At 48.8% G+C, this 71,244-nt stretch overlaps 3 protein-coding genes and 1 pseudogene across 3 annotated transcripts in view; 3 read left to right on the top strand and 1 right to left on the bottom strand.

Moving 5' to 3' along the window:
* Positions 1-4,790, top strand: part of LOC144138780 (dermonecrotic toxin LspiSicTox-betaIE1ii-like) — a 22,850-nt gene extending 18,060 nt beyond the window's left edge. The window contains exons 5-6 of the mRNA XM_077671244.1: positions 2,304-2,547; positions 3,752-4,790. Of these exons, the coding sequence (XP_077527370.1) occupies positions 2,304-2,547; positions 3,752-3,887 (380 nt within the window). The 3' untranslated portion in view covers positions 3,888-4,790. The remainder of the gene's footprint in view (positions 1-2,303; positions 2,548-3,751) is intronic.
* A 12,198-nt stretch (positions 4,791-16,988) lies between these two features.
* On the top strand, positions 16,989-38,700 carry LOC144139970 (neprilysin-1-like). The gene is made up of 6 exons (XM_077672186.1): positions 16,989-17,300; positions 21,325-21,675; positions 30,313-30,531; positions 33,492-33,661; positions 36,776-37,235; positions 38,254-38,700. The coding sequence occupies exons 1-6, from the start codon at positions 16,989-16,991 to the stop codon at positions 38,698-38,700; spliced, it is 1,959 nt and encodes a 652-aa protein (XP_077528312.1).
* A 3,977-nt stretch (positions 38,701-42,677) lies between these two features.
* On the top strand, positions 42,678-44,533 carry LOC144139480 (uncharacterized). Its single transcript, XM_077671812.1, has 2 exons — positions 42,678-43,274; positions 44,161-44,533. The coding sequence occupies exons 1-2, from the start codon at positions 42,876-42,878 to the stop codon at positions 44,329-44,331; spliced, it is 570 nt and encodes a 189-aa protein (XP_077527938.1). The 5' UTR covers positions 42,678-42,875; the 3' UTR covers positions 44,332-44,533.
* Positions 44,534-57,853: 13,320 nt separating this feature from the next.
* Positions 57,854-59,967, bottom strand: LOC144139969 (uncharacterized; annotated as a pseudogene).
* Positions 59,968-71,244: the final 11,277 nt, after the last annotated feature.

Genomic DNA, 71,244 nt, shown 5'->3' with positions numbered 1-71,244 from the left:
TCGCGAAGTTTGCATCATCTTATCGTTTTTGCATTCCTGGGTATTGTGGCAAACGAAAACAGCTATGTGTTGAGCACTTTGACCCAATAGCGACGGCACGGGACCGTTTAAGGGGTGTCTACACCATGTACGACAACGCCGTTTTTTCCCATCGCCGCCTTGTACTATCGTTCGCTTCGCTTGGGCTTGGCAGTTTTACATTCGCCTTTTCCTGTTTTAATTTGCTCTAAAAGGTCGGTCTTATCTTGCGCGATCACTCCCTGTGTACGAGCGTACACAGGGAGTGCATATAGAAAATAGAATGAGTGAAATTCTACCGGTAACGCACGGAATACCGCAGGGATCCGTTTTGGGGCCAATTTTATTCGCATTATACGTCAACGATCTACCTAACTCCATAGATGAAGGGCAAACCATAATTTACGCTGACGACACTGCGGTCCTACTACCTGGGTCGGATATTCACAAATTAGAACAAACCGCCAATAGACCACTTCTAAACATTGAACAATGGTTTTCCAACAACAGATTAACGCTTAATGTAAGCAAAACTAACTACGTCGTGTTTTCGTTATCAGCTAAACGAATCAATAAAATGATAACACTTAACATAGGCGGAGAAGAAATTACGAAAGTACAAACTTGTAAATATCTTGGCGTCACCCTAGATGCGTCACTGCACTATAAGGAACACATAAAAATAGTTTGCAGCAACTTGAGCCGTGCTTGTTTCGCCCTCTATCAGGCACGCTATCATTTTCCTTTATCAACGTTAAAAGCCATTTATTTCGGTACTTTTCACTGCCACTTGACCTACTGCGTCGAAACATGGGGCAATACTTGTCACTCGTATCTTGAACCGGTTGTCATATTGCAAAAACGTGCGCTACGAATAATGACGTTTTCCACATGCACGGCTCATTCGGCACCACTCTTCAAACAGCTTGAAATAATGCCTTTTTTACTTGCACGCGATTTCAAAATAGCTTGTGTTACCCGGAACATTATATCAAACAATAACCCCCTACCGTCATCAATATTTCTAACACCAGTCAGAAATACTAGGACTCAATATCATCACAATTTCAACATTCCCCCGATACATAACTGTTATGGGAAACGTACTCTGCAATATGTCGGAACTAAAATATGGAATATCATACCACTTCATGTCAAACAAAGTCAGAATTTTTCCAGTACACTCAAAAAGTACGTGCAATATAAGGAGCTTACATCGCTTATTTAATCGCCGAAACTTTACTTTATAATCAGCTGTGTACGCAAGAAATCATTTATTTTTCATAACGTGTTTTCAATTATATGTTTTCTGGTATAATTCGTGTGTTTAGTATCTGATGAACTCTGTACGCGCGTATTGTTTAATTTTGTTTACGAGATATTTTCTTTGTGTCCTGCTATAAACCGTATATTTTGCATATGCTATAGTCTGCTTGTTTTTTTGTATTCTTTTGAATCTACATGTAGTGTAACTGAGTGCTTGCAATGTTATAAATGTATTAACTGCATGGGCCTGGCACTAGCATTACTGCTAAGGGCCCAAATGATCTCTTCAGTCCTCTGTAAACCCATGTTTGAAGAAATAAAAAATGAAATGAATGGAAAAAAAAAAAAGGCTCGGGGCTGGCGGGATATAAATAGCGCCGTACGGCCCTGGTGTCGCGTAGCGCGCGGCGCTTGGCTGGCGGGCTAGCCGGACGCCATGGAGGGAAGGGGGGCACAACATGGGCGTTGCTTTTTTAAAACTTGGAATTTCAGCTAAAGGTTTGCAAATTGCACACGAACGCGCTAAATATAGTAGTTTAGATAAGTTCTTAGCTCACCTGTCGCGTGAGACCGTCTACTAGGCCGGCATTTACCCGAACCCCAGTCGTATGACACCCGGTTCATACGACGCTTTCTCGCGCTCCTTTGAAAGTTGTATTATCGCGGTTCCACTGTATTTAGAAATCAAATGCGATGTATTGGAAGCGTTGAAATGCTTGGAAATACGTCGACGCTATGTGCTTGGTTATCTTAAGGTTTGTTTGCCAAAAAGCACAACTGTTTGGGATGATTTACTAGGTGAATTTACTAGCAAAGTTCAGTTTTGCCCCTTATGTGCTGCACCAATGCACTTTCCCCTCAGCTTCAACAAAGCATGGGTACTCTCCCTTATCCCGGGCTCTGAATAGAAATGTTTCGCGACTCTATTGCAGCGGAATACAGCTAAACGGATGATAAAATACGTATGTTCATGCTGCAGAGTTTAACTGCTAAGCACAGCGTTCAATTCCCTTCCACAGGCTTTGACTTTGGGGGAACGAATTCACTCGAAGAGGTGGGCCAAGCTTTCGCGGCTGTCAACATCACTGGCCACCGATGGGTGGGAAGCGGAAACTCCAACTGCTTCCCGTACAAGAAAGGCGTATACGCTCGACTGGAGAACACTGTGGCCTGCCGCGATGGACTGAAATCTGGGTGTGAGTTCATTGACAAGGGCTACGCATGGACGCTCGATTACGAGTCCAGCATCGCAAGAGAGATCAAGTAAGCAGTTTTCCGTCGAAAAGGGTGATTTCCGGATGGGGATTTCAATTTCTGATTTCATTTGATTTATTGTAGGGTTTAACGCGCCGACGCAACACAGACGATGAGGCGCACCGTAGTGGAGGGCTGGGTTGCCGAAGAGTTAGCTATCGCCTTAGCCCTCATACGTACGAAGTACCCAATCATTATCACGGATTCCCAAGCTGCCTGCAGATGCTTCTTAGCCGGGAGGGTGGCCCCTTCAACCTTGAAGATACTTTCGTCACATCAACACCGTTCACAACCAGGAACTCTACCTCATATTAGAATACAGTGTGGGCGCAATCCCAAACTTCGACCTCTCCGATCCCCTCTTCCCGCCCCTGAGCTGTGGGAGAACCTTGTGACCAGCAGCAACCTGGATGCACAGCAACTCCTGGCATTCAGAGCGAAGGCTCTCTGCTCACCTCATGGATTCCCGGACTAGGGAACCGCTCCCATTTCAGAAAGCTCAAATAAACGTCTCTCTCTCTCTCTCTCTCTCTCTCTCTCTCTCTCTCTCTCTCTCTCTCTCTCTCTCTCTCTCTCTCTCGCCGGAATAATTTTGACCGCCTGGGGATCTTTAACGTGCGCCGAAATCTCGTACACACGAGCGTTTTTGCTTTTCGCCTCCATCAGAAAACCAGCCGCCGCGGCCAGGAATCGAACCCGCGACCTCATGCTCAGCAGCGCAACGCCTTAGCCACTGAGCCACCGCGGCTGGTGGGATTTCGATTTCGCGTTCCTAGCAGGAATTGTCGACTGCTGCCATTTCCAATCTGCTGATTTAGTTTCGAATTAGTTTCGAAATTCGGCATCTTCGTTATCTGTTTAGCTTTTGTGCAGTAGTATTTGCAGAGGAGTTTTGCACGAATGATGTCTATGAACATTAGACACTTTTGGTGGGCGACCAGCAATGTGTCTTCCTTGATATTTGGTAATAATCCACAATGGCAGAACATGCAGTGCATACACGTGCATAAAATAGAGCCGAAAACGCAAGAAATTTAATATTTACGATAACAGACTGGTGCAAGTAAGTTTACAGTTCACACAAATTTAGATGTAGCGAATAACAGCGGAGACAGTGCCGCAAGCGTTCTCGTTGTTTGCTTCGCTCCGTGTGGCTTGAGCATAATGATGGCATTTTAAAATCCGTGCTTTTAAGTGATGTTTTATTTTGCAGGCTCGGACTCGACGGGGTTATCACCAACTATCCCAGGAACGCCCTTGCTGCCTTGAAACAAGAAGACGTGGCTCGAATAGCCCGATCCGCAGGACCCAAAGACAGTCCTTGGACTCGGATCAAGACTACTACTTGATTGTTTGGCAGGCGTCATCTTAATGAGCACACAGAAACCCAAAAACAAAGAATTAAAAATAAGAAACGAAAGATCAGTGCGGAGGACGACACTTTTAAAAGTCGCAGAAAAAAAACGGATATTAAGCACGAGAAAGCACGAAGCGGTTTGCATTCAAGTGATGCCAGCATTTACTTCAAGCGAGTGAAAGCGTTTAGATTGCCAGTGAAGGCTTATTCACACGAACAGTTAACCCCAAACTTCCCAGCCATTTGTTTTAAACTACAATTTTACAAATCTCTGCACCCACTCTAAATACAGAACTACACATGTTCATGCCAAAACAGCGAAAGACAACGAAGTGACGAGCGATGCAAATAACTTCCCACGAAGTTTTCGCGCGGTCTTAATAGCGTAGAAATTTATCAAAACCCACCGTCCGCACAGGAGTTGCTCCTTCTCTTATGGTTTCAGAATACAACAAGCAACTACGCTATCACACCACATGGTTAAAGTTCGTATCCGCGTCCCTCCTTGCTCACGCTTTCGAAAATCGGAAGGGTCACGTTCAGGTGGATAACCCATTGTAGAGTTGTACATAAATCGCACAATCACAATAAAAATGTATTCAGTGAACTCAATAACACGCTTACAATGCATATAAACAAAACAGCGCAATAAAAACATCAGAAATAAAGGGTTGCAAAAAAGCCTTTTGTAGACGGCCTTCACCTTCGTTTGGCCAGCAAAATGAAACTACTAAAGGAAATTACAAAGAAAAAGCGGTGGCGCGTAAATTGCACCGAACGCCGGGTGTCAGCCTGTTACGCCTGGTGACGCGTCAGGTGAAAACGGTGCAATTGTTGTACATGTTCATGCGTGTTCCGCGTCGGCAGTTAAAGGCTTTGGCGAAGGGCGCGAAGTTTTCCCCGGCTTAATTTGTTACAGTCACCGTAGAAAGGATTTGCGGTGCCCGGCCGTGTGCACATCAGCAAGCACAGGGTAAGGAAGAACACCTGCAGAGACGTTCCAGTGTGAAATTTCTATTAATGACCAAAATGGGGTTACTCTTACAAAGGCAGTTAGAATACCGTAAATTTACAGGAATTGTAATGCCCCACAGCGACGCCCAACCTAGCTACAAACTTTTGTATACAGGTTGGTGTAACTGTAAACACGTTCAACGTATATATTGAAATGAAACATCTAGGGAAACAATAGAAAACCAATAGAAAACCAGAGAGCTGGAAGTTGGGTATCACCCTAGGTGATGGAGGGGCACGAAACTGTGGTGTTACGTGCTAGCACAAGAAAGTGAACCTACGGCAAGGTGAGCTGACTACGCCTCCTCCTGTTCGACTCGAGAGTAAAATATCCGATTATGGCCGTCTTAAAAAGGTTTCTGCCAAGTTGGCTGAAACATTTCACAAATTAGTTTCCTTTCATGGTTTCGACCCAACTTTCTTCCCGCCCCCTCTGAAGCCACGTTTGGTGAAGCAAGCGTCAGATAAGGTGATAGGATTTTCTGTGCCTGGGAAGGCGTTAACAAATTATTGCTGCAGTGTGCAAGTACTGGTATTTGACGAACAGAAAAGCGCAAACGACGCCCTGAATAGTCGGCAATACTCTTTCATTGGGGTTTTCGGCAGAGCCCAGCACGTGTTCCTGCGTGGTATTTTGCTTCCACTGACGAAGCTTACAAACTCGAAGCGCTCGTTCTGCGTCCCGCTTCTCCCTGTTTCGGTCTTCGGATCCGCTTAAAAAATAATGCATCATCTCCACTCCGCAAACACATCCACAATATTTTCTGATGCAATCTATGCCCGTGTTCTACCAGTATTATTATACACGGTAATAATTCATTTATCACCGTGCATACCAACCTGTGCTCGCTGAAGCCCTCGAGAGCGGGGACGTGGCTGGCCCCCTTTCCGGTGGCTTTCAGAGTTGACATCAGGGCGACGTAAGCCATTTCTACCGCGGGCACTGTTGGGAACGGGATTGGACAGATGGCATCACCCCTCACGATGTCCGTTTGTAGGACGCAGCTCTGCCGCTGACATCGGCGTGGCGGCCACTTGACCCGTAAAGCAGCTGGACACACTTCTAGCCAGGGCAAAGCGAGAGGCTCCCGAGAACCACGAACGACTCAGTACGAGAGACTGGTCGCTCGAGCTGCCGTTTCAGGGGTCTGGGGGCACCAGGCGCCCCCCTTCGCACAAGGCGCGGACCAGTTGCCAGGCGAACGAAAAGCCGACTCCGCCGTAGAACATGGAGCTGCGAAGGGAAAACGTTGTGAGGACCGACAGCTGGCGATGTAGCGCTGTAATAAAGAGTCTTTCTGCGAGAAAGCTGAGCACAAGGGGGAAATGCTTCAATGATTACTGTTACCGAGGGTGATAAATAGTAGGTCAGGACATTTAAACACTGGGTCTAAGGCAGTAAAGTGGGCTCAGTAATAAAGTGATTATTTTCTCTACCAGTAATTCGTATTTTTGCACTGCCGAAGAATGCAATGAAATGTCTTCAAGGGTGCTTCTCTTGAGACCTCTACAGGACCAGTCCCTGGACCCCCTTTCGGGTTTCGGTGGCGCCGCCATAATCCACCGGTTCCAGCGTTCCCATACTTCACTGCTTCGGTGGAGATGAAGATAATGGTTGCCGTAATTTTTAGGGTGTGATATTCGAAAAAGCTATACACAGAGATGTTGTCTCTACAAAGAACAACCCCGTTGAGCTCTCTACTTAATTGGTTTGCACGCCATTTCGCCAAAGTACGATTCCGAAGGGATATAGTTTACCACAAGCAAAAATACGCCAAGCACATTTACAGCTCCCTAGTAGAAACTCTTATACCATTATCGTCCGCAAAAGATCACTATAGCTATACATTGTTCCAGCGCTGGCGTCAACCGTAACTTTTTACGAGCTTTTCCTTTTATAGCTGAAGACAATTTCGCCACGCAGTTGGCCAACTATACACTGCCGCGAACCATGACTTCACAACGATGGCTCGGGGGTACAGTACTAGCCTCGTATGCGGGAAATACCGGGTTAGAATACGCGTACTGTCGTGCACTCACCGGTTTCCTTAATGGGTACAGGCGTCCCTGGTCCAGTGCGGACCATTGAAAGGGCACTTCACGCCTGGAAAGCTGCCTTTAACCTTGCGAGGGGCCCCTGGCGTCCTGCCACAGGCGGTTACGAGTAGAGCGTCTACCGTGGATGTGGAAGTGACCATGTGCATTCTTGGTGGCGCCGGGTGGCGCCGGGCACCTACCGGTGAAATAGGTACAAGCGACTCCCCGGCCGTGTGCTCGGCCCTTGTTTGGAGACACAACGCTTGTGAAGTTGACGAGGATTAAACGGGAAGTCGCCTCTATGTGATGGGGCGGCTGGAAAATGCAACATTTCTTTGTATCTAACGAATTTTGGGTAACACTTGCTTTGGTCTTTGTTGTTTCTTTGTGTGTTGTTTCGGTATCTTTGTTTTCTTTCTTGATTTTCTGTTTCGCCGTGGAGCCAATTGTGGGCTATACCTCGCTGCTCTGTGGTCTTTTCGAGGGTCTTTTCAATCTTGTTAGTCTCGGACACGAACTAAGCAAGATTTTCTGGAGGTTTCGGATGAGTCGAGCGGTTAGCCGTTGTTTGATTCTACGCATAAAAAACGCTGCTTCTGCTCTTCACTCATTTCTGGATCCCTTTGTCAGAGGAGCATCTTTATTTATTCAACACATATAAAATCTTCGCTAGGGTGTTGGGTGCCCGTGTGCAGCAAATGGTCAGTTCGTTACTTACGAACGTACAGTAGCAAACATTTTCAAACAAACCATGACATTAGCAAACCCTCACGGTTTTCAAATTAGGCTCGAGCTAGGATGCCGAGGTTAAAGAACAACTTCCCGCAGGGTTTTGGCGTCGCCCCACCGGCTGAAGATTGATTAGATTGATTGTGGGGTTTAACGCGCCGACGCAACGCAGGCGATGAGGCGCGCCGTAGTGGAGGGCTCCGGATTAATTTTGACCACCTGGGGATCTTTAACGTGCGCCGAAATCTCGTACACACGGGCGTTTTTGCTTTTCGCCTCCATCAGAAAAGCGGCCGCCGCGGCCGGGAATCGAACCCGCGACCTTGTGCTCAGCAGCGCAACGCCTTAGCCACTGAGCCACCGTGGCGGGTGATTCGCTCTTGCTCGAGTTTTTCAAGCCAATCTTCTCTATCTTCCGAATGTGATCTGTAAAGCCAGGGGTCTCCTCTCGCTGCTGCAAGACGACATAGAACGTACCTGCAGCATTGGTCATGGTCGCAACCTTCACTTTTATTGGATGATCTCGAAGAAGACCAACCTGTGGGAGACCTTGCAGCGGGTGGCTGGCGCGGCTTGGATTTGCTTGCCGTCTTGCGGGGGCTTAGGGTGCATGTAACCGGATGTCACGAAGCCAAGATTGATGCAGGGTTCTTTCAGTAAACAGAGTTTATTTACTAAAACAACCCTGAGTCGTTCTTGGCTTTGTGACAATATGTTCCCCTGATTTGGCATCTCAATTTAGAGCTCGGCGTTGGTTGAAAATTAATCCCGATTAATCGTGAGACTTTTTTCGGTTAATAAGTAGATTAGTCAAAAAGTCGGATAAAAAGTCGATTAGTTTAAGAAAAATGATACAAATCATTTTCAGTAATAAACTTAATATGGAAATGCAAAAGTAATATCAATATGCTCCTCGGACCGTTCACCGATATTCCAAATGAGGTGAAGAGACCATCATCATCGTGACGCTGATGCGGGTGGGACGCTTATCAGAGTAGCAGTTTGGGCGAGCTGATGTGTGATTGATGATGATGATGATGATGTCCTCAAATATTTTGGCACGTACCCACAAGGGGGGATTGGCCAGGGCTAAACTGGTTAAAAACGTGAGGACTTCAAAATACTTATTTCCGGAATTGATTTCTATGTTAAAAGCGCTGCACGAGACGAGGGACGAAAACATAAAGAAGACACAGAGATAGTCGGAGGTTAGCCCTTTGTAAGTATTCTTTTTTGTTTTGGGCGCTTATCACCGCGTTCATTATTAGTGAATATACTTCTACAACTACGAACACTTGCACCACAGGGAGAGCCGATTAATAATGGTTTACTTACATCAGAGTTAGTTTATACAACGGCAAAGCAGTGTGAGTGCCCGCTCGCAGTTTTTTCCCTTCTGTTATTCAATATCAACTTGCAGTTTTAATCCCTACCATATTTGAGCTTTTCTGATTGACTGATTATGGGGTTTAGTGCACCGAAGCTGCACCTGGTAGAAGGTTGTAGTAGAAGGTTGTAGTAGAAGGTTCTAAATCCATTTTGACCGTTCGGGATGTTTACGTGCGCCTAAATCTCGACACACGGGCGTTTTCGGTTTTCGGCTCCGTCTGAAAAGTAGCCGTCATGACCGGTTTCGAGCCCGCGTCCTGGGGCTCAGCATCAGAATCCGAGTGTACTCGCATCGTTTTCTGTTGTGACGCAAGGCGAGTTATTTAAGCACAAATATTATCCTTCACACACCTGCATTGCGCCCAAGTTCAACATGCCGCTCTAGTGGTATTTTGCTCACATGATTTGACCCGATTAGCCAGTTAAAATAATTAATCGCGGCTGAAGCATTAATCGATTAGTCGGAAAGTTAATCGATCAAGAGCCCAACCCTACTCAATATGCAAACTGGCGTGTCGTTCTCATTCCGCGCATAAGAGGGATGTAAAAGTGACTCCCCCCCCCCCCCCCCCCCCCCTTCCCCGAACAGTCAACGTGCTTGGCAAAAGCTGGTGCGGCAAAGCCATCCGCTTAACTGCTGGTTGTACGTAGTTTATCATGAACGACAACCGGCGACATTTAGTTGGACTAGTTCCGAGGGAATGGTCTCTATTCGTTTCTAAGCCAAAGCTGCTAAAGAGCGAGCGGCACATGAAAGAACCAAACGAGCATGCCAGCCAGAGTGTGAAATACACTTGCACTATCAGTTCCAGTTTCAGTTCCAGTTTATTGTAGCTGTTCAAAAGTTTGTGAGCATAAATAGCTGTAGCTGTAGCTGTAGCATAGACTAGAGAAAAGCCGCCTACCAATAGGTATAAACAAAACGTAATCTAATCCGGTTCACAGCAGTAACAATCCTAAAATATCACTAAGAACATGTTTCCACAAACAATTCAAATATCGCTGATAACAATCAAAATTATTACACAAGCAACCAAAGGCCAACATACAGCCAAACCCGATAGGGGTACCACTGCAATTATTCAAACTACATAAAAAGCCGGGCCACCTCCACTAACGCGAAACCTGAGGAGGGGCTGAGCTTGCAGTATATAAGTGTATTCAAAGATTGTACACGCGACATCCCAATCACGAAGACGGAGGAGGAAGGAATTTCGAAATGGAGAACTGTACATTTTAAAGTTGAAGCGAGTTTTGAACGAACTAGATGCAAGCAAGCAAGCGCGAACGAAAAGCGAGTGTCCCGGTGTGTTCTTTGGTACGCGTTTCAGCCCATGGAGGTGAAACGTTCCAGCGCGAGGCGTTGAAAAACTAGTGTCCCGGTGCGTTCTTTTCGTACGCGTTAATTTCTAGCGTGAGGCGTTGGAAAACGAGTGCACCGCTGTTTTATAACCGTGACCACGTGAGAATACGACGAAGAACGACGACGATGACATGAGACGCCGACAGCCCGAGCCCCTAAGGTGCTTCGCCCTTAAAAAGGTAGCCATCGCTCGTAGCTGTCAGCGGAATATATATTTAGTAATGAAACAAACCGATGCATCTCTCAAACGAATCACTAAGTTGTGGCTAGTCAGTGATAAGCCACTGGTGACTCAGCAATATGTCTCTAGTGGGGACTGACAGCTCACTAGCTACTTGCGGGTCACAGGACACTTGTTGCTTAAAGGAGCACTGACACGAAAATTTTATGTTACACTTTTATTGCTTTTATCGATGCTTAATGGCCTGGCGAACCTGAAACACCACTTCAAATACTTCAGCGCGCGATAGTTAATTAAATTGAACGGCCTGAAAATCGTTCGTTTCCAATTCCCTCGCTTTCATCCCGAACGGCGCATATGACAGACCTCACAGTCTGACAGACAGACTGACCTCACCGCTTTGTGCGGACGTCACCGGCGCCCGCTTGAGAGGAAGTTGCGCCCGCTCGCCGCTCGTGGGGCCGCGCGCATGAAGTGACGTTACGAGCTTTTGACGAGCGCTGTCGCGTCATTTCTTTTGGCTCTCCCTGGATGATGTCACGCTGATGTCAATTTGCTGAGTGCCGCTCCGCGCGCTGCTCCATCGGCGCGATAAATGAGATCCAATTAAACTACGTTCTTCGCATCGCAGGCCGCTCATATTTCAGCCAGGGCATTCTGTTGAGTGAAGGAAGCGAACTGTGCAATAATATTAACGCCGAAAATTGGTGTCAGTGCTCCTTTAAGCGCAAGGGAGCCACCACGAATTGGTCACTACTGGTGGCAACTGGTTATCTGTGTCAGTGGCATGACCACAGACACAGGTAACCGTTCGGAAAGCGTGCTTCACCGTTTTCTCACAAGTGATGTCTGAGGGACGTGTTACCAGTAGCTTGAACACCCGTAGATGACGTCACTCAACACTGGCGCCGTCTTCATCAGCAGTCTTGCGGCCCGATTCTTATCACACAGTCGCAGTGAGAGAAGGGCAAAGTCGATGTGTCATACCGCCTGCAGGCTTCCGAGAGTGCGAGAATTCGTTTGCTCAGCCGTCACTCTGCTCGCGCTAGAAGAAGTAGCATACGTTTACTGATGTTGCGATGTCGAAGAGCGCGTTCATAATAGTTGTGACTGATCGACGGGGAAAGTGCGTGAGAAGTTGCGAAGTTGGCGGTGCGTGAAGGACAAAAGCCTGGAATGGCGTTGACCGCGCATTGTCATCTGCGGATGACTGAGCCGTTTCGTCAGGAATCAGTAACCGTTATTTATCGGGTCCCGCGCATCCCGGGGTTGCGATCAAAAGGTGTTTTCGGGCCCCTCTTGTCGGGAGTTCGGAAAGGTAGCGGGTTTGCTGCGGCCAGTGGGTCCGCAACCCTGGTCCTTTGCTGCCATCTGGGCGTAAGTGGGACTCTGCTTGCGCGGTTGGAAACGACGAGGACAGTCCGCTGAGCCCGTCAGGTGCGGGCCCTCACACACAGACTGCAGTGAGGGGAACACCGGTGGGGGTCTGGCGGGCTGACAGTTCCGCACGTGGAACACCGGGCGGTTCAGTTGGCCCTGGGACAGACATCCTGGGACCGGCTTGGCAGCACAGGGAGCACGCCTCTGTTTTACGACAGAAAGGCGTTCACCGATATATGGCCGAACGGTAGCGGACCCAAAAAGGAAACCTTTGGCCGTCAAACCCGATTTGCACAATGTTTGAAGTGTTGAGACGTTTTGCGTCGATGATCTTTCAAGTCGGTGTTGTAGTTGTGAACACTGTCGAGTATTTTCTAGGGCGTATCCTCTGCCGGAATGTTGAATATTATGCCCGTGACCGTGTTATCAGGCGCTGAAACGTGGGCTTCTTAGGGCTTCCCGCAGAGCGTAAGGAAATTATTTTTAGTATACACGCGTGCTCGTTCTTCCCAAGGGGTGCTTCCAAGAACGTAGTTAGGTACGTGATGAATGCAGATTTTGTCCATGTGGTTAGTCCTGCTCTGGCGGGCGACGGCAAGTTTTAGCTGTTGCGGTGTGTGCCGATGTGTGCGCGCTACTTGCCATCGAGGGAGGCATATGCTTGCGGCTATCGCGCGCGTAACATTTCCGCGTGCACGAGCGCTCCCTGCTTTTCGGCGTTTTTCATATCTTGTAAAGACGCGTTTTACCAAGAAAACTTAAAGCACAGGCAATGTGTTTCCTTGCCTATCATACTTGCACTATTTACGCATATATCCATTGAGAGTGATCCAAACACGTTGACAATGATGATGGTAGCCCAGAAAAAAACTGCTGGATAGAATAGATATGGCAATGCGAAAAAATAAAACCCCTCATTTTTCTGTTTTACTTTATTTTATTCGCCGCAGACATGTTCGAACACGGTGCGGAGGATAAACCATAACGTGCAGAAACGGGTGATACGAACAAAACAAAATGGCGCCCCACGAGACCGCTGTAGCTAGCTCACTGAGGACGAGGAAGAGGAATATCAGGAGCGCGACGAACCACAAGCGAACGGTGACACCCCGACACGGAAGAGCCGTTTAAAATGAAGCCCGAAAACCTCAGACCATCGTCGAAAGTGTCCCCGGACATATCGAGAAGCCCTTCGAAGCCTGGCGTTTCGAAGTTCGATTCTGAACCGGCCAACGAGCTAACGAAATCAGCAACCGAAAAGAAAACTCCTGACCGCGAGACTTCAAGCCCTGGCCTCGACGTTTCCGGGAACCTTTCGGGGGTAGAAGAGCAAGGCAGCCGAAAAACGTCAATATCAAGCCGTGGAGCTTCGAGGAAATCTTCCGAAAGCGAGCAATCCGCCACTTCTAATAAGTCTTCCAGGTCAAGCCTAGACGTAGGCACAAAATGTTCCGGGAGTGAACAAGATCCGAGTTTTATGAAGTTGAAGCCAGGCTCAGAGAAGCCAAGGAAATCCTCCAAAAGCGACCGTAGGACACGCTCCAGAAAGTCTACGAAGGCAGGCTCTGAAACGTCTAAGAAATTGCGTGGACCTTCGAAGAAAGCCCCCAAGGAGACTTCAAGTCCAGTTGCACCACCAGACGACGCATTTTGCGAGCCCAACGCTGCAAATCGCTTGCCTCTTGCAGCCAGTGGAACTACCAAGACAAGAAAGGGTACGGGAAGAAACGCCACTGCACGACGCTCCAAGACACATGGGAGAAATGTGCCAAATTCCGCTGGAAAAAAAATTTACGAAGAGGGCTCGAGAGTTTCTCGCAAATCTTCAGAGACGCAGGACTCTGCATGTCTTAGTGGCGCGCACAGTGATATCGGCCAGCAACTAGCGAGGGCTGACGATTTCACTAGCGCCAAGTCTGCAGAGCCGCCACTAAGAACGTATGCCGAGAAGTCTAAAGGCTTGCCTAAGCGCAACTCAATTTCCACCCTCACCTTCTCAGTGGTAACAAAAACGGGACATTCACCGAGCTCGGCATCCTCTGGAAAGCAGGTATGCTTGAACTTCCTAGCATGAGCATTACTTTGAACCATAGCCCACGTTCCCTGCAACGTTTTGTGCTTGTTTGTTATTGCTATTACCAGTTTTGAATGACACGTACTTGATAGATCATAGACATGCACCCGGTCGCTATCCGTCAGGTGTGAAACTCAGAGTTTGTGTTTGCCAGAATTAAAAGGAAGATTATTTTATCACTGCTGCAATCGAGGCAAGCATCATAGTTTGCGGTTTCCGCAGCAGCTTGTAATGTTTAGTGCACACCGAGCGTATTCGGGTGCAAGCAGCGGTGTGAAAAACTTCGGAAGGATTGGAAAATTATTTAAAATTTCAGCATCTTCCTGTCTTACGCTTCTTGTCTTTCGTTTAGTGGCTGCTGTTTTTCCGAAGCGGGAGGGTAATTTTGACGCGCTTCTTTTCAAAAGTTGCTGTAGTTGAAGAGTTAGGTCAAAGTAGTTCCCAAATATTGTTAATGAAGTGACATTTTATTTTCCTCACCCCGCAATATAAGCACGCAAAAAATAAAATGAAATTTCATGCCTTTGTTAGTCCATGATCAAGCTGATCCGCATGGAGTAGTGTGACTGGGACGTCCAGGAAAAACAATTGCTGTCGTATCGGCTGAAGCGAGGGTTAAGATGCTGCTCTCAACAAACTCTGCCCTTCACATTAACATGTCTTCGTTCGCAGCCTTAGTCCCTCATTATCTCTCACGATTCAGGGAGCTGGGAGTATGATGCGCAGAGAAGAGACATGAACCGAAGAAAGATTTGGCATTATGCGAACATTTCTGCTGCCGCTCGGCGTCTGCTAGTGTAATTTTGTAGCGAAAGCTACAGTACGCTACCGCGGACAGTCTCCGCGGGGTGACCAGTTTTGACCTTGAGAGCTGGAGGTCAAACCACACCCCCTTCCGCAAGCATCCGGATTGGAGCAGCACCCGATGGCGGGGAGAGATAGGTGAGAAGGGAACGGAGAAGCGCGCGGGGCCCGTGCTGCCACCTGGCGGAGTAAGGCTTGGACACCGCCGCTTCAGCGAACGACGAAGGAAGGCGACGTGCGCACAGAGCCGTGTGCGATGGAGTAGGATGAACATCCAGCTGTGGTCGCTCGTACACCGGCGACGCTTAAGCAACGCCGTGTGGCGAAAAAGAGGAAACACGCTAATGTTGCGTCCAGCTTGGCTACATTTCAGTCTTACGCGTTAGTGTGAGCTTCCCTCATTTTTTTTTTGTTCCCCTCGAAACCGCTGGTTTTCTTCACGACGCACTTGGAGAACTGCAGGCTGCGACTACGGACACCTACATGTGGCTGTGCGAGAGAAAGGGTATATTTAGGGAGGCTTGGTTCACGGCAAAGGTAAAAAAAGCGTTTTTGTCCGACACAGTCGAGAGAATCGACACTTCATATTGAAGGGCGTCAGGTCTGCACCTACGCTTTCTTTTAGTAGCTCCGCCGACGTTGTCCATAGTGTCATCGAAAATGTCTCCACCGACGCAGGTTGACGTTGCTGCTTCCACCACCGATTTCAAGACCAACCGGAGGAGGTCTTCTGTGGCGTTCCTATTGTCTGGAGAGGTTGGACGCCCATTGCTACGGCGTTGCAGCTCGTTGCCGTCTATAAAGATGCCGTTCCCGCAAGAAGAGGTAGTCTCCTTACAGAGCGTCCTAGTTCCCTTGATCGAGATCTCACTACGCGAGTAGGTAACTTCAACAAGATGAACACAATTGACCTGCAATGATTCTGAATGATCCGGTGGCTCTCTAGAGGGGCGGTCCTTACAGTGTAGCAGACTTACTATATTAAAGGAGTCATGAAGACAAAGTACAAGTTTTATTCGAAAGATTTGGTGTTTTATATTGCCCCCAGCGCTAGTCCGGCAGCAGACGATAGTTTATTCACTAAGAAATTAATCAATTTATGTTAAAATTTTCATTCTCCTTCCAAATCCTATGTTTCGTGAGGTCGTCCGCGATGACGTCAGAAAAGCAGGCCTTGAAGTAAACGCGAACGCGGCACTAGGCATCAAGCGAACTACAGAACCTTGTTTACCGTCAGTCCTCCCAGATGGCGCTACCATGGCGTGGCTGACAATTGCCAACTTTTGCTTTGTTTTTGATCGTATTTGCGCCTGGCTTGTTTTTATTGCGGTAGAAAGCACCCGTTTTGGGAAACATGGGGTATACTCGACAAACAGGGTCACGTAAGGCAATGTCGCTTGCGCTAATCGGCCTGTGTCGTGCAAGACAAGCCGAAAGCGCCATACTGCTGTGCAGCTATGACAAGCCAAGTGTGTGCAGTACCAACAACAGCACGCTCTGGTACTTGAATTCTTACGTGTAATTTCCTAGCTTCCATGCTTACCCCACCATTCTTACTTCTATAAAACGAATACATGCATTACATTTAAGCGAAAACATCTCGTGACGGAAGATTATAAGCCCTGCATCACTTGCATTTGCTTTTGCCGGCCTCCGCCAACCGCAGAGCTGCCTGGTATGAAAACATAGGTTCTGTTGCGGGAAATGAGCTAGTGAGCCTCATGACCATTGCCGTTTTTCCTAATTATGAAGCTTATTTGAGCGAAGTTTACGTTAAAAGTGGTGTCAGTATAATTCTAACGAGGCAATCTTTCGAATGAACCGAAGTCGTGTTTTGTCTTCATGGCTCCTTTAAGGAGGTCGCTTCTGACCACCTCTCTCTCTATCTACCACTTCCTTTCGCCTGCTATTGTTACTGCCGGCAACTTCATGGTAGTAATGCGCTCACCTAAATAGAGGGACCGGTATTTATTAAAAATTGCTAGAGCTGGAGTACCCGAAGTGCTAGTTGGGAAACAGTGCTGGAAGCATTGTGGAAAAGATTGTTGGGAAAGGTTCATGTGTGGCTACGACCAACAACTTTGTCGTCGTGCAGGTGCCGCCTGAGCTGACGACTGCAGTCATGTCGCCACCCGACAAGGACCTCATGCCGACGATCTATGACACCATGCAGCCTGGCCCGGACCACTTTGAAGACGATATAGCCCGCTCAACGTTCGCCCCGCTTGTGGAAGGCATGTCACCGGCCCTCGAAGACCTTCCAGAGGTGCACGTGACCATCCCCATACGGGAGCAACCGCCCACCCCTGTGTCCGTCCCCCCGAGCGAGTGCTCGAGCAGAGCCCCTACGCCAGTGATTACAAAGACCTGTACGCCAGTGATTACAAAGACCCGTACTCGAGCCCTCTCTAGTTTTAAGCTAGACGAGGTCAAGGTACGTGATGGTGTGAACTGCCTGAGACAAAGCTGTAAAGGCAAACCTGCGTCGAAAACTCTTTATCGCGGAAGGCCTTCTCTATCGCATCAAAAAAATCTCGCTGTTTTGTGTGCTTGCCTTGATAGTTCTATTTTAATCTTGGGAAATGTGAAAGTGTTATATTAGCCTCTATGCTGTTTTTGCTCTGCAGAAAATAAGTCCGGTTATTTACTATTTACTTGCCAGCCTATGAAGGGACGGGTACCTTAATTAAAAGAATATAAAAATATTTCCAGGTTTTTTTTACTTTGATGTGTGTGCCTGCATACCTTGAATGTAGATTGTGTCTAAAGTATGGTCGAAAGTTAACTCCAAACATCACAAAAGTTGCGGCCGGACGTACCAATTGCTCAAGACGAGACTTAGAATTATGCAGTTATCAGTCGTAAATAACACGTGACCGCAACTGTAACTGATGAGTGAGTGCTAGCTAGTTGGAGGCAGTGAAAAAATTATGTCCGGCTGCTGTCACTTCTGTCACCACGATTTGCCAAGAGGGTGTGCGGTATACACTCTATGCCAGCCGCAGCCCCCCGCCACATATCTTTCATGTTCTTGCTAATCATGATTGCTAGGAATCAATACGTATGTTAAGCGTCATTCAGGTGTGCTATGATAAAACCTTTGCGTAACGTCGATTCCCACGTATGCGTGGTATTCGCTGTTTCTTTAAAATAAATTTTCGCTCCAATCCACGCGGTGAGGGTGTTTGGAAAGCAAAGCTTTAAGCGACACCCACAACAACTGCCCATGCGACGTCAGTTGAATTCACACAAGTAGCTCTACAAATAGTGAAACAAGATATTCTGCCAGCCGTTACATGGAATACGCGAGGGCGACGTCCAGAACGCAGCAGCATCGGCCACGTCCGGGGTAGAGCGGCGGACGCTGCCGCTGTAGCACGGCCGTGCGTCGGCTGAAAGAAAACGGAGAGCAGCGTCTTTCGAAGGCTGAAAGAGCGGAACCTAGCCATCCTGATGTCCTAGCTCGGGGCTACACCACCACGCGACACAAGCGCAGACACCGAAACAATTCGGCACGTGAGCTTAGCGATTCCCATTTATGCCGATTTAAACTACACTTGAATCCCGTTTCCACGTTTTCCACCGGACCGCGAAAACAAAACGTAATAGCCAGGAAAACGCAGCAATGAGGAAGCTTTCGAAAATGAACGTAAATAGCGTAGCTTTGACTTGCAACCATGCATTTCTGCAACTTTGGCTTTCGACGCTTAAAAACTCGAGAACGTAGGATTGCCGCTATTTGCGATCGCGGGAAAACACCACGCGTGGCAATGCAAGGTCCCTAGCGATGCCATGATTTGAAGCGCAACAAAAACACGGACGAAACACAGAGTAGACGATTTTTGTTGCGCTTCAAATCGTGGCGTCTATTCACCAACTAGCCCAGCATGACGTTCTCCTCAGTCCCGAGCGATCTCGACTCTCTTCCGCGCTGGCTGCTTGTCAAATGCGTTTAGTACGTCAAGCTTTCCCTGAAGGGAAAGCGCCTACCGTTTTCGCGACGCCATCAAGGCACGACAAAGTTCGCGGCAGCAAGTTCAACGGTGTTCTGAAAGCTTGAAGTGCACCATAATGACGATAACACGTGCTATTCTCGCGGCGGTGCTTTATGGCCAACACACACTTCAGGCATTTCGAAGTGAAACTTTCGTTGTAAGCGCAGTGACGATGGTGATAGCATAGAGTAACATAGGGCCATCCAGTGGTGGCGCATATGACCCGCATGCGGCTTCATGCAGTCAGTTCCGTACCCAAGAGTGGCCAAGGCTCGCCAAATGTCAAAATAGCGGTGCGCGCATGTTGCTTGCGCGGCTTCGCAGAATCAGATTGCGACGCCTGATCCGAAAACGTACTCTGAGCCACGACGTAACAGTGAGCATTTTAATACATGGGACTATGTCAGCTGCGCCGAGACTCAACAAAAGCAGCGTAGCAGCCGAGAAAACGCATCACTGAGGAACGTAGGAGCGGGGTTCTACTAAACTAAGAAATAAACGATCCCTAAAAATAAGAAAAAAACCTAAATAAAAAGGGGAACAAACCATCACTAGCTAAGCTATAGCAGGATAATGCCAACGAAAAAAAATGAACAGGGAGCCGAGGCTCCAAAGTCTTTTAGAAGTAAAGCGAATAACTTTTAAAAAAGGAGGCTCCTGCTTCGGTCGGCAGAGAACAGCACAACCCGAAACCGGCACACACCCCACTCAACAGCGGAAGGAAGTCCGGTGCCTCATACTGTATCCATTAAAAGTTTAGTTAGTTTAGTAAGTCTGAGAATTGCGAGAAAGCTGAGGGAGATTTTATAATCACTATTTATCAGAACCGGTTGCTCCTTTCGCCTTTTGTATCTCTTAAAACACAATCGAATTGGAATTCACCAATTTGGAAAACGGAGTCCCATTCGTGGCAAGCAGGGTGCAAAAGGTAGCGTTTCTCTAGCGGCCAGATTTCCGTATCTGGTGTCTACATTTTCTTCGCCCACCCTGCAAACGAATCCTTACCGTATCTTTGCCGTGCGACCACTTAATTCGGTCGGGTCCGGGTTACCGAGGAGCTGCTGTCGAATAAGTCAACCAAGCCGTGCGAAGGAAGCGCGCTATGTACGCGAAGCTGCGCCAAAACAGGCCCAAAACAACCTTCGCTAAAGAAGCCGTTCCGCCGACGCGCCCGCCGGTGTGAGCAGGCACCTGCGCGCGGGGAACGCTGTGTAACAGTTCTCCGCGCCATCTGCACTGCGCTCCGTGAGTGAAAACCACCCTCCCCCTTTTCAGCCGCGTTAGGAGTTTCTTGCCGCGCACGCCACGAAGGAACTGTTGGCTGGTAGAGGTAGAAAGTTAGTAGAGGTAGAAAGCTGGTAGAGGTAGAATACAAATTACAATATCAAGGTAAAATGCAGAGATAGGTTGTGGCCCCACAGAAGTGCACGGCTAAATCGGACGAAAGTGCGAGCACGATGCAACCACTGGGACAGCCACGATTAAAGGGGCAGACAACCGATTTTTGCCGAGTATGCATTCTCTGTCCCAAATGAAAGGGCATCACTTGCACCTTAACGAGAAGCGGTTTTGCAGATAACACCCTAGAACTTCTTAAATCGAAATCTTTAGATCTATGAGCCGTATGTGTCCTGCCAAAAATAATGCTAGCAACCATGACATACAGTATGCGAAATGAAAAGAGACATTTAAAAACTTGTACGCAGCTAAAAAAAGTGTGAATCGCAGGCTTTCTTATTCCTTTATGTTTTTTTTTTTAATTTACCAGTCTATTTTGCACGAAGGCGCCATCTGTTGGGATAGACGATAGGTAGAATCGGGCTTCACGTTGTGGGGGTCGGAAGTTCGATTCTCCCCGGGCGCGTCCTTTTTTTTAAGCTGCCGTTGGCCTATTTGGAAACTGAAATTGAATATTTTGGCAGAACAAACGCTCCTGACTAAGACAGAATCGTGAAAGCACCTTCACTGGGTCTGTTCGCCGAACGCTGCCGTTGATTTTGGGCATGGAAGCTCAGTTAGCCACACTGAGAGCCACCCAGCGGCGGCGGGCATCATGGCACGCAGCGTGTCTTATAAATTTTCCAAATAGTGTGCAAAAATACATATACAATTCAAGCTTATACAAATACTTGTGCTAAAAGGTTTTCAATAAGTGAATAAACGTTTCAGCAGTTACAGTAGCAGCTATAGGTTTATAGGTCACGTGACCGGGACACATATTGTAGTGCCAAGTTTCGACACTACGAACCGCCACCCTTCTGCTTTCAGCAAGTTTGCTGCCAAATTGAAATTATTTTTAAATTGCTTTTGGCTACCGGTATGTATAAATCTCTGGCTTTTATATGAGCTAGAGAACATATACGCGACAAAAATCTGTTGTCCGTCCCTTTAAAGAAGGAGCCAGCGTACAGGGCAACCCTGACGGTGCATTTATTGACGCTGTTTTCTGCACTTCTTGCGTAGAACCCCTCTTCCGGTGCAACGGTGTTGGCCACATTGGTGGACTCGGGAGGGAAACCTCGCCACTGGGTGCGTGGGGTGTGCCTGGTGAGTGGCGTCCTGATTGTGGCCAGCGTGGTTTGGTTCCTGGCGCGACTACGGGCCACGCCAACCGACACCAATTTGGGCATCTGCCGGACCCCGGGATGCAAGCGACACGCCAGGTTGCTCCTGGCCCCGCTCAACCACAGCGTGGACCCTTGCGACGACTTCTCTGCATTCGCCTGTTCGGCATGGAAACCCGTGGCCGAGAGATCGCCTAGCGAGGAATACGAGACGTCGACGGCCCAGCTGGCTACAAAACGCTGGTTCGAGGTAGGCAGCACTAAGGATGTCACTTTCACTTTCGAGCGTACCATTCTTCGCGTACGTAGCATACTTACGGCTTGGTCGTTTCGAATACACTCCTCAACGTAGTTCCCTGGCTTATCGCCACCTCTCGAGGCATAATGATCAGAAGCACACCCGACTTTCTGTTTTGTTCCCGCTTACTGATACGCGTTACTAAGGCTTGACGTTGGGCTAGTTAGGCTAGTTGGCAAACGAGAGCGTTGCGCTCTAGATTGTCGCTTCTTCCGTCCTCACCTCTGCGCTGTTTTTAGTCTGTCTAGATTTTACTTTCACATGGCGAACTCCGAACATGGGAAAGTATCGCAACTAAACCACAATATGAGGACAGTCCGAGACGCCTAGGCATATCCTGAGTGAATGGATTGAAACCCAGCGGTAAACACAGGACACAGTAGAAGAAAACGACGGGACAAGCTCGCTTTCTTCCACTGTGTCCTGTGTTTACCGGTGGTTTTTAATCCATTCAAACATGTACCAGCTAGCCCAGTCCAACGCCTTGGCATATCCTGAGTGTCTGAATTCGGAAGCAATATCGCCCAATAGAACGCTGGAGATGTTGCGTTCTCGAAATACTCCGCCCGTATACACCTAGCGTCACTAGATAAAGTTACTGAGTATTGGCACTCTTTTCTCCTATTGTTCCATGCCGCCGCCATTATCATTGGTCAGTTCGCATCACGTGACATTTGTTTACACTGCGACGGTTCATGGCCGTCGCCATTTTGTTGCTTGTGCATTTTCAGTCGGTAGACTGTGGTAGACTTAGCTTGTCCTCCCTGCATTGCGGCTGCGCGCGACTGACATCGTTCCGAATGCGAATCAGAGATAACGCATGCACCAGCATTTCAGCAGCAGAAGTGTGTTCAAAGAAGCCAAGAAGCAGTTTTGCTGCATCTTCGGTAGTGTTGTTAACAGACCACTAGTTAACGGCGAGGCCGTAGATGCGGCAATCTCGCAACACAGATAAACACCAAAATGGCCGCCATTGCTGACTTGCATGCCTCAGTAGCGGTACTCTAATACCTTATCTAGTGACACTAGGCATACCTATTGAGACGCTTTCGTTTGCGATTCGCTTCCGCCTCATGCTTTTGAATGGCTCCCATCTATGCATCACTGGTTGCGCCGTTGATCGTTCCTGCCGCTTTGTATTGCAAGAGCGTAAGAGGGTGGGGGATTTTACTGTTTGGTCGTTCGCTTGTCTGCATTCTTACGCTTTTATATTGCATTTGCGGAGCACTTTCGTTGGCGGCCACATTTCGCTCCTCTAAAGTTTAAGATCGTGGCATGGAACGCCCCACGCTATTGAACGCTTGAAGGACGCGTGGTGCTTCGTTGTCACTTACGCTGACGCCAAAGATAGCAACATTTTGAAGATTTTTTTATTTATTGCCTTTTTTTGGCAGGATTACAAACTAAACACCCGTAAATGATTACGTGTACACTCAAAACTGGAGCCCTTCTTGGCCCAGCGGGGTGATTACCAACAATGCTTCAACTGTTGATAGCCACTCTGGCTTAGAGGGCTGAAATTTCTGTATATGCACAAAAGAACGAATTGACTATTTGAAGTACTCTCGGATGGGTCTGGCATCTGGGTCGGAGTAGCGTACCGCCATCCTGTTACTCCGGATGCTATGTAGTCCATACAGCATAATTGCGTCAAATGGCACACCGCATTATCAACATTCAAAAACCTAATACAGTAAGCATCCGCAGGCAAATCTTTTTTGTGTGTTCGCTGGAGGGTCTCCCAAAAGAACACCACTCCCCAACAGTCCAAGAACACGTGCTCAATTGTTTCTGGCTTTCGACACAGCAAACACAGCTCACCCCATGGCACGAACCATCCTTTTTCCTCCATCCAGGTCATTACTTCCAGTGTTCCAGTATGGAGCTTAAAAAAGCAAGATTTCACTGCACCTGGGACCGGCATTCCCTTAACTCGCTTAAGTACATCTCTCTCAGGCCTTGGAATATACCTGCTACGGTGTATTGGCACTGGCAATAAACTCTCGACGATATCTTTGTACAGTTTCTTCCGACTCACCCCGCTTAAATTCTCTAAAGAAAACGCACTGAAAAAAAACGGTATGACCACACCACATCCTTAAAAAAATCCTCGTACAGAGCCCCATCATGTACTCAGAGCTCACATTAAATACAGGCAAAAGTTTTCCATGTCCAAGTCTCAGCTCACAAACTGTCCTAACAAACGCGTCTTCAACATCACGAAGAAACAAACCTATTGACCACTTGCCTCAAAAATAAATGCGATTAACCGAGTCCCCCTTTACGCACTTTCCGAAAAAGTTTCGTTCTGTTCGTTCTTTCCCATGATTAACAGCAGATAAACACGGCCAACACATTTTGAAGACGATAGTCTTTCATCGGCTACTTGAACGGGAAAATTTTGGTCTGTCTGTCTGTATGTCTGTCACTCGATTGAGCCAGCCGGCCAAAGTGAAACAAATGTTTCGCAATAGTCTTAAATACTCACGGCCAAACCTAGACGTCCAAGTCCTGTGTTAATGTTGATACTTGTCAACTTTGTTGAACAAGAACAAGACATTACGAAAATATCAGGCAGAAAACCAATACACGAGGATGCAGTGTTCCTTTATTAATAAAAAATTGGGCCCATCTCCCCGCGAGGGGACTCGAGTAAATGCGTCGCATAGGGGGTGGGTGTATTGCGTTAACGTTTAGTGTTTGGGGAGTTGGTGGTAGTGAATGCGTTGTATCAGCAGCTTCTTGACGTAGTTTGAATGAGTCAAGGATATAAGGCGCGTTCGTAGCCTCCCATTCTGTGTGGGCTTTGTGGCGCAGTGGGTAGAGCACCATGTACATTGCGTTCCGCCCGCAGTGTCGAGGGATCGAAACCAGGCGCCGGATAGTATTTTTTTTATATAGTGTAGGGGGAGGGGTGCGGACTACGACTACGGACGTCAACGCGGGTGACATCGTGAGTTACTTAAATGCTCTGCATTTAAAAAATTACGGATGGCTGTTTTTTTCGCCAGCAAATAAAATACTACGTCAACTGCAAAACGTAGTCAGGTGCCTCGATTCACGCGCGTCTCCGCCGTACGGCCGCGCTGGCATCGAGGCACCCGTCTTGGAGCACTAGAACGCGGGAAATTTAAATTGACTTGAGCAAACTTGTAGCCTGTTATCTTGGAAGGAACGAGACTGGAAAGTAACAGCATGAGAGGCGAGCGTGAAAGAGAAAGGATGCATTTCCTTGCCAGAGGCGCCAGTCGACTATCGTCTTGCGTTGATATTTGCAACGAAAGGAGCAGATACCCGGCCGATTTTTTTTACAGGTGAGCTGTCGTACCCTAACTTTTCGTGTGTATTTTTTGCGTCCGTATGACTAGAAAAGCCTCTCGTTTCTCAGCTCACGGGCCGGTGTATCTGCACGTTCCCTGAGGGACAAACGTGTTCCCCTCTCGCGCTGTGCGCACACCCTCTCTCATCGGTCACCTGTCCGCCTTCCGTGCTTCTTGTTAATGATTGATTGATTGATTGTGGGGTTTAACGCGCCGGCGCAACGCAGGCGATGAGGCGCGCCGTAGTGGAGGGCTCCGGATTAATTTTGACCATCTGGGGATCTTTAACGAGCGCCGAAATCTCGTACACACGGGCGTTTTTGCTTTTCGCCTCCATCAGAAAAGCGGCCGCCGCGGCCGGGAATCGAACCCGCGACCTCGTGCTCAGCAGCTTCTTGTTAATGATGAAGCTGTTTATGCTGTTTATGCTTCAGTTCCATCGATGTCTGGCGTCGCTCAAAGTGCACAGGAGGAAAATGCTAGGTTATGAGGTGTGATGGCCAAGAAGGAAGTATATAGTAATGCCTGACGACGCAGATACCGTGCCGCAAAATTTTTAAAACAAAGCCTTCTGTGCCTCACTGATGGCGACTGTCCCGTTATGAAAATGCACCTCAAGAAAGGCAACTTTACTCAACGAGTTTAACAAAATGATGATGATAAGCGAAGGAACGTCAAGCCTCTCAAGAAAAAAATTAGCTCGGCTATGCCAGGATATACGTAGCGTGAGCTAAGCTTCGGCTGGTTATTCTTAGCTTTCCTGGTTGCCTAGGATTAGCTTATGATGCTTACTGCTTTATACGCATTATGTGACACATGTATATTTATCAAGCGGCTCCGGCGCAGCGTTACAAATCGCCCCAGAGCCAAGCTGGTTCCGCAGGCGCACACCGCTGTTGCTGCGTCGCACGAGCCATCGGTTCCACACCCGGCCATCCTTCGCATGACCATCAAGTGAACCGGGCCGCCACGTGCGGAACGGAGGTCGGCGAAGACACTGGGCCTGTGGGGTGTGTGAGAGATGCCGAGCAGCGAGCAACGTACTGTGCGCCGTGTGACGTCACTGCTCCTCGCGCATACGCAGCACGGCTCCGCAGGAGCCACGCGAAACTGCTCAACCTCGGCCAGTGTAGCTCACGCTACAAAAAAAGGTCTCCCTAGTTGGATTCGAACCTGGTCCCATCGCTTTATGAAACCGGCGTCTGTCCGACTGCTCTATAACGGCCACATCTGAAGCTTTGCGTTGTCGCCGTCATCATGTAACCGAGAGAACGATTGGAAGACCGACTAGTGAAAGAAAGCAATGGAGGAGACTGTCACGAAATTGTGAGGGGAGGGTGGTTCGCTGTGAGGGTGCGAGCGCTCTCCGAAAGTGTGCGGTGGGGGAGGGGGGAGGGGACATTATGCTGTGCCCGCACGAGGCGCTCGTCTGCGCAACTCTTGGCGAAAACGTGATGGAGGCGTGCGCGTGACGATGATGCGCGTTCGCTTCCTAAGACGCGGGTCGCGGTCCCTTCCTGAGATGCACTTTGCGCCGCCGACGCAGAGGCTCACCATAGCTGCCGTCGAGGGAACCCACGAGTGAGTGCTGCCTCAGCGCACTGCAACCATCAGGGGTGAGGGCTGGACTGCGAGTGAGGCAACCGGTCGTGCGCTTCGTCAGCCGCTGCAGCTAAACGAGCTAACAGAGTGGAGGCTGAGCACCACCGACGCCGTACCCAGACAGGGCTGAACATCGAGCGAAGCAACCGGTGCTTGTGCATCATCAGCCACTGCAAGTTAAACTTTAACCTACACGTGTAACCCTAAACATGTAACCCTACAAATATATCTGTCTGAAACTCTTTGCCTCAACATATTATGCACCTTCAAAACAGCTAAACAGCTGAGCCCAAATTTCGCATGAGGGAGAATCGTAATGGCCAGACATTTTTAGATGCGACGCTGAGAGGAGCATCTCTTGCCGGCGGCCCTGTCCTTCCTGCGTCGTCGTTGTCCGCGTCCGCAAAGCTGCGTCTCTCCTCCGCTCGCCTCCTCTCCTCTCTCCGATAGCGAACACTCTCGCCCAACATCTGCGGGCGCGTGGCGCAGCGCACTCTCACTCCGCCGGTGGGTGGCGCCGCGCGCGGCGCAAGCGCACTGTGCGCATGTGCAGCGCCCTCTCTCTCCGTGGTCTCCTCTCCTTCTGGCGCGCTGCGCATATAAGCGGAGTGCCGCGCTCCGGTCGGTCTCTCAGTCGACGGTCGTCCGCGCTACGCTTGCTCTCTCTCTCTCTCTCCCTCTCGCATTACCCGGCAATTGCTCACGCAATTCGAGTAATCGACCCAACGGAAACGCACAATGGAACCCCCTTCAGCGTCGCATCACACCAGGGTTCCCGCGAGGGGAGGTGGAGGTAATTTTTTTTATTCATTTAATTGCTCTATCATCTCATTCGGAGAGTTAAGCAGTTTCTATGTGTTCGTAACGCGGGCGTTGGCTTTGGACTTTGGCTCTGCGGAAGTGGACAGATGTTTGGGTGCGGAGGCGCGCGTCGGAGATTGGCTGCGTCTAGTGACGACCTAAGCTGTGACGTGCAGGTGTCCTTGTAGTTGTGCGAGACGTTGCGTGCTCGGAGCAATTAGTGTCCGACCTACTGATAAGAGGGGCAGACATTAAAAAAACTGTGGTTGATTACTCCCTCATAGGCATCAGTAAAACACGAAAGTGAAATGGGCAGCGAAATCTGCAGCTGAGCATGAGTTGCGGGTCGGCGGCTTTCTTGTGGGTGTGTTTGGCGAGCGACGTCCTGCTGGCGGGTCGCTTCGGCAACGGTGTTCTGGCGTCATTTCCGTGACGGATATGACGTCAGTGAAATCTTTGGGTATCGCGGCATCAAACACTTCCGTGTTAAAATATGAATCCCGAAAACGAACAACCTTAAGTATAACGTACTCTTTAGTGCTACAGGTTGCTTTCCCGCAAGAAGACCCTGTGTGCAAGAGTGCACCCTTCACAGTCCGCTTGATTCATTGTACTGGCGTTCCTTCCGTGACGGATATGACGTCAGCGAAATCTTCGTGTATCCGGCAATAAAACACTTTCGTGTTAAGAAAGCCAAGTTAAAGGGACCAGGAAAAGCGTTTTGTAAAAGTTACAAAATGCCTTTATTGTCGCGTAGTACCAATATAGCGATGCAATGCCGTTGCAATTATTTATCTACATTCAGTATTAGCTGCGTCAGAAGAAATTAAGTGCACCTCTCCCCCTTGCCTATCTATTCCTCCTCCCTCTCTGCTTCTTTCAAAGCAGCTGGAGACACTGGGAATAGCCATGTGACATCGCGATGCTCGACTTCCGTTCTCCGCTAGCTACTATCCTGCGCCTAGGCATGCGTCAATCGCTGCAGACCCGCCTTTGCCTCGGGATCGCGCAGGAAGGAGGAAGAGCAACCGGAAGCCAATGGCAGTGACGTTGTCGGCGACCGACGATCGGCCGAATCAGGGGGGCGCCTCGCCGTTGCGTCAGCCGCGATCGCCGTTGCGTCAGCCGCGGTCGGCATTGCGTCAGCCGCGGTCGGCTCGCTGCGGCGGCGCGCTCATCGGCTGAGAAAGGCGATCTTCAAAAATTGTTTACAAATTATCCGTGCAACGTATGAGGCTCACACTTGGCTAAAAAATTCCCCGTTATGTGTTCTACCACCTGAATGCATTTGATTGCCACCTTCACAAAGCTTTTCTGGGTCCCTTTAAAGCTAGCGAAGACCACCAGCTACCCGCCGCGGTGGCTCAGTGGCTAAGGCGTTGCGCTGCAGAGCACGAGGTCGCGGGTTCGATTCCCGGCCGCGGCGGCCGCTTTTCTGATGGAGGCGAAAAGCAAAAACGCCCGTGTGTACGAGATTTCGGCGCACGACAAAGATCCCCAGGTGGTCAAAATTAATCCGGAGCCCTCCACTACGGCGCGCCTCATCGCCTGCGTTGCGTCGGCGCGTTAAACCCTACAATCAATCAATCGAAGACCACCAGCTCCGCTTTTTCCTCAGTCTCCGCATCTCAATGGTGAAAGTGGCCGAATATTGTTATATAAGAGAGCGCATATTCCCCCGGAAAATGTCTTTCCAGCAAATATTCTGAGCTTACAAGTGAAACCGAGTTTCAGAGGATCGGTTTAAACCTGGTTTTTGTAATCTGGCTTACCCACATTGTGTTGTACAGTGAAGCCAATGAAGCCAGTGAAGCCAATACAGTGAAGCCAATGAAGAAAAAATAGGCGTACTCCTCGCGAGCGCGGCAGAAGGAGACCACCAAAAACCAGCGGGACACGGAAGTCGTGCGAAAGCGCAATTCCCGCCGGGACCATGAATGCCTAAAGGCGGAATTCGCAAGACGTCGCCGTGGCTACAACACCGCTGAAAACTTCGCCTGCGGGACAGCGCGGTTTGCCCGGGAGTTTGTGGCCGACCATTCCGGCGTCCCTTGTGCGGTGTGTGACCGTCTGCAGTTTTAGCCGGACCTCAGTGCTGTGATTAGTAACCCAGGAATAGCTCCGCTGGCCATCGACTTTTAAAGCAGAGTTTTACTAATTTCGTCCAGCGGTTTCGCCGCGGATGCGCAAATTCACCTTTTGACCTCTTACACACACCTTGGGACACACCCCTTAAAGCGCGTCGCGTGTTTCGCCGGGCCCACTTTCAGCGCTGCGCACAAGGCCCGTTTTCATTCGTTCTGCTCAACTGATCAGCTGAGCGGCGCGCGGTTGCGGGCGCTCAGCTGATCGGCAGCCGTCAAACACCGCCGCCTCCCACGCATGCGCCGCTGAGTCGTCTCGGGATACGTGACTCATCTTGCGCCCAGCGAAGAGGAACACTGGGTTCGCTGCGAATGAAAGTGAGGCGAGCCTCCTCCTGTGAGCGTTGCACGGGACCGAACGGCATTGAGCCGCGGTCGGCAAGACAGCTACATCAAAGGTTAACCAAGGGAAACCAAGACTCAGACTAAGCCAAGCTTTTGCTTTGCATATAGAAGGTTAGCTGAACTAAGCCGCAACCGTTTTTTTTACAGAATGTAATGGCACTAAGTTTTTTTAACAGTGCAAAGGTGTTGGAAGGACACGTGGGGATATTTGCGTAAAAATTGTGCAATGACACCTGACCGTGCAGTGGCCCCACAGGGCTTTCCGGGGACGTATCGATTTTGTTTCTGAACTCATTTGTTAAAAACATTCCTCTCTCCATCCCCAAAGCCCTCAAAACGTAGTGGTCAATGCCTAATACGGCCACGAACGCACGCAGGGTTTTCAGTCAGCGCTGACCACCGGCTCCAAGGTGCTGCCAGTGGGCGCCAATGCACTCCGCATGTACCAAGCCTGCATCGCGTCAGCCAAGAGCAGCACGCCGTCCCGCATCCACGACCTGCGCGACCTCATGCGCTCGCTGGGCATCCCGTGGCCAGCACGTCCAAAAAGCGGAAGTCCCCTCGGCGTACTCCTCCAGCTCGCCCTGAAGTGGAAGGTACGCCCACGCGATTGCACACGCTCGTGCATGAGCACTCATATACTGCGGCAGTTAAATGACCGCATAACGCCATGAACGCTGAAGCCGAAGCGTTTGTAGCTTGGGTACGTACGAGTTCATGTGAGTGGCAGGTCAAAGAACAGGTTACGCACTACGAATGCACTGACAGGGCAAGGGTGCGTCTTTGCGGCTTGATTTCAGATCAGTATTGAGAAGGATGTTCCAGATAAGGAAACACAATTATTTGTGTTCACGAGGCAAGAGCAGGGGCGTGTCGATTCCGGAGACGGGAAGAAGGGATGCTGCTAAAGTTGGCCCGGCTTCAAAAGAGCTTTCTATCTCTTCTACGCATCCTCCCTGTCTTCTACGCCCCCTCCCGACCGCCAACTCTTACACGTAGCCGTGACCAAGCCCTACTGAACGAAATACACGTGTTTTCACTCACTCACCCTGCTAGGTGCACTTTTTTGGTAAAGGGTGTGCTGCCTACGGGGGGCGTCCGAAGATTGCAGCCGAAACTGCCGCTAGCAAATTCAAAGGTACAGTCTCGAGCTACATGTTCCCATACTTTTGCAGGAGAGGTAGGGCTACAGTTAATAATACCGCAAATTCGGCCAGAAACTTGGGTTTGCGTCGATCCTTCTTTTCTCCAAATATTCGATGTATAACTCTCCAAAGTCACATTTGGTCGACGAGGCACGCCGTAGGGAAGGCTTCGTAGTGAATTGAACAACCTGAGACCATTTCATGTGCACCGAAATTTTTACACTGGAGAACCCTTGTGTAGCGAACACATTTGTAATAATTATAGACCATAGGCTTTCTTGGGCTACCTAAACACTAAAATTTTGGACTGCCTCTCTGTGGATATCTGTACCTTGATTTAGGCACCCGACAAACACTTCGCAGAATTCTCGAACGGCAAATTTACATAGCCAATGCTTCTCAAAGCCACACAGTGTGGGAACACACTTCATACTTCAGCAAAAAAAATATTGGGCATATTTGCGGCAAAACGTCAATACATAAGTGGTATCTGCAGTGATCTTTTATTTATTAAAATACCAGGAGGCTTGATTTTAGGGATAGCAATAAATAAGTGTTGAAAACAAATTTTTGACTGTACAATGGAAACAGCGCCCGTGCCCGGCACTATACCTTCGGGCGCTGTTGCGAAAAGTCCACCCGTAAGGAAACATTGCAGCCGTTACCGCGCGAGCAGTGGAACGCGGGAAAAATTCAGTTGGCGTTCACAAACCTTTACCATGTTTTTCGAGGGAGGTGCGAGACGGGTGAAAAAAATTTAGGCATCTCCACGAAGTGAACCATGACGAGTGGGCGAAGCACTGGGGACCGTTCCTACCGTAAATCATCCGTGGCATTGCCCACTCGCGCATGTAAATGAGTGACAACGCGTGCGTACAGTATATAAATTCCCAATCCAGTTCAATCCGATGCAATTTATGTAATCCTATCCAATCGAATCCGAATCCATTATATCCAATCCAATCCAATCCAATCCAATCCAATCCAATCCAATCCAATGCTCCTCGCGCATTCGCAACACTGTGTCCACGGACGCCAAGCCCCTGACAGAGCGAGAAGGTGCTTCACCTCTAAAAGAGCTTAACAGGTTAGCGACAAAGAGAACAGAGGCATTTACAAGGTATACGGGCGGCATGCGTCTATCGTCTGTCGACTTTTGTAGCGCAATTAGCAGATACTCGGCCAATTTTCTTGTTGGCACTTGGTCAAGCTGAAGCCTTTGTTCTCGTGGGTCGTTTTTTAGCGCTACTAATCATGGTCTTAGACCGTAACCGACGAGCCCAGCAGCAAGTTCTCCTGAAACCTCTTAAAATCATCGAAGGAGCAAGCGACCATTTCAAAGGGCAGTTCAACGCAGACTTGCAAAATAAGACCAGCCTATTGAGCAGCTTGTATATGTAACACAAAAAAGAGACACTCTACAGCCCACAAAGGAGACCATTCTCTATACATTATGCTGCTTTCAGCCTTGCCGATGATGCGAGCATTTCTTGAGATGGTAAATGGCTATACCTAGCCAAAAAAAGAGCGCCGAATACGTTCAACTCCATTCGCCGCCCTTGAAAGCTTATTAGTGGCGTATAAAGACGCTTACCGCAAAGCATGCTTACCGCACTGGACAAACATGGTAGAACCGTGGGCGTGAAAATTAACATGCAGAAAACTAAATTAGTTATGAATAACCTCGGGACAACACAGCGGTTTGAGATAGGTGGCGAGGCAGAAGAGGAAGTGGTAGGCGAATACATCTACTTAGGCCAAGTTGTGACTCCGGATCCCAATCATGAGGCAGAGATAACTAGAAGGATAGGATTGGGGTGGATTGCATTAGGCAGCCATTCTCAAATAATGAATGGCAGCCTACCAGTTTCCCTGAAGAAGAAAGTGTGTGACAGCTGCATCTTACCGGTACTCACCTACGGGGCAGAAAGTTGGATGCCGACTGAGAGTGTTCAACTTAAATTGAGGATGACTCAGCGCGCAATGGAACGGAAGATGATAGGTGTAACAATAAGGGACAAGAAGAGAGTGGAGTGGGTCAGGGAACAAACGCGTGTTAAGGACATACTAATCGAAATTAGGAAGAAATGGATGTGGGCAGGGCATGTAATGCGAAGGCAAGATAACAGTTGGTCATTAAGGGCAGCAGAGTGGATCCCTAGAGAAGGCAAGCGTGGCAGAGGGCGGCAGAAAGTTAGTTAGGCGGATGACATCAAGAAGTTTGCCGGGGTAAATTAGTCACAGTTAGCACAGGACCGGAATAATTGGAGAATAATGAGAGAGGTCTTTGCCCTGCAGTGGGCGTAGATAGGCTGGTGATGATGATGAAAGGCGCTAAGATTTTTAAAATCTTGCTTTTTCATGGCGTCGCTCCCAGTGATTCCTCATCTATCGCCCGTGCATGACCACAGGTGGCGCTCTGGTTCCGGGTTAGGCTCTTGAGGACGTTTCGTCTCGGCGCTACCGAGGAACGCCGTGTTGTTGAGCTGAGCGCCCAACGCTACCTCCTGTTTGACATCAAGCACCACCGACACATCATGAAGTCGAACAGCTATGCCTCCTACTGGAGATCCTACCATAAGTAAGCCCGAGAAGAACTTTTGGAAAGATTGATTGAATACGGTGCTATTTTTAGTCGAGAAGTGTTACACGACTGTCGTTCCATTTTTTGGTACCTGTTCCATAAATACCGAAGCGCAAATACTAGAGCGGCAAATAATGATGGCCACTGTTTTGTCCTTCTATAAAAAAACACTTTGCAGAAGTATGCTGCCCCGCGTAAACTCCTAAACGTAAAAAGAATTGTTTGCTCGCCTAAGCACTTCATTCATTCACCAGCCTTGAATCCACTGGAAAACAACGGCCTATTCAAATCCCAACGAAATTTAAGCCGTCACTTCACCCGGTACGGCAGATACTGTTGAGCAATTTCTGTTCGTACCAGCCAGCCTCAATAGCATGGTTCTCCTTTTCTAGTTTTGCCTTACTTATAACCGATCGTTATATATGTGTCACCAGGCAGTAGTTTTTACCATGCTACTTGTAAGACACAATAAATGTGTAACTAATTGGCACAGGTGTCGTCGTCGGATGCCCCTCTTGCAAGAACCTCATTTTTTCTATACGGGTTTTGGACTAACCAGTGATGTAGGGTTTGTTACCCTGATCAGTGGGCTAAGAAGCGTCGTCAGCAAAAAAAAAAAAAAAAAAAATCCCTTTGAGTGACTCATTTTTTAGTTATATATTGTAACTTCAAGGACTGCATCCCTGGGGACACACTCAGAAGTCTGTTCTTTTATAATGAACTGACAACTCTCCCCGGATAGTAATTCTTCTAGGAATGCGCGTAAAAGCGAGAAACTGATTGTGCATTGCCACTGGACACACTGGACAACAAACCGGAGTCGATAGTAGAGGAGGCTCGCGTTTAGCATGGTTTTCCTGTACATCTCTAGAGGTCAGCTGATGCACTTGTTTGATCGTGGCCTTGCCCATAAAGAACGAATGGCAGGACTGAGAAAATGTCATTGAGTTACAATACCGATTCCCCTACTGCAGGGCATAAGCCGCATCTTGACGTTGTAACTGAAATAGTGTCACAAAAAGTGACTAAAAATTGCATTTGTGTATTTTGGTTAGATCCTGCCAGTTGCGACCAGGCCATGGAAATATTCCCGTGGAAGCAGCTATAATTTCCACATATCAGTTTTAAGCTGAAGGATTTCCTGTACGTAAAGACCTCACTCGCCCAATCTCTTGCATGTCCGCCAGCCTGCATGGTCAGGCTCCGGTTTTTGACTTGCAGTTTCAAACCGCTTTTCGCTTAGAAGAGAAAATTCCAAAGCATCAAAAGGCAGGTTTTCAGAATTTTAAACAAAGAACTGAAGACGATTGTAGTCAGGGATGACGAAGTCCGAGCGTGGCTCACACGGGCCAGCATAGTGGTAAAGCAGCTAGGTGAGTTCTTACTTGGTAGTAAGTAAAGACGGTTTTTATGTCTCACAGATACGGGTCCCTTTGTGTTGCACCTCCTTTCGCGACAAGCTTACGGAGTCGGCCTTTAGAGCATCGCCACAGTTTCTGCAACTGAAGAGCATTTTACAGACGTGCGGTGTCGTTGTAGGACAGACAGCGTCATGCGACGTGCAGCACGTACGTCACTTGCTGCACCTCCTGTAGAGAATGCCGCATATCGTAGATGTGCGGCTGCGCAAAGTTAGATCACTCATGATCACAACTTTCGGATAGTAGTTGTACTTTACGCTCGTGTTACTTTTCTAGCCAATCAATTCCTACTTTTATCAACCATCATAAGTGTAGTTCAGAAGGATCACATTGCATAGTGATGTCAACAGCATCGTCATCGACTCGTCGAGAGTCTATCGCGAGTGCCGGTCAGCAGACCTAAACGATGTGCTAGCTCCGCATTCGACGTCTGCGCTTCCGTAGACATGACTAATCAATGAACATCACGAGCAAGGTGCCGTTATAATGCGTATTTTAGATGCGACGCTGAGAGCATCTCTTGTCGGCGGCCCTGTCCTTCCTCTGCGTGCGTCCGTTGTTGTTGTCCGCGTGCGTCCGTTGTTGTTGTCCGCAGCCACTCTCCCCCTCTCCTCTCCGATAGCGAACACTCTCTCGCGAGGGGCATTGGATTGGATTCGATTGGATTTGCTTGGCTTGGCTTGACTTGACTTGGATTAGATTGGATTTGGATTGGATTGGATTAAAGTGGATTGTGTTGGATTGTGTTGTGTCATAGCCGCGGCACTCTCTCCGCGGTCTCCTCTCCTTTGGGCGCGCTGCGCATATAACCGGTGTGCCGCTCTCCGGCGGCCTTTCGGTCGACGGTTGCTCTCCGCATGCGCTCGAACCCCCCTCAGCGTCGCATCACACCAGGGTTCCCGCGAGGGGAGGTGGGCGTAATTTTTCTCCCCGATGTCGATTGCTAGGTAGTTACTCCCCGGTATCGATTGTTATGCCAGCCGGTGCCACACGGGTAGCGATTGCATCGCAGAACTGCGGAGTGCCACCGTCGCCAACACCACCTGTTGCTCACAACAGCCGGGTTAGCAATGGCAAACGCTACAAGCAAAGTCGGACCTATAATCTACTCTTGTGATCTTCCGAAAGTTATAAAAACCGACCATAACACATCCACAAACACTGCAACCACTTTCTTAACCCCAAACAGCTACTGTTCACTGAGTTACGCATGGGCCTCGAATAGTAGCACTGAAAGAACGCAGCACTTAACAGCCCAGCATGGATGCTGCGGCGGTCGCTTCACGGACGACCTTGCAGGTTGGATTGGTATCTATGACAGTGTGTCAAAAAGGCGTTAATAACGTGGTCACGAAAGCCACTATAAAGCACAATAGAACAAATAGCCAGAGCTGCTCCAAGAAGAATACAGGAGGTGCCTATTAGATTGCCCGCGAGGCTTTCTTACAGAAGAAAATTGATGGGAATGGTAGGCGCAAAAAGGAAGAAAGGAACGTGTATTACTTAGCAGAGGCGGCAGGATGCAATCACTTTTCTGCATTTGCTGCGAAGCCAGCAGATACTCGTTCGATATTGCTGTGCATGTTGAGCTAGTCGACATATCAGATTTAGAACATTCAGGGGCCATTAAATTTATTTCTCGACGGCAATACTGTAAGCACTTAACGCACGGCATCCATGACTGACTCAGAGTCTTCACGGCGGGCGACCGTGACGTGGAGGCTGTCAGCCAGGACGAGATAAACAACAGCTCCGACATACAAACAGACATCCTAGAAGAGTGGCTGCCTGTGATCATCAACCCGCTACCAAAGCCCGCGCTTCTCAGTGTCGCCGAGCTGAGTAAAATGGCGTCTGGTGTGCCGGAAACATCGGAGTGGACATCACAGCTGACGGCCAACCTCCCAGAACCTGCGTATGGCGCAGAGGACAGGGTGCTGCTCAGAGACGTGGCCATACTAGAAGCGCTCGGTGCGGTGCTGCAGAGGTACAACGAAACCGACGTTCTGGACCACTTGGGATGGCACTTTGCACAGTGCTACGGGCCCGTGGCGGACGCGTCGCTGCTTCGTGCTCGCTACGGTGATGAGTACGCCGCTTCGCTCCAATCGCCCATCTTCTGCGCAGTCGAAGTCGAAAACGTTTACGAGGTAAGCGCTTCAACTTCGCACGGTCGCTGCAGTAATGGTCGTAATATAATCGTCCTACTAATAAAAATGTGTTACAAACTATTTTACTAGAAAATACTTCCACCACGTAATGACAGTTTCGGTCCGATCAATAACGAATGGTCCCGCGAAACGTGTGGGAAGTTCCAGTGATGCTTTTATATGTAAACACCTATAAACCAAATAAATATATGGCAGGGAGTTTCCGCATCCATCGTACCCACCAACTATATTGTCCTTAAGAAACGCAGCAGTTATACACGGCAATTTTTGTAGCGTGAGCTACACTGGCCGAGGTTGAGCAGTTTCGCGTGGCTTCTGGAGAGCCGTGCTGTGCATGTGCGAGGAGCAGTGACGTCACACGGCGCACAGAACGTTGCGCCCTGCCCGGCGTCTCTCACCCACCCCACGCGCCTAGCGTCTTCGCCGACCTCCGTTCCGCACGCGGCGGCGCGGTCCACTTGATGATCACGCGAGAGTTGGCCGGGTGTGGAACCGATGGCTCGTGCGTCGCAGCAACACCGGCGTGCGCCTGTGGAACCAGCTTAGCTCTCGGGAGATTGGTAACACTGCGCGGGAGCCGCTTGATAAATATACATGTGTCACATAATGCGCATACCGTGCGTTTGTGTCATTGAAGCAGCAGTAAGCATGAAAATCAAGCTAATCCTAGACAACCAGGAAAGCTATGAATAACTAGATAAACCTCAGCTCACGCTAGGTATATCCTGGCATAGCCGATCTAAGCAACTGCTAATTTTTTCACGTAGTCCCTGAGTTTATTTGCAATCGGGAGTTGCGCGAACAACTGTGCGGGACGTAACTCTGTTGGCTCTGCTGTTTTATTTACATACGGTAAGAACATTCCCAAAACATTTCGGTAGATAACACGTAACCGCGTACACACTGCAGGACAAGCTTGCATGCACTAACGTAAAGAAGGGCATTTCCTCTCGCATTCAAGCCAAGTAACGGCGTTATTTATATTGCTCTTCCACAGGCCGTTGTAACTGCGATGTATGCGGCCAGTCGGTTCGACGCCGCTTCCCGGGAGACCCTGAGCGCTGACCTGCATGGGGTTGTGGACGCGGCCAAGGAGATCATCTCCACGGGGTCCTCATGGCTGGATGAAGGCACGCGAGCTCTCGTCATGCGCAAGCTGGACGGTGTTGGTCTCGCGCTTTGGCCGGACGACCTTCTACTCAAGGAAGTGCCGGGGGTTTCTGCGTACACCTGGTTCCCGGAGAACACAACATCCTTCTGGGACCTCTGGGTTGAGTTAAGGCTTAAATTTTCCCAGATTTCCCGGGACCCAGAAGACAAGGCCGTGGAAGCCCTGGCCAACCACGCACTGCCCCACTTTGACTACGACTATCTCGGCAACCGTGTGGTCATTGCCGTGGCCGGTCTGCAAGAGCCCTTCTACTACGTCGACGGAACCAGGTAAGCGACGCCGATCGGCTGTAGCTGTCTTAAACTGGACAGTTCTTTTGGGCTATCTAAACTGGAATTGTGGTCCACCTGTCACCGGAGTCAATTAAAAATCGCTCGTGGGTCATTCATACGTCTTCTGGCTGGTGCGCACTGATTCTAGTAGGCGGAGTTACTTCAGATTGGGGTTCCTCAGTTTTCGACTAGTGGAAACCAGAATGCCACCCACTGGTCATCTTAGGCTGGTAAACTTCCAGAAACATCTAACGCACAAATCGCTAGGTGCTCGCCCGAAACCACCGGCTGTCACAATAAGTTCACTTTGTCCGCGAGTGAGTCACACCGCTCTAACTCGAGACGCGTAAGTTGCTACGGTTCCACTCGTTATCCACTTGTGACTCACCCATTGGTAACCAGTAAGTCAGAAATCACTTGAAACTCGCCAGTGACGTATTTGTGCCCCAGCCGTCTTTCTCCTTTGAGTGATGCCACCAACGGGTGGATCAGCCCCTGGTGGCACGTCCCTCAGAAATCACTAGTGAGGAAAGAGTGAAGCAATGTGTGCCACCAGTGGGCCACGCCACATAGCAGCAACCAGTTGCCACCAGGAGGATCGATCCGTGGTCGCTCACTTGTGATTGACTAACCAGTGCCTTGTAACCCACAAGTTGCTTGTGATCTGTCAGCCACCTCTAGATACATAGTGGAGTCACCGGTGGCTTATCACAGATTAACCACCAGTTCGTGACTCGCCCGAGGGGTGCATCGGTCTGCCTCATTATAAATATAATTTCCGCTGAAAGTTACGGGTTATACGGCAAGTGCATTTTCACACTCTGGCCGACATGCTAGTTGGCTTATTTTATGGGCCGCTCGCTCGTCTGTATTTTTGGGTAAGAAACAAATGAAGCGCACCCTCGCAACTATTTCAACGAATTCTAGCCGATTGGCGTCGATGATGAAGTAACTACAACCAGCAGTTCGGCGGATGGCTTCGACGCACCAGCAGTTTGCGAAGCACGTGATCTGTTTGGGGAGAGTTCATTTTCAAGCCCTGATATGCACGGAGGGTGAACGACACGCCTGTTTCTATATTGAGATATCAATTTAGGGAACATATTGTCCCGAAGCAAAGAACGACAAAGTTTTTTTTTTCAGTAAATAAACCTTGTTTACTGAAAGAGTCCTGCATCGTTCTTCGCTTAGTGACATCTGACGGAGCCTGGCACTACAGACACTTTGAGCACCCGATAACAGGCCAAGCAAGTACAAGCCGCGTCAGCCACCCGCTGCAAGATCTTCTCCCAGAGATTGGTCTTCTTTGTGATCACCCAGTAAACAGAGGCTGCGACCATGACCAAAGCTTCCAGTACGTCCCTTGTCATCCTGCAGCAACGACGGAAGCACCACTCGTTCGACAAATCACCCTTGTAAGTCCTGAATTTTGCCTCAAAACATTTCAGTGAGTGCAAATCTCCAACAGGTGGGACAAAGAAAAAACCCTGAGTGATGTTCGTCTCTAACATCAGGGCCCCATCTTGAGTCTGGTTTGAAAACTGCAAGAGGTTGATGACGCCATGGCCTGTTTTCAAAACGAAACTTTCGAAAACGTTTACTAGTGTGGTTCGTAAGTAACGAGCTGCGCATCTGCTGCAAACGGGCACCCGACAATCTCACGAAGCTTTAAGAAATGAAGATGCCCCTTCAACAATCGCAGCCAGAAATTAGGAAAGAGAAGAGGAAGCGTTTTTTATGCGTGGTGTCAAACAAGAGCTATTCTCTCGACTAAACCGCAACCTCGCGAAAACCGTTGCCGTTTGATCCCGACATTACCCATATTGAAAATACCCTCGACGGCCGCTTGGGGCAATACGACCGGCAAGTAACCGCATTAGCGGGGAATGCCTTGGACACCACTGGAGTGACAACGGACGCCGCACGGAACAGAATCCGCGCCATCATCCGCGAAGCACTGCGGAAGCTCTTCCCAGTGACATTGCTGCCCGAATTCGCTTTTCTCGGCGATGTGATCCGGGGAGAAGTGCAACAAGCACTGGGAACTTATGCGCCCCCGGAAGCACCATACCAGATGCAAGCTGTGGCTTACACAGCAGTTGTTAAGGTGTTGTTGCCCTTGGCCATCTCTAACTCGTCGCCAAGAGGCTCCGTTTAACCGCCTGCTGTCACCTACCCGACCCCCCAAAAAAAACTACAGGTGGCTAACCCCCGATCTCCGTCCTCAGCGCCTCCACTTCGGAGAAGCCGACCACATTTATCGTAGGTGGCCCTACAAGAGACTTGAACTACGAAGCTTTTCCGTGGTCTCCCCGGGCTTTTTGCACTACCAGAGCCCATGTGAAATCAACGAGTAGCTGTCGCAGACCATACGGCGCCCAGCGCTCTTCAGCCGTTCGCCGTCGTCCAACCCGTCCAACTGCCGAGCCGTCCCACCAACGCTGACTTGCACGTGGCAGATCCCCCAGCCCACGTAAGGGAACCTAAAATCCTCTAACGACGCAACGACGCACCAAAAACCGCGATTCTCAACGGCCCTTCAGCCGGACGACCCGATCTAACCTGATGTACCTCCGAACAGGACTACAGCCACAGGGAACGCCACACCCGACATGAATGAATTAATGATTGATTGATTGATTGATTGATTGATTGATTGATTGATTGATTGATTGATTGATTGATTGATTGATTGATTGATTGATTGATTGATTGATTGTAGGGTTTAATGCGCCGACGCAATGCAAGCGATGAGGCGCGCCGTAGTGGAGGGCTCAGGATTAATTTTGACCACCTGGGGATCTCTAACGTGGGCCGAAATCTCGTACACACGGGCGTTTTTGCGTTTCGCCCCCACCAGAAAAGCGGCCGCCGCGGCCGGGAACCGAGCCCGCGACCTCGTGCTGAGCAGCGCAACGCCTGAGCCACTCAGCCACCACGGCGGGTCACACCCGACATGACCAAGGCAAACATTATCAAGACGACGACGCGTATACCAGTGACCACCAACACGCACTAGCTAAGATAAGACGGCCCAACGCACACGGACGCCGACTACTCAATGATCAGCAGAACACTCCGGACGAAACTTAAAAAAAAGTTACGACGAGATGGGATGGTCCTCATATCCGTACAACAGAAACCAAGGATAGCGGCATTAGAGACTACGCCATTTGTGAGGCAAAATTGTCCTAGGTATCAAGGTAAAATATCGTAAAAAATAACTTCTGTTGCATAACTGCGAAAATATTTAGCCAGTTGCGTTTTGCGTACGATAGCTGTACATCAGCTTCTACCATCTGTCCTTGTGGTTTATGTTCTGGGCGTATTCGAGCCTTCTGGTAAACTAGGAATTCGGAATTGTATTTTCGTAAAATGGCCCGAAAGCCTATTAGATGGAGATCTGAAAGAACTTGTTTCTTATAGAGGCACTACTTCTCTGTACAACTTTTCGAACATCCACCACCCCCACCAGCCTATCTACGCCCACTGCAGGGCAAAGTCATCTCCCATAAATCTCCAATTACCCCGGTCCTGTGCTAACTGCGACCAATTTATCCCTGCAAACTTCTTGATCCCATCTACCCATCTACCTTTCTGTCGCCACCTGCAACGCTTGCCTTCCCTAGGGATCCACTGTTGCCCTTAATGACCAACGGTTATCTTGCCTTAGCATTACATGCCCTGCCCACGTCCATTTCTTCTTTATTTCTGCTAACATGTCTGCTAATATGTCGAACATCATACCTTGAAAATTACGGCCACCATTATCTCCATCTTCAACTAACCAGTGGAGTATGCGAACGCTAGAACTGATGGATTATAGATGCACCACCGAACCAGAAACGGTGGTCGAGAGACTCAGATTTAGCTACTGCAACGTAATTCGGGGGTAGACGTCTAAAGAAAAAGATCCTTGAGGACACTGCATTCATCTCCAATTTGTCTGCAGTGCAAAAATATGAATTACTGGTGGAGACAAGAATCACGCTATTCATGAGCCCAGGTTACTGCCACAGGTCGACTGTTTGAAAGTTCTGGACTACTATGTGGCACTCTTGGCTGCATTAATCATTGAAACATTACAACATTGTGGTCGGCTTTCTCGCTTAGACACTATCGCATACGCTACATCGGCAGCCGTTTGTCTTAACACCGTCTTCTCTTTGCAGATCGATGTTCTACGGCGGAGTCGGCTTCTCGTTCGCCCTGCAGCTGGTCCGTTCCTTGGACGAGGTCGGTCGCCTGGTGCGCCCCGATCCCCGAAACGGCAGCTCGAGCGACCAGCTTCCCGAACTGAGCGGATCGTGGTTCTCCGAAGCCTCCCGCTCTGCCCTGGCCACAAGTGTGTCCGGCTGCTTTACTGGTGATGCGGCCGCCATGCCGACGTCACCGCTGGAGATGACTACTCCTGGCCTGGAAAAGGGCATCACGAGCGGCCTTGCCATCCGTTCAAGCCCGTTCCCTGAAGTTCCGGCGCTGGAAGTGGCTTACGCCGCACTGATGTCATCCCTGAAAGCCACCGGAAAAGACGCTAGCCACGTCCCTGTCCTCGAGGGCTTCAGCGAGCAGCAGGTTGGTAAACCGCGGCAGTGAAAGAACTTAACGATACTGGCAGTAAATTTCCGTATACTGCCAGTAAACTCAGCAAATATTACGGATGTAAAAAGTAAACATCAGCTGGAGATGACGCATGATTTTTGAAGCGGAATGAACGAAACGGAGAGAAGCGGGACGCAGAACGACCCCTTCGGCTTTGCAAGCTTGGTCAGTGTATGTAAAATGACCCGCGGTAACACGAGCTGTGCTCTAATCAAATCTCCGATGTAAGAGTACTGCCGACTATTAAAGCGTCAGTTAATTAATGCGTTTTTTTGTTCTTCACATATTCGTTACCTCTGAAACGCAGGAAAATATCGTAACGTCTTGGCAAGCAAACAACTACCTATCATTTTATCTGACGCTTACTTTACTAAACGTGCCTTCAGAGTGTCGGGGAAGTAAGGGGTCGGAGGCATAGCAGGACACTAAGTAGTGATATTGTTCAGCCAACTTACCAAAAACATATTTAGCTCAGCCATAATCGAATATTTTACGTCTGAATCGTACAGAAAAAAGCGTATTGAGCTCAGCTTGCTGTAAACCTTGAATATATTCAATTTCCTCTGCAAGCACATAACACCGTAGCTTCCTGCCCCTCCATAAAATAGGGTGATATGTAACTTCAAGCTCTCTCGTTTGCTATACTGTCCATAGATGTTTCATTTAAATATCTATGTTGAACGTGTTTACAGTCACACCAACTTGACTACAAAAGTTTGTAGCTAGATTGGGCATCGCTGTGGGGGCGTTACAATTCTTGTAACTGTAAGGTATTCTAACTGCCTTTGTAAGAGTCGTCACCCCCATTGTTGGTCATACTAAGGAAGAAGAGAAATAATCAACCGGAACATCTACGCAGGTGTTCTTCCTTACCCTGTGCTTCCTGATGTGCACACGGCCGGGCACAGCCAACCCTTTCTACGGCGACTGCAACAAAGCCGTGGCCAACTTCGCGCCCTTCACCAAAGCCTTCAACTGCCGACGTGGGACACGCATGAACATGCACAACTATTGCCCCGTTTTCACCTGACGCGTTGCCAGACGTACCAGGCTTTACGAAAGCCAGGCGTCGGTTGCAGTTTACGCGTCACCGCCTTCATCGTAATTTCATTTAGTAATTTATTTCGATGGACAGACGAAGATGAAAGACGTCACCAATGCCTACTTTGCAACCCTTTATTTGTGATCTCTTTGTTGCGCTGTTCCGTATATTTGCATTGCAAGCGTGTTAGTGAGCCCACCGAATACATTTTCGATTGTGATTGTGCGAGTTATGTGCATAAATGTTGTACCCTACAAGTGTCATGACGTCTTGGACAGAAGCTAGACTTAGCTTCGCTGGGAAGGAAAATGATGGAGGATTTCTCTTGTACATTTCCTCCTTCGTTTCTAGCTTTCCGTGGTAGCGACTCTAATATGGGTTACCCACTTGAACGTTACCCTTCCGATCTTCGAGGGCGCAATCTTGGAGGGACGCCGCTACGAACTTTAACTATGTGGCGTGATAGCCTAGTTTTTTTTCATGTATTCTGAAACCGCCAGAGATGAAGCGACTCGTGTGCGTATGGTGACTTTTCATAATTCTGTGCACGCAGAAACCACGCGAATGCTGCGGGGAAAGTTAACAGCGAAGCTGTTGAGCAAACCGCTGGTGTATGGTGTCCACTGTTAAAAATGCCAAGATGCCGAGCACACGTGAGCGCGTTCCTCGCGGCGACCGCCCCGCTGGTAAAAAACGAGGGAAAGGCCGAGCGCTCGTGTGTGCGTGGCTCGCGGTGACCGCCCAGCGTCCCCGGCGCACGTTTGCCGAGCCAGACATACTCACTTAGGGAGATTGGCCAAGATTGGCAAGAAAACCTGCAGCGTTCGCCGTAACGGTGGAAACACTTCCTCGGAACGAGGCCACTTCGTAGCGTACGCCCCTCCAAGGTGATGTCCAATTATTATCACTGCCAAAACAATTATTCAAGCTCACATTTATACACACATTTATACACACAATTTGTTTCGTCGCGGCAGCGAAGAAGCAAATCGGCTGCGATCATGGGCTTAAACAATCATGATGGTTGTGAAAGTTGCGTCCTGCTTCGCTGCCTTCAAGTCGTACGCTTCGAGTGAGCATCCTTCATTTTTATTTTGAATCGCTCGTAATTTCTTTGTTTTTTATTGTTTTGGCATTGGAATGTGTACCGCTGTTTTTAGAGGTGGGTGCCGAGGTTTGCAAAATTGCGTTTTAAAACAAATGACCAGGAAGTCGCAGGTTAACAATATACGTGTAAAGCAGCCTTCACGTGCAATAGTAAGGCTTTCTTTCATTCGTGTGAAGTATATGTGTGCATCACCCGAATATTGTCACGTAGCCAAAGACAGCGTAGGTTGTTTTTTTTTTTCCTTCAAAAAATAAAGTTTACTAGAGCGAACATGTGCTCCGCTAAACCTTCAAGAAAATTCAGGCGACGTAGAAGCGCTCAATGAAATGATGTGTGGAGACTGGCGTCGGCGAATCGAATGTCGCAGCGTTTGCCTTGCGAGCATTTATCCTTCAGCGTTATCCTTTCGAGAACTGTCGACTCAGATCTAGAACATTGGCGATGAAAGATGAACATTCTATTTTAGTGACGACAAGCGATACCCTTGTTCTATTAAATGAAATAGCCAGAGCGGCATACATAAGACAGAGACAGAAACACGTGCGTCACTTCAACATCGCATAACACAGCTTGGCGCGGCTAGAGGCTGGCAACAAAACACATAAATAAGCAAACAAGGGGTATAGTAAGCGGCCATCTAAACCGTTTTGTGCTTTCCCATGCTTGATAACCATTATTTTCTGCGACTGCTCAATGTGCCATCCTCCACACCGATCGCTCGTTTCTTATTTTTAATTATTTGGTTTGTTGCGTATGCTGCAGTTTCGCGTGAATCTTGAAGGGCCGTGCTGCGCAAGAGCGAGGAGCATTGGGTTGGATTGGATTAGATCGGATTGGATTGGATTAAATTGGGTTGTATTCCAATCTATTTGGAGGACGGGTGTGTAGAGATTTGCCCTGCATATTCGCCGGTCTGCGCATTCCAGAGGAGTGACGTCATAGCCGCGGCAGACGCACTGGCGCCGGCGCGTGCCCAGCTGTGCGCCTCCGTTGCTCAGTAGCCAAGTCTGACGCTGCGCCGGAGCCGCTTGATAGCCGTTTCGCGTGGCGTTTGGACAGCCGTGCTGCGCATGCGCGAGGAGCACTGACTGGACTGGACCGGACTGGACTTGATTGCATTGAACTGGGCTGCACTGGACTGGACTGGATTAAATTGGATTGGATTGCTGAACTTTAGCTGACGCTACGTATATCCTGGTATAGCCGAACTAAGCCACTGCTAATTTTTAGCTGTCTGCGTGCTTATCAGGATGGCGCTTTTCAACTACTCAAGTTGCAGTCTTGACCCGATTCCAAGGACTGCCTTTGGGGCCTGCGGGTCGGGCTATTCCTGCGACGTCATCCTGTTTCAAGGCATCAAGGGTGTTCTTGGCATAGTTAGTGATAACCCCGTCGAGTCCAAGCTTATAAAATAAAATCTCAAATTACTTCTCTTGCAGACCTTACTGCAAAGAAAGCAATTCGGTCAGAGAATCTCGTTCAAAAGCAAAGATTTTAAATATCACTATGCTGAAGACCCCCGGAGCGAAGCAAAGAACGAAAACAATTGCGGCTCGTACGCGATTTCTCCGCCGTTATGCGCTACTCTAAATTTCTACCAGCTCTCCACTTACTTGCACAACTCTGCTCAATGGTAAAGTTTTTGCGTTTTAGGCTGTATTTTGCGCATGCGTTTGCACTGCATCTTCTACCATAGTTGATTACCGACCAAATAAATTCGTCGTCCAACAAAGGTGTTTAATGTTATAGGACATTCCTTTAGGAATCCTTGCATAAATATAACAAAGAGTTCTAAGTTGGAGACTAATAAGAAGAGAGAGAGAGAAATATTCATTATACTTCTGAGCAGGAGGATGTTCTTAGGGCCACCATCCAGTGAGAAAGGTCCTTATTCCACGATGCCTTGGAGCTGGCTGGCCGTCCGGGCCCGTTCCACGAGTCGGTGCTGGTCCGAGAGCTCGGAGCTGGTCAGCTGCTCCACCCACTGCTCATAGCTAGGGTTAGTATTTGGGGTTGAGTAGAAGTCCGTTGGCACTGCCATACCACGTGGCACAGGGTGCCAGCAACAGGGCAGAAGTTACAGGATCAGCGTATTGGGTGGGGTACATAGCATTTGGTAGGGTGTTATGGGATATGAATTGGTTTGTAGGCGCCGGAAAGTAGTTCCTTCGTCACCTGTTAGCTGTAAATGGGGTTGTTGGAATAAACGGCGGTCGTTGTTATATTGGGCTAAGATTTCGGTGTATGTCTGGAGTGGTGCTGGCTTTGAGCTACAACAGTCGTTGTCTTCTCCTTCTAGGGTTGGGGCGCGGTGTCTATGAGCACGGGCAGCGGCTTGTGCCGCCTCGTCTGGTGGCCGGATGACCAGATGGTATTAATATCTGGTAATCTCTTTGTGTGTGGTAGAAGCTACACTGCTGGGTTGAGAGATGCGGCCAATCAGAAAGTTTCCGCAGACGGTCTAAGAAACCGCGATGATGGCAAGGAAGTCGTCACCCGTTGTGGCTGCAAGAGCGATGGCAACTTCCTCAGGAGTGCCGATGAAAGTGACGAGAATGGTCGCTGTTGCCAGTTCTGTGCGTTGTGCGTTAAGCACAGGCTGCATGTGCTTCCCGATGGGGTAGGGTGATGCATCTGTGTATCGAGTGCATGGTAAGTGGTGATGGTTCTTATGTATTGAGCAAGCTCGTATCGTGCGCCGTTGTTTGTTTGAAAGGAATCCGAAAACTGGTAATGCCAGCAATCAACAATGCTTTCTGGAAACGCCACATCGATCCCTTCGTAAATCACCTTTCACTGCGGAAGACTGCTTGCTTGATCTCTCTTCCCATGCTGGACTCGTAATCGAGACTCCATGCGTAGAACTTGTCAACGAAGTCACACCCAGATTTCTGTCCATAGCGGCAGGCTACAGTTTCCTCCACCCGAGCGTATACGCCGCGCTTGTTCGGGCGGCTGTTCCAGTTTCCGCTTCCCGCCCATCGGGGGTCAGAAATCCCGACATCTCCGAAAGCTTGGCCGTCATCTTCCAGTGAATTCCTTCCCCCAAATTTGAAGCCTGTGAAAGGCAATCAAACGCTGTGTAGTAGTTTCACTCGATAGCAAGACTATATACGCATTCTCACATCAGGTCAGATTTATTCTATTGTAATAGACTTGCCGAACTCCGCTTCAGAATTGGGGCGGTAGGAGAACGCCTGCTTTGTTGAAGCAGGAGAGGAAAGCGTATTGGTGTGGCACCCAGGGAACAAAAACTAAACTTAGCTAAACATTCTCTTAATAACACAACTTAATGAAAGACCACTTACTTGTCAAATTAGGAAACATTAACTTAGGTAACGGCTATTGAGGAGTGGAACGGATTGACGGATTCTGTTGTCAGCGAACAAGTTGCTTTTAAATTTAGAGATATATTGCTAGCCACCCTCGACTCTTAATCGCTGTTTTTTTTTCTTTTTTTGTTGTTTGTTTGCTGCCGCCAGTATTTTTTGGATTGCGAATGGACTGTGAAACATTTCGTTTTACATGCTCTGTGTTCTTTTTGTTAATTGTTGCTACCTGTATGTTTTGGTAATTCAAAAACTGTAACCATGAACTGCACTTTTATTGCCATTTGTACTTTGATCCCCCCCCTTATGTAATGCCCCGAGAAAGGCCTTTAAGGGTTAATAAATGATGATGATGATGATGATGATGATGATGATGATGATGTTAACCTATGTTTCAATGGCTTTTTAGTGCACAGCGCTCTGGCCGCCACCACTGTGGTTTCGCGGCGGTGATGGCCTCGGCATTGTTACCAAGCGAACGATGGGAAGAACGAGGACTATAGGAGAAAATTGAGAAGGAGAGTGTCACGAAATCGTAAGGGTGACGGCCGTTTGCCGAGGCAGCGGGAGACACTCCTGCGAAAGTGTGAGGGGGAGGGCAGTTGTCGAGCCCGCGCCGTACACGTGAGTGAAAACTGATCTCGGCGTCTAGTGGCGCTTGATAAAGGAAACGCAAAACCAGGCATCCATAAAAGCACCCGCCTTGTTCTCTCAAGTTCTGCGTGCTGCACGTTCGTCGGTCCTTGGGGTTCTTCGCCGTCATTCTCGTTGCGTGGCTGATTCGAACCACGTTACATTTGCGCGGAATGTTGAAACGATGTACACAAGTTCGGTTGCACCGACGCACTGCGAGACAACGGCGGAGCAGCGCACGCCGCCGTGCATTCGCTGCTCACGCGATCCCTTCCTGAAACACAGCAGCTATGCGCCTTGACCGTCGTCAGCCGCTTTCATAACTTACGGCAGCCACGTAGCTTATTTAGCGGCTCTAGCCCTCCGTGCTCTAGCCACAAGCACTTGAGCGCTACTTTAACTTTCTTCCAGCAGATGGCAGGCTAGAGAACTTGCCCCATGCTTGTCCCAGAGTGTGTAGCCAACCATTGTCCCCTCTAAACGGCGGATCTATTTAGCGCTGGCCCAGAGACAGTCACCGCTGATATCGTGTCACGCTCTCTTTAGGGCACGTTCCTCCGCCACACAAACTCCGGTTCTCAGTCCCACCAAAAGATGGCGCAACCTCCTCGCAAGGGCAAGCTGCGGCGCGTACTTTTCCTCCATACACGCCGCTCAAGAAGAACACCAATGCGCTCTCGCCTGAGAATAACAGTATCGTCGGCGAGGAAATTGGACAGTGCGCGCGAAGGAACCTTTAGCGCACGACAGCAATGGGGAGTAAACCGGAGTTACGGAAGAAAGCAGCCGAAGCGATACAACGGCGAGTGCAAGCAAATCCCGATCTTCAGAAGAAAGATGCGGAGGCCCAGCGACAGCGAAGACCATAGCTTGGCTATTCGAAGTGGGGCTCGCGCTATAAACTCTGTGTTCGGCATGCGCAGTGCCTGGGGATGTGCACAACTACGTAATGTGTTGCCGAGAGCACGCTGTGGAATGGGAAGCAATGCTCTCAGCGATGCAAAAGATTGCAGCTCCACAACCCACTCCCGACGACAGCGTATCCCTAGGGGACATTGGGTGCTGCTCAGAGAGGCCTAGCGCCTTCTTCTTGGCTTCCTTCAGGAGGTTAAACTGATGAACTCATGGTGAAGTGTCCAAAATATTGACTCATTAGGTGGCGCTCGGGCGGAGCAATTGCTCGCAGATTTTACCAGGCGAACACCGCCCGATCCAACCAAACAACCACTACTACCACCACCGAATGAAAGCCAATCTCGAGCTACGGAAGCAAGTGGCAGACGTTAAGCGACAGGCCAGGCAAGCTAACCCCAAATTCTAAGGAAAGAAGACGAAGATAAGCGGAATCTTCGTAAAGACAACCCACTGCTCGATTTATTTGCTGCATGAGGCCTATAGGTGAAGGTGGGGGGCGGGGGTTGGGGCAGAAGTGATATGTGTTACTACATACCGCAGCCATAGTCACCCTCATCACATTATCTCTATTTAATGGAGAGAGTGGCCCAACCACTCCTTTCATGCCCACTCCTGTCCGCGCGGCCGGAATCCATTTATCTTTCCACCGGAGGTTTCTTATCTCGTATATCTGTCGAGTTATCTGACTTGACCTGTTTCTAGTCGCGCCTTTTGGTAGCCGTGTGGTACACCGTACAACTCAGAAGCATATCCAGGGCTGAGAACTTTGCGCGAGCACGTAATAGTAAATTGCTGTTGCTTTCGTCAATTGTTACTCCACCATTTGTTTTGTTTATTAGTCGCATTACGCATGGGAGCTTCCTGGTTTTGGTTTAACCGGAGAACTGCCTTGACGGCACGTGACAGAAGTAACTTCCCGTGCCACAAGTCGAATTCTGGGCAGTTGATACTTTACCGCCAGGTCAACAGCCGTCTACAACATCCCTGCGGCATCAAACGTCCTTCGCAATATTCATATCCGTACGCTCTCCTGTGTGAACTTGACAAGAAAGCCCGTGTGTCCTGTTGTAACGCTTTTCGCTGCATAGGGACATTCTCGTAATAGAATAAAGTCCTAGAGCTTTTAAATGCCCTAGTAAAACTGCTTATACTGCCCGGAAAAAATGACTTCTGAGCAATGCACTCCTAATACTACTGAAGTCAACTTCAAAGCGCTCGGTTTACAGCGCGTCAAAGGGACACATTGGGTCTTTGGAGATATTTACCAAAACCCGCTAAAGCTTTCGTACTTCAATACCGGACTTCCTCTATTTCCCCTGGAATATTTTCCCCCGCAATTACTTGTGTGTAGAAAGGAAGCCATGTTTAAAGAGGCTCGGCGTATTGCGCTCAAGTGACGCAAAAGCGCGCTGTGCCATCGCATTTTTATATTCCATTTCTTACACAAGACCCTGAAAATAACGTCTTCACAGCGAAGTACTGGGGCACAGCGGTACAGCCCGCTTCAAAGGAGCACTACGTATAGCCCTCGGTAGATATAAATGGCGTCTTATGGAGGTATTTATATTTGAAAAACCCAAGGGCCTACCTACTTCGGTGCTTCTATGGCACCAAAAAAACCTCTTCTCTAAAATGCATTTGTGCATAGGAGGGAAACCGGCTGTAACAGGGATCGGTGTATAGCACACCAGTTGGCGCATTTGTACATTATTTCCCACTTCAAGTTTGTTGCAATTTTGTTCATCTACACTTAACGCAATGCGCACAGATTTTTAAATACTAAGCTCGTACACCCCGCACCACGAGCTTAGGTCTTTTCACTTGAATAATCGTGAAAGGACCGGAGTCCCACTTACATTTTCTTTCGCAATTCGCCAGCTGCTCCAAGTTTTTAAAGACGATAGTCTTTCTTGGGCTACTTAAACCCAGAAATTTTGGTATGTCTGTATGTCTGTATATCTGTCCGTCTGTCTGTCTGTGACCCGATTCAGCCACCCGGCCAAAGTAAAATTGATATTGCGCAATAGTCAATATAGTCATAGCCACATGTAAACGTCTAAGCCCGGTTTATGTGTTCATACTTGTCAACTTTGTTGAACAAGAACAAGACATTACGCAAATATAAGACAGGAAATCAGTACACAAGGGATATTCACAGTGTTCCTTTATTAAAAAAATTCATGGATGCTTGGTTTTTCGACAGCAAACGATATTCTACATCTACTGCAGAAAACCGCCGCCTCCTGGCGGCATATAAAAAATCACGCGGCAACAGCAACAAAAGGTTCCACTAGCTAGGTTACACGTTCTGCTTGGAACGCACGTGGAGCACAGCCACGCGGCTCTATAAACCTTCTAGTCGGCCGCCTCGATTCACGCGCGTCTCCGCCGTACTGCAGCGCTGGCATCGAGGAACCCGGCCTGTAGCAGTGGAACGCGGTAAATTCAAATCGCCTTGCGCAAACCTTTAGTGTGCTTACCTTGGAATGAGCGCGACGGTACAGGAACAGCATGAGAGGTGAGCAGGAAAGCAAAGGGGGGCATTTTCTTGGCAAATGTCTACAAAGACTATCGTCTTTTGACGACATTTGCAACGAAAGGAGCAGATACGCGGCCACTTTTTGGTGCTAACTCCTATCTTGCAATCCTGAAGTCACTTGCGGAACTCTGGTTTTACTTTGATTTATTTTTCTGGTCGCCTCATCTTCACTTCGTCTTGTATATACATGGGGACACTCCGGAGGTCGTTAACATTACCCCTTCATGATGTGTCCAGATGGCAATGTTTCAGGGAGTGAATTTGTAGTTTGATTGGCGCCGGTTATGCTTTCTCGCAAAAGAACTCTACCATAGCCAGGCATGTGACATCAACGTTTTTTAAGCAACTCAAGGCTTCGAATTCTTCGCAGTTGATTTTTAAATATCTAGAACACGTCAAGAGGGCAAGACGTGGTTCCAGAAGGGACAACTTTATACGTATGCCACCTTTTCATGCGATTCATGATGAATTCAAACAAAAATGTTTATTATAGAGTCGCACGTTGCTCTTTTTTCGGCTATTGTACAACGTCCCCGTCCATTGGCGAATTTAAACTGTGCTCAATTTATCCCACTTGTATTTGGACATGCATTTCTCGCAGTTTTTAGCCCAGAACACTTACCAACGCGGTTCCTACAAAGTTCTGGTTGCAGTGCCGATGGTGCCTACGATTCCTTCGAAAACTTTCCCCTCGTCCAGGCTTTCGACGTAAAAAAGCACATTCAGTGCTTTTGAGGGCGGAACTGTAGGATTGAGGTTTAAACAAAGTTATCACCACGGCAATCCACACTTTATATGCCAGGGGTTTTATCTTCGGCTACGAAAAGCGACAACAAGGACCAATTTGATCCTGGCACGAATAGCTTGCGGGAAATCAGAACGTGGCACAGGATAAACGAACGATTTTTGTTTGCATAAAAATGCACGTATGATGTTTCAAAACGTGTACAAAATTTACATACATGGTGACGACGCCATACCTGGGTGGCAAATGACTTGCATGGAGATGAAATGTACTTACATACACGGTGGTGAAATTCCCATACATGGTCAGAACGCCATTATTAGTACAGCTGATTAAGGAAAACATAGGGAATGTAGCCTTACCTTAATTATTTCTCAATTCAGCTGCCCTTTCGTTTCATTTCATTTATTAGTTCCTTAAGGGCCCGAAGGCATTACATAAGGGGGGGGGGCAAATACATATAGGGAAGACGACAAAAAAGAAAGAAAAAACAGAAAAATAGTGACTGACATGCATCAGTCAGCACAACTAACAACAACAAAGCAAAAAAGCAGATTAGATAAAACTAATACCGAATTACCAAATGCACATGTTCACTTATAAGAAAAAAAAAGCACAGAAAAAGAAAAGACAAGCAAGAGCAATTGTGCAGGTTCCAAATAGTAAAGATCTATATTATGAATCAGCATCGATGTTCGGAGTGGTGATAATGGCCGTCCAATTTTTTTCGAAAAGATGCGCGGTGAGTGCATGATACTATATTGTCGGGTAGCGAATTCCCAAGGCTCATTGCATTAGGAAATAATGAACTTGTGACTGCCGATGTTCGACCGGGTGAGTGTGCTATATGCTGGGTGTGATTTAGGAGCGCTGACGTGCGGTGGGATGGTTTATTTAATTCATGCCTGGATTTTGGATGATAGTAGGCCCCATGAAGGAGGCTTAAACGTGCAATAAACGTGATCTTGAGAGCTCACATTACTTTGCTAGTGTAAAGCAGGTATTTCTGCTCGCATGCCTGCTTTCATGTTTACACAACACAGAGCCTTTCCCCTACTGGCTCATGCTAATCGTTTAATAAATAATTCCCAGATTCCATGGACATATATTGTAATGACGTGTTTTCGTTTCGGCGCTCTTTGAAAAATGATTTGAATACGCCTGCTGTGGAAGTATTGCACTCCCACACGTCCCTGTGTTTTCTGCATAGTCTTAAACCATCACCGTGCACATGCATAACCATGTCTATGTCAACGTATGCAAATCTGGACGTGCTATGCAAAAAAGCGTTTCATTCTTGCTAGCTTTGTTCGCACGTCTTGTCAGCATATTCCCACAAGTTTGTTTTGGCAGTTGTTGGAATTACTTCGTAGATTTTTAAGCTGTTAGTGTGTATTCTCTCAATATACCACAGGTACCTATTTGATCCATCGGGTGGGCCCAGTGTTGTTGGTGAGCATTTAGAATGAATGAATAAATAAATAAATAAATAAATAAATAAATAAATAAATAAGTAAATAAATAAATAAATAAATAAATAAATAAATAAATAAATAAATAAATAAATAAATATATAAATAAATAAAAAAATTAAATTAATGTGCCCGCAAAACAGCAAAGCTACGTATCTTTAAAAGAAGAACTTTAAGAGTAGAACGAAGAACTAAGGCTAGTAAGAATGCCGCAAAAACGACGTAAGGCACGTTTCGAATTTTTTCAAAATTTCAGATTTTAAGGTGAGGATGAGAACTAGTATTGCATGATGGGTGACCCCACGAACTCACGCCGTTACATCTCTGTCAATTTGTAACATAAACAGCCGTAATTTCTTTTCTTAGAAGATAATCTTAGAAGATAATTTTTTTTTTTCAACCGACTGCAAGAAGTGTGTATCCACCATTACGTCACAGATGTCTAATGATATAGGTGGAGATGGCTTCGCCGGCCCGGTACTTGTAGAGGGAATTTATGCTGGACGACTTTAGGTTCAGGAAAGGGAGCGTTATGTTGCTTTTAAATTTACCACCACCTGTAACAAGCAAACACAAAGAAACAAAGGAAAAGACAAAGAACAAGACTGAAAGGCCACTTCAGGCAGACACAACTTTTGATGTTTGGGGCCTAGCATAAAATAATAATTTTCATCGCGAAATAACACCCATTTACGCAGAGCACTGACACAGAAAATTTTCGGGGCTGGAAGCCAAGAGTGCTTTTTTGCCATCATTTTGGTTGCTTCCATGGTTTACATGACAGTATTAACGTTTATTTGTGTGTCATTACATTCCGAAGCAACAACTAATGTCAAGGATACGTACGGGTGGAATAAAAAAAATCAAAGCCACCTTGCACAACATAATGGTGGAAGCCTGATGTCACAGCACAGAAGTGTTCTACTCACTAAGCCAAACTCGACGAGCGCCATATAAACCACTGAGAACAGTTTACCCTGTGTATATTCGTATATATGGCGCTCTTTAGCAGAAGGCCAAATCAAACACGAAATAAAGTATACAAGTGCATTATGTGTACAGTCCACTGTTCAGTTATCCTATACTTCGTCATCCGCAGCCGCAAAGTCTTCGTTAAGCGCTCCCTCGCCTTTGAAGACCTGCACTTCTTCTTCTCCTTCTTCTTCTTCTTCTTCTTCTTCTGGGAAATTACATTCTCGCCTGGCAGCGCAGAGTGCTTCCCAGTAAGCCGCCTCTTCCTAAGGTGTCCGGATCTTCTTTGGTCGTTCCATCCCCATCGTTCGCAGGGCGCGCGCACCTGTTTACGAATGTTGCTTGTACGAATGAGTTACTAAGAAAGCGTTTGCACGAAGCAAATACGAGGTAATCTTGCCTGGCAACATCAGTTATCTTTACATGGTGTCTTGGTCGGCGTAAGACCACTGTTTCAGAAGCATGCGCCTCCGAGCGTTCCGTTTCATAATATTGTTACAAGGCGACGCGGACACGTCATGTGGCGATGTAGATGTATTTACGAGATGGGAAACCAATGAGAGGTAGTGTTGTAGCAAACTACTGGCCGAAAGGAGCACCGAGCGTTTTTCTTCGTCGTAGTTCACTAGCAATCACTCTAAGCGCTCTAAGGTTCCTTGTCATCGTCGTCTGCGATGCTTCCTTCAGAAGGGTATGCTACATGACCCCACCGGCAGTAGAAGCACCATCTCGGTGCCAGCTACATTCAGGAGGAGCGGTTGTAACAGGGTCTAGAGAGTATTGTGGCTTTAGGCGTACGACGTGGACGAAATCAGCCGGTAGGTGTCCACGTTAAGGTGGGGTCCCAACAGCAACAACTTCGTATGTCGCGTCAGTAACTTGGCGAACGATGATATATGGGCCAGCGTATCGAGAGAGAAGCTTCTTAGACAGGCCAACACGCCGTGAAGGGTACCACACCAAGACAAGAGAACCAAGAGACAAGTGGGCCGGACGGTGGTGGTGATCGTATCGGGCCTTTTGGACAGCCTGCGATGCATATAGCCTTGCACGAGCAACTTGGCGGGCCACATCAGCTTTTGCTATGACATCGCGCGCGTGCTCAGTGTTTGGTGCAGTTGACTCCGCAAACAGGGTGTCCATATGCATTCTCAGCTCTCGGCCGAATGAAAGATAAAACGGCGAGTAACCGGCAGAATCGAGTCGCGAAAAATTGTAAGCGAATCGCGAATCGTAAGCGAATCACGTCGTGCAGAAAAAAGGCGCCAACATCCGTGGCGCAGGCAGTCGGGAGCGCACTCGTGATTGCATAACTGGTGTTTGCGAAGGACGTAAGCACCGGCAGCACCACCGTACGAAAGCCGTTTATTCTAGACAACACATCGAATATATACATAAAGAACAGACGCGCCCCCTGGGGGTGAAAGAACATACAAGTAAACCGAAACTGAATATAACATACTCCCTCCCTTATATTTAGTGATTAGTTGTTAGTAAGTGTTAGAAACCCCTAGCATGCACTGTACATATTTACACTCTACATACACACTGTTCTATACACACAGACAACTAATGCGTCTGATAGTCTTTGAGCCAAGCCGGTGGCCGGCGCTCTCGAGACGGCCGATGGGGACGCTGCACCGGCTGCACGACCGGAGATGCTAGTGGGCTCGTAGAGCTTTGTAGCACGCCAGGAGACCGCGGCTGCGGCCCAGGAGAAGGCGGGTAGTATGTTATATTCAGTTTCGGTTTACTTTTATGTTCTTTCACCCATGCCTTGCGCCGTGACCTTATGACCTAGGAAAGAAAGTTCTGGAACGTCGAAGAGGCATTTGTCGTTCAATTTCAGGCCTGCGTCCTTGACTTTCTGCAAGACCGTTGTTAGGTTCGAAAGTTGTTCTTCTGCAGTTTTGCCAAGGACTATCAGATCATCAATGTAGAACAACACACCAGGGCAGCCATCAAGAATTATGGCCATCATCTTCTGAAATGCCGCTGGCGCAGAAGCTAACCCAAAACAAACTCTTTTGAACCGAAAAAGCCCTTCATGTGTGATGAAGGCTGTCAGGTCCCTGCTGTCAGGGTGCAAAAGAACCTGATGGTAGGCTGAAGCCAAGTCAAGTTTTGAGAAGTGTGTCGCCCCTACCAAAGCATGAAGAAGTTCCTCTGTATGAGGCAACGGGAAGCTGTCTGGTACAATAGCCTTGTTAGGCTCCCGAAGGTCAACACAAATCCTGATGCTGCCATCTTTCTTGTCAACGACAACAATGGGCGAAACCCATTCAGAAGCATCGATACGTTCGATGATGTCAAGGCTCAACAACCTGTGAAGCTCATTCGAGACTGGTTGCCGAAGTGAATATGGAAGACGGCGAAGCTTCAAAGCTACCGGCTGCACGCCTTGCCGAGTCTTTACGCGATGTGTGAACCGCTTAGCAAGGCCCAACTCAGGCCTGAAAAGTGAACCGAAGTCGTGTGCCAAGGCTGGCGGAAGGTTTGCTTGCCTGGGTTGCACTATTGACTGCGTTGGAATGTGACAAAGTGTCGGGTCATTGACACGCGGCGGCGGCTGCACAACGGACGTGAGCAGGCATTCGAGAGTGGAGCCCAGAATACGAAGGTTTAGGGCCTTAATGCCGTCAAGGCCAATCAGACAATTTCTTTGGCGAACGATGTAGAAAAGAAGTGGGGCAGAGCGCCCTTTAAATTGAACGTCTGCCTGGAAACAGCCTAGCACGGAAATTGGACGTTTAGAATAGTCAAGCAAGGTGACGTGGGGAGCTGATTGGAGCAAACCGCTTTGAAAATGTCGGCGAAATTCTTGCTCCGACAAAATTGAAACAGACGACCCTGAGTCAACAAGGAACGCCAACTTTACATCCGCTACGCGCACTTGTATGTAAATTGCGCTGCGAGCGGGATGCCGCACAGTCAAAACTTGCTCAGAACCTTCATATGACAAAGCATCGTCATCGAATCCGACTTCACGAACCCTGCCTTGCATCTGTAGCTTGCGGTTGCATACTTTCTGAAAGTGGCCCTTGATACCGCAAAAGGAACACTTCTTTCCCTGCGCTGGGCACTGCGACGCTGATGCGCCGTGATTCTGCGAGCCGCATCGGAAACAGTGCGGTGAAACGGACCGACTATCTCTGCCTCGCCGAGGGGGGCGGGGCCCCTGCGGCGCACGTGAACCGCTCGCGCTTGGAAAGTTCTGCTGGAAATGCTCTTGTGGCTGTGAATTGAATTTTCGCGAAGAATGTGAATACTGGGTACGACGCCGTACAGAAACATGCTCGACCGAAGCAGAAAATTCCTTCAGCTCTTCACTGCGCTGCTTGCTCAAACTGAAGAGCGATTCGAACTGCGCTTTCGAACGAAAGGGAGGAACCCTCGAGGAGCAACCGTTCACGAACGCGGTTGGAAGCAACGCCGGCTACAAATCGGTCCCGCAGAGCATCATTTTGTGAAGCGAACGAACAATGCGAAACGAGCTCCCGTAAAGCAGCAACAAAGTCATGAACGGACTCGCCTGCGTGCTGGCTGCGGCGGTGGAAACGATGACGCTCGACGACAACGTTGCACGACGTCGAAAACTGCTGCCGTAAGGCGATGAGTGCGGACTCGTAATCGTCAGTAGCGGGTGCGGGAGGCTTCTCTTGTACTGCCAGTGCTGTGGCCCTTGCTGGTGCTGCGGCGCTTGACCCTGCAGGTAAAGTCCGGTAAATACGCTGCCCTTCCGCCCCCAAACAATGCAGAAGAATGGCCTTGCGTCGCTCCGGAGGGAACTCAGCTGCTCCTCACGCTAGAAGGTAGACTGTGAAAGTCTGCTCCCACTCCTCCCATGGAAGTGACGGACGGCCGGGCGCCGGGAGGAACGGCGGCGGCGGAGCAAGGCCGGAGAAACTCATGGCGGGCAGATCCGGACGGTACTCGATGCTGAAGGTAGCTTGCCGTGTTGTTATCCCATCCTCGTCGCCAATGTGGTGTTTGCGAAGGACGTAAGCACCGGCAGCACCACCGTACGAAAGCCGTTTATTATAGACAACACATCGAATATATACATAAAGAACAGACGCGCCCCCTGGGGGTGAAAGAACATAAAAGTAAACCGAAACTGAATATAACAATAACCAGTCGCGTAATCTGTAGCTACTGCAATCCAGCGCTGTCCCGATGTTGACAAAGGAAAGGGTCCAAGAAGGTCCAAGCCAACGCGATAAAATGGCTCAATGGTACAGTCGGGGACTTAATTTTGCAGACCACGCGAGCGCGTGGCAAAAGCCACCGATGCGCGCTCTGGAGGCCCAGCGCCTGTTGTCGAGACCGGCGCGGCGCGCATGCGCGTCCTGTTTTACTCGCAGGCACGCCGATTTTCTCGCTTCCTGCAGCGGTGCTGCAATGGTCACTCAAGCACCGCATAGCGACGCCTTTGTAGCATTCCTTTCTTCCCGATGGCACATTTGGGGCCTTTGCGAGGGCTTTGGCGCAAGTGCTCCTCCTCGCGTCCTGATAAACACTTGCGCGGAATGTTTTCTTTGTTTTGTGCTTTATCGTGTATAGACGATAAGACTGGCGGCTTGCGAATGGCGTCCCCGAATGAAGCGCGTACGAAGCAGTCTCACGGTACCGCTCCAGCGACGACGAAAAGCCAGCTGTATGAATAGAACTTTATTCACCTTGTTTATTTTGTAATTTGTCCACTGAATATATATTTCAGCTCGCTCTCCGCTGCCCATAAAGTAGGCGATCTGCAAGTTTCATAAAAAAAATTATTTCGGTGTTTTTTCTGCCTACTTCATTACTTAAAAATGATAGAAATGCGCACCCATATAAATTGTCTGGTCGTTCTGCGCGTCGGCATTATTCAAAACGACACCTCGGGTTGCCATCGAGGAACGCCATAACATTATTCACTAAATTTCGCCGTGATATTAATCGCTATGCTTTTGTCACTAATGAACGGGTGTTCAACCAGTGAAAAACAATCAGCTCCTGTTTCGTTGTTGACCTTGTCCTTCCGCTCCGCTGGGCATCTGCAAGGTGGCCCTTCTCTGATAACGCCAAAAAGCGAAAAGGCTCACTGTATTTGGGATTTCGGCGCATGTTACACATCCCCAGATAATCAAATTTAATCCGGAGCTTTCAACTACGGCGCGCCTAATCGCCTGTGTAGCATCCGCGCGTTAAAACCTCATAATCAATTAATGCAAGCCGACCTTGAAAAATTGCTCCGGCCTTGGAGCAATTCATCCCCGTAGGCATGAATTCCTCGCCTAACAGCACCTCTTGGCCTATTAGTAAGCCGGCAAATGTCCCTTTGAAAAACGTCTTCTCAAAAGTAGCGAATAATTTTACGCCATTCAATGGGAACCCGAGGTGCCATTTTTACGAATGCGACGGGTAGAGCGAACAGACAATTTAAATGAGTACGCATTTCTATCATTTTTAAGTAATGAAGTAGGCAGAAAAAACACCGAAATAATTTCTTTTATCAAACTTGCAAATCGTCTACTTTATGGGCTGCGGAGAGCGAGCTGAAATATATGTTCAGTGGACAAATTACAACATAAACAAGGTGAATAAAGGTTCGCTATTCATACAGCTGGCATTTATTCGTCGGTAGAGCGGTACCGTGAGACTGTGCTTCGTACGTGCTTAATTCGGGACGCCGTTCGCAAGCCGCTATTCTCATCGTCTATACACGATAAAGCACAAAACAAACAAAGAAAACATTCCGCGCAAGTGTTTATCAGGACGCGAGGAGGAGCACTTGCGCCAAAGCCCTCGCAAAGGCCCCAAATGTGCCATCGGGAAGAAAGGAATGCTACAAAGGCGTCGCTATGCGGTGCTTGAGTGACCATTGCAGCACCGCTGCAGGAAGCGAGAAAATCGGCGTGCCTGCGAGTAAAACAGGACGCGCATGCGCGCCGCGCCGGTCTCGACAAAAGGCGCTGGGCCTCCAGAGCAAGGTAAATATAAATGGTAGCGAAGGCTCGGGCAAAAAGCGGTTCAGAACCTATTGCCAGCGACATCAGCATGGGGGCTTATGGGAGTGGCGATTGAAGCGCGACTAGGTGAGGAGGGAACAAACACTAGTAACAAAAAACCAAGTTTTGTTCAACAATAAAACAACATTAATATTTTACGAACAATATTTATTTCTGAATCACATTTATTTAGGCACAATGTGTAAATAATTTATGAAAATGCTGTTCATTCTCAAAAACCTTTTTTGTAGCGCCCTCTGAAGAATGGCACATGTCATTGCTCTGTGATGCAGTCCTTGTAGTGTTTGGAAAGGCGCTCCTAAAGTTCGTCTGCTAGGAAACGCCCCTCGCGTGTTTTGGTGGTGCGCATTTGCATTCGTTTTTCCATGTCAATTTGGTGTGCACTTAATTTTTGCTGTGCGTGGAGTTGCGAGGTGCGTTGTATCGTCGGTGGACACGTTTAGTACCGTGCCCGGCGGACACGGTAAACTACGGGACGATGCTGCCAACGGTTGGAGCGGAGCGCTTTCCTCGGTACCTACGGAAACGATGTGCCGTACAAGGTTGCAACAGCAACTCCCGTACACCTGGCGTTTTACTGCACCATTTTCCTCTCATTTCCACAGGTAACGCGAAACTATAGTACTGTTAATACGTGCACGGGGGTTGTATAAGGGGACGTGGTGGTGCTTCGAAAAAAAAATGGGTCTAAAGCTTTGTTATGTCACAGTTATCTCTTGATTTCACCTCAGGCTGGCTCGGAGCAAGTGGTGTCAATTACTCTAGGACTTCTCAGCGTAGTACCAATCGAATTTAAACAAGTCGCTTTAATTGTCTATCTCAGTGTTTTCTCTATTGCATTACAATGCTTGTAGTGCTCGTTGCTTCCCGCACTTCTATGCGCAAGCATTATTTCCATCGCAGTACTGTGTGGTGCTGCTCCGTGCTGCGCTGCTGCCAGATCTTTCCTGCAATGTACTTTTACATACTGCCATCGCTTTCGTTTGCATTGATCCATTTTTCCTCTTTTTACTTATCTGTTGCGACACTTGCCTAATAATGCAACCAGGAAATTGCAGGCGTGAATGCTGAGTGAACGTCTGTAGAAACACTTGTCTACTTGATAAGACGCCGGGACAGCTGCGGTGTGCTGGCTGCACTTTCGTGAATCGGCATTCCTGGTGGTGGTGGTGGTGGTGAAAAACATTTATTAAGACTATGTACAAGTGAGAGATAGGGGCGGCCTTAAGGGCCGACCCTGTACAAACTCTAGGAGGAGTCCCTAGTCCGGGACCCCTGTGGCTTCCGCGGCGGCGCGCGCCCTGGCCACGAGGGCTCTTTGGCCCTCCAAGGTCGAGCAGCCGAGCAGGGCAGCCTCCCAGCTCTCACGGGTAGGGGGGGAAAGGGACGTGATTGGGGGGACCGCCGGGTTGGATGGGCATGCCCACACCATGTGGAAAGTATCCGCAAACGGATGATCACAGTGTGGGCATTCCCCGGAGAAGGCCGGATTGAAGTGCCTAAGTATCGCCGGGCACAATACCGTGTTTGTGGCATTCCTGAGGCCCGGTTTTCTGCGTCAAGATGCAGTGCCTATAGTTCTTTTCTCTTGTTTCGAAGTAGTTCTGCTGCTGACGCTTTCATTGCTCATAATGCTATGTGTTACGGGTAAAGTCAATTTTTCGGCGCGTAAGGAAAGTCATAATGCATGTAGTGCCCACGAACATTTTGTACTTATTGTATACGTGCTGATTTTGTGCAGTGTGGTAAATTTGTTTTATGTTTATCCTGTAATAAAATTCAAATGTCTTGATTATAGCATGACTATGCGTTATTTCTTCTCTTAGAACAGAAGTCCACAAACTGAGCAAGCATTATATAACCTTGATCTATACTTAACGCACGCACGCAACCTGCGTATGTGCGACGCAATTAAACCCAGCAGTGGCGTTGGTAGAAACTGGTATCGGGGTGAGGAGTGGGCACGTTTTTTATATGAAAGGGGGGCCGGGGAGAGTGGTAAAGTGTCATTTTGTGCTCTGTATCCCAAGGCAGAAAAAAAAAATGTCGGGAAGGGGTGGGGGGGGTACGTTTGCCACCCACTGGAATCAAAATAAACAACTGATTGCTTTTTTACAGCAGTGGAAGGCATGAATACAGAATTAAGGTTCAGAGAAGATGCAAGATGTTTTTATAAACACCGAGGCTAATCATACGACAGTATGCTAAAGTACGTTTCTCTAGTCACGAGTATAAGCTGGCGTTGACTTGAAGCACACACGCCAAGGGCTCGCCAACTTCCGTCAGATGGCAATGACTTGAGCCCTCAGCGATCAGAGGCCTGCTAAGGCTATTTTGAAGTCAAATGTTCCCGCTAATGCCACCAAAATGACGTCACTTTCTGACCGGATCTTGCGTCACATCCTGTTTATTTTTTGTTCCGCCGGAAGTGTTCCCTCCTCACACAGATGGCGCTAAGCCCCATGAGCAGCTTAAGAGCCGCCATTTTCTGAACGTATGGGCTTCTATGGAAGCTTCGCTACCAGTTATATTTACCTTGTCCAGAGCGCGCATCGGTGGCTTTTGCCGCGCGCTCGCGTGGTCTGCAAAATTAAGTCCCCGACTGTACCTCCAGCGGTTGAAGCTGACCGGCGGGGAGGACCGGGGGTGTTTTCCGGCGTTGGCACAGGCAGCACGATCGAGCGCAGCGGCGAACGGTGCGGTAAAGACCAAAGAAAAATTATTACATCATCCACTTAACATAAACACGTGGGCTACTTGAAGCCGATGAGTAACGAGTACATCATGCGCTCAAATGTGGCAGGGTCATTGCACATCCCGAAAGGTACGACCCTGAATTGGCATAGGCCATGTGGTATAGGCCGTCGGGTGTAAGAAAAGCCGTCTTCTCACGATCCAGCTCGTCTACAGCTATCTTCCAGTACCCTGAGCGAGATCAATCGACGAGGAATAAAGACAGTCGAGTGCGTCGTCGATCCGAAGTAATGGATAAACGTCCCTCTTAGTTATTTTGTTCAAATGACGTTAATCGACACAATATGTTGCCGTTGTGCAACTGAGCAATCTCCTGTTGCGATATGTGAGCGTTAATATTACGAATTAACATGTAATCCTTATCAGAAATGAGCGTTCTTCGTTCATCTACATGATATCCATTGGATTGTGTCGAATTTCTTTTATCCAGAACTTTAACGACCCCCCCCCCTTGTTTTTTGTCGTTATGCAACGGGTTTGCCCTGTCAAGATAAAATCCTGCCGACGCCCATGTCTCCAACTTATACGAATTTTACTGTTCCGGTATCAGACTGAGACAGCATAGTAAATAATTGGGCGTACGCTCGCAACACGCTGATTCGTTTTGTGGCGTATTGGGTTGTTCGAACCTTACTATAGTACACCTGCCCAATTTTTACCAATATCACGGGAACGTCGACCGTCCCGTCAATCAGCGCCGTATGATGGAGCGATACGACAAACTCGGCATGAGCATTAAGCCAAGGCCGCTGCTGCCGTCGTCTGCTAGGCTGTTCCAAGAGCAGACAGCCACTCCGTACTGCTGTTACCAGTCGCTTTCACATGCCCTCTTCGCACCGTTAACGGCGGGTTGAAGGGCGGTGTGATAAGCGAATAAAAAAAAATCGAGGTCGGCCTTTGCTTAATGCGCATGCGGCTACTCCCCCGAGTTTGTCGTCTCGCTCCATCATTCGGCGCTGATCGACGGTACGTTCTACGCTCCCGTGATATGGTAAAAATTGGGCCGGTGTACACATCACTCCTATGGGGCGCTCTGAAACAAATCGTACTCGAAGATTTTTTATCTACGACAGCACCTCAAGCAAACCTACACGCCTGATTGTGGACTGCCGGCATGTATAGTTGGGGGGGGGGGGGTCAGGGTGATAACTTCGAGCATCATTTGCAGCTGCGCCATGAAAAGATATAGAAGTGCTGAGGTGTCCTCCGTTTTTTTTCCTTGTGTGTCCGCGCGTGTGTGGGCAGTTGAGCTACTTCATTACCTAAATATATTAAAAAAGTAAACATGAGCACGTCGTTAAAACACTTTCATAATTCTCATTTTTTCTGGGGCGCAAACAAAAACAATTATGACGCAATATTTTTCCCGTTCCTGAGCTGAACTAGAGCGGAACTTTATGCTACGAAACGGTAACTAGGTCTAAGACACTGGTGAAGCTTGCAATAAGTCGCGCAAGGCTTGTACCACAGCGAAGCTGCAAGATTTCTTTCTACGCGAGCTCGGAAGGACACCTCACCACGCATGTGTACAAGTTTCAAATTGTTTATTTGCATGTTCCGTCGTCTCTTTGCACAGTGCTACTGCAGTCATCGTCATATACATCGATATCGTCGTGTTCCTCACGACAAGCATTAAATCCGCGGTAGCGCTTGACGAAAGCTGGGGCGCAGCGGCGGCGCGTACGTGCACGATGCATGCGCGGCTCCCCTGGAGTCGCGTCGAGGTTCCGTGAAGCAGGTATTGCGCAAGCTGCTGTGGCGCTCTTGGTTGCTAGGCAACGCGATTCGGTAATCGGGGTTTTCGGCTTTTTTTTTTTTTTTTACTCAAGCCACGGCGCGAGCCGGGGATGCTCGGCGGTCGCCGCGAGGCAGGCGCCCCCAAGCGCTGGGCATTTTCACGCTCGTAGGGGTTTTCGCTAGTATTTTTTAAGTGCGAATGCACTTCTTAAGCGAGCCTGAATCGTCCGCCGCCGTCGTCTGCATAGCAACAGCTGCGGGTGCGCGCGCTCCTCGTCTTCCCTAGCAACGGGGGGAGATGGGCGCGCGCTACTCTCCTCCTCCTCTCTCCGCTCAGTGACTGCGGGTGTTGGGCGCCTCCTCTCCACTTCGGGCGGGAGAGCTCTCGCTCGCGTAGCGGGCGCTCCGCATTCCGACGCGTGAGGGCGCTCGTGTAGCCCTCGCCGTAACGGCGGGCGCTACTCTCCTTCTCCTCTCTCCGCTCAGTGACTGCGGGTGTTGGGCGCCTCCTCTCCACTTCGGGCGGGAGAGCTCTCGCTCGCGTAGCGGGCGCTCCGCATTCCGACGCGTGAGGGCGCTCGTGTAGCCCTCGCCGTAACGGCGGGCGCTACTCTCCTCCTCCTCTCTCCGCTCAGTGACTGCGGGTGTTGGGCGCCTCCTCTCCACTTCGGGCGGGAGAGCTCTCGCTCGCGTAGCGGGCGCTCCGTATTCCGACGCGTGAGGGCGCTCGTGTAGCGGCCGCGTGGCGCGGGAGGGTATTAATCGAGCGCGCGCCGTCGTCGAGAACGGTCGCTGGTCCTGCATCTCGATAACGATGATGGCGGACCGGGCAACGGTACCAGCAATAACGAGTGAAATATCTTTGTAGTTGTGTGCGTGTGTGTAATCTCTCGACTACTCATTAAGATCACGATATCCACCGTAATCGCGCCATCAACAACCGTGCATTCGCACTTACACACTCTCCCCCTCGGGGAAGTGCGAGGGAATTTTTTGCTTTTTGCTAAAGCCACTGCTGTGCGTGCCGGAGACGCTCGGCGGTCGCCGAGAGGCACGCGCTCCGAGGCGGTCGGCTTTTTATTGGTATTTTTAACGCGTTACGCGTAACACATTACGGACAGATACAACAGCTACGCTGTTAAAAGCATTTTGTTCTGACACAGTGATTAAAGCCAGACTAGAACAGCTATCACCGCCTAATCACGTTATCCCAGTTCGGCGTTGCCAACAGCCTGGCGCGCGTGATTTAGTGGGTGCCTACTTCCTTCCCTATCCCCTGCATCCCACACCAGCGACCTCCATGCAGTTCCCCTGTTCCAAATAAAAGAATTCATCATCATCATCATCATCATCATCACCAGCCTGTCTACGCCCACTGCAGGGCAAAGGCCTCTCCCATTATTCTCCAATTACCTCGGTCCTGTGCCAACTGTGACCAATTTATCCCCGCAAACTTCTTGATCTCATCTGCCCATCTAACTTTCTGCCGCCCCCTGCAGCGCTTGCCTTCTCTAGGGATCCACTCTGTTACCCTTAATGACCAGCGGTTATCTTGCCTTCGCATTACATGCCCTGCCCAAGTCCATTTTTTCTTCTTAATTTCTACTAATATGTCTTTAACACCAGTTTGCTCCCTGACCCACTCCTCTCTCTTCTTGTCCCTTAATGTTACACCTATCATTTTCCGCTCCATTGCCCGCTGAGTCGTTCTCAATTTAAGTTGAACCCTCTTAGTGAGCCTCCAAGTTTCTGCCCCGTAGGTGAGTACCGGTAAGATGCAGCTGTCATACACTTTCTTCTTCAACGACAATGGTAGGCTGCTATTCATTATGTGATAATGTCTGCCATATGCACCCCACCCCATTATGATCCTTCTAATTATCTCTGCCTCATGGTTGGGATCTGGGGTCACAACTTGGCCTAAGTATATATATTCGCTTACCACTTCCACTGTCTCGCCATCTATATCAAACTGCTGTGCTGTCCCGAGGTTATTGATCATTACTTTAGTTTTCTGCATATTAATTTTCAGGCCCACGGTTCTACTCTGTTCGCCCAGTGCGGAAAGCATGCTTTGCAATTCGTCCCCCGAGTTACTTAGCAAGGCAACGTCATCAGCAAATCTGAGGTTACTTAGGTATTCTCCATTAACCCTTACTCCCACCTGTTCCCAATCCAACGTTCTGAATACTTCTTGTAAGCATGCTGTGAATAACATTGGAGAGATTGTGTCTCCTTGTCTGACACCCTTCCTTATAGGTATTTTACTGCTCTCCTTATGGATGATGATAGCTGTAGACCCATTATAGATATCCTCTAGTATTCTTACATAATGCTCATCTACCCCCTGGTTCCGTAATGCCTGAATGACTGCTAGGGTTTCGACCGAGTCAAAGAATTCATCAACCAATAAATCTATCACTTCTTCCAGTTGCGCCGCGCGAGAGCCCGCGTTACATGCTGCTCATACAAATATTCTAATAGTGACCAGGAATGCTGGCGCTTCATCAATTATAAAGGTGGTTGCTCTGTACCACATTCTACAGGTCCCAAACAAGCCGTTCCAGCACCATCCTCTCCATTACCTTGCAAATGCAACTTAGTAGTGCAATTGGCCGCTAAGAGTCTATATCCGTTGCCGCTTTGCCTGGTTTTAGAATCGCCACGATCCAGGCAGTCTTCCAGGATGCCTCAAGACGCCCGATCTGCCAGGACTGGTTGTAGAGAAAGAGCAACTGCTGGAGAGCCTTGGGGCCCAAGTGGCGTAAAGCTAAATACGTGATTCCATCAGCGCCAGGAGAGGAAGACAAGTTGAGATTTCCCAACGCCGTGGTAAGCTCTTCAATGGTGAAGGGTTCATCCATCAGCATTGAGTTCGCGGTAGAGTAGCAGAACGGGCTATTGCCTATATAAAGCACTTTTTGTCGGCCTCTTGTGTTACAGCCTGCCGGCCCTACATCAGCTATCGCCTACAAGCCTGAAGGTAATAGACTCAGTGCTGGCAAAAGCTATGCGCACCTGCCTGGGTCTACCTAAATGCACATCGACGGTTGGAACTCTTTGCGAAGCTCGGTGCTTTTCCTCCACACTGCTACAACGCCAAGAGGTGCTTCGAACGTCTTTGCGCCATTTGACTCGGTGTCATACGCATCCTTTTACAGACCTCTCCACACAGTATGCAAGGCACTTGCTTCAAACGGCCGCAAAAGTCGATAGTAGCCTCGTGGAATTTACACGACGATACCCAGAATTTGCAAAAAGTCTGCCATGCTTGCGGCCGCGCTCAAGTTCTTCACACTCGAGTATATTTCCAGAACTTACAAAGGCTACACACATGTTTATGCGGATGGCTCGGTTCGTCCGGGCTCATCCGCCATCGGCGTGTGGATCCTATCGGCCCGGTGCACTATCTAAAGAAATCTTAGCCATGAAAAATCCTCGACTGCTACCGAGCTAGCAGCTGTGAGGGCTGCACTTCATTACATCAGCGGACATCATGCCCAGTAATGGGTAATATTCCTCGACTCGCGCAGCGCCTTACAAGCGCTCCGAAAGCTTCACAACAACCGAGTCAGCTTGTATGTGAAATTTCCGAAATTCACACAATGGCAGTTCGCTAAGGCCATGAAATCATTCTTCAGTGGCTGCCTGGTCACTCGGACATGCAAGGCAATATTAGATCCGACGCAGCCGCCAGCGCAGGTCATTTGCTGAGCAACACGACACAGCTTCCTTTCTCCCGAGAGGATAGCAACGCCCTTATCCTCGAAAGTGGGTGGGCTGCACAAAGGTAGGAGTGGCTGCACCCTCACCGCAGGTATCTACCACTGCACGCTGTGACCCGCACTGTGACTTCCGCTTTCCACGCGAGACGCGGCCTCAACAAGTGGTGTGAAGGAGTTCTGCAACGACTGCGCCTAAATGTGGCGTTTACTCGGAGTTTTAAGTTTAAGATAGGTTGGGAAGATTCCCCCCTGTGCCGGACTTGCGGTGTGCGCGAGACTGTAAATGACTTGCTGTGCGTCTGCCCTCGATGCGCTGCTGCGCGAAAAAAACTGCAGCGAGCTCCCTCTCTCGTGTACGTCATGGGGGCAGTCTCGAACTTTTTCATTTTCTTGTGCCCTGGGCCAATAATGCTGACAGTACCTTAGGTACAAAAGTTCTGCTCCAGTTCCTACGAGAGAAATGATATTTTACTTTATATTATCTTAAGCTAGTATCATCATCATCATCATCATCACCAGCCTATCTACGTCCACTGCAGGGTAAAGGCCTCTCCCATTATTTTCCAATTACCTCGGTCATGTGCCAATTGTGACCAATTTATCCCCGCAAACTTCTTGATCTCATCTGCCCATCTAACTTTCTGCGGCCCCCTGCAACGCTTGCCTTCTCTAGGGATCCACTCTGTTACCCTTAATGACCCTGGTGTAGTAACGGCCACAACCTCCCATGAATAAGCCAACTAGCCCTCGGCCCTCAGTCCCCAGCGGCTGCGAAGCAACTGACCACGGCGGCGGTCAGACCTGTGACGCAGCAGAGGGTGCTAAGAATCCCTGGATCCGGACAGGCGGCCAATGGATTCTAAGCTAGTATGGCCTTATGATAACGTTTATTATAACACTGCACAAGATGATTAGAAAAATTCAGGTTCTCGTTTAAGATTTCAAAAGAGATGTATGGACA

The sequence above is a fragment of the Haemaphysalis longicornis genome, unplaced genomic scaffold, assembly GCF_048455015.1.
Source record: "Haemaphysalis longicornis isolate Haplotype H1 unplaced genomic scaffold, Haemaphysalis longicornis Haplotype H1 scaffold_5, whole genome shotgun sequence".
In the NCBI taxonomy this organism is placed as follows: Eukaryota; Metazoa; Arthropoda; class Arachnida; order Ixodida; family Ixodidae; genus Haemaphysalis; species Haemaphysalis longicornis.
This window is presented reverse-complemented; position numbering and strand designations above follow the sequence as displayed.

What these genes read in the sequence shown, in the direction of transcription:
- LOC144139480 (XM_077671812.1), top strand. Translation starts at nt 42,876, where the DNA reads ATGTTCTACGGCGGAGTCGGCTTCTCGTTCGCCCTGCAGCTGGTCCGT. An exon ending in AGGGCTTCAGCGAGCAGCAG is followed by an intron (nt 43,275 to 44,160) that starts GTTGGTAAACCG and finishes ACATCTACGCAG; the next exon opens with GTGTTCTTCCTTACCCTGTG.
- LOC144139970 (XM_077672186.1), top strand. Translation starts at nt 16,989, where the DNA reads ATGTCGCCACCCGACAAGGACCTCATGCCGACGATCTATGACACCATG. An exon ending in TACTGGAGATCCTACCATAA is followed by an intron (nt 33,662 to 36,775) that starts GTAAGCCCGAGA and finishes TGACTGACTCAG; the next exon opens with AGTCTTCACGGCGGGCGACC. An exon ending in AAGTCGAAAACGTTTACGAG is followed by an intron (nt 37,236 to 38,253) that starts GTAAGCGCTTCA and finishes GCTCTTCCACAG; the next exon opens with GCCGTTGTAACTGCGATGTA.